We start from the raw sequence: 72,089 nt of genomic DNA on the forward strand, positions 1-72,089 counted from the left end.
GGCATTAAAAATTGGTTAGTGTCATTTTGTCATGCGAGACCAAACTGTGTCTCGTACGACAAACTATCTTCTATTGTTTCGTCATTTCACACCATTAGATTTTTTGTCTGGGACCTCCCCGTGTATCACACGAAAGTTCGCTTGAAAGACCATTTTATCGTGCGAATGCATGTAGTTTATTGTATGGGAGTCTTTTGTCATTCTGTATGAATTCCTAACTCGTAGGAGTTTCTACTTATACTATGAAATGTTGCATGAAAAACAGTGAGCATTTTTAAGGGTTCAAATATGAAATTTGATTTTGCAATTGATGTATTTGGATTTGCGTGATGTTTAAGTTGTTGTATGGTGAAATTTGAATGACTTTCTGATGCTACATTGTTTAATCCTTGCAGGTTTGATTGCCACATGTTCTTTTTTGGTGTGTCTATCCTCCTACAATGAGCTAAGTTCGTGAGTTATCCGATATTGATAGAGCATATATTGACTTGTATGGGTTTACCCACCTTTTACAGATGTCGGATATCTATGTGAATCACAAGATGCTTACTGCACTGGTTGAGAGATTTCATTCTGAGCATAACACATTCCATTTACCAATTGGGGAGATGACCATCACTCCAGAGGATGTTTACAATATATTGAGGATTCCATTTGTTGGGGATAAGGTTGATTACAATTCTGCTCAGCGTCCTGGTATATTAGCCTTGAGATGTATTTTTCATGATGAGGACATCCTTATGCGTGCTATCAGTTGGGATGATATGATGGCCAGGTACAATGAGTAGTTTCCCTTGGAATGTATCTTGGCAAGATTCATTGGTTGCTTTGTTATGCAGCTGGGTTAGGATGCTGGAGAGACTTTTGGATCATCTTGAGAGATTAGGGTGGGGTTCTTGTCTATTAGCCCACATGTATCATGAGATGCATGAGGTTGTTTATAGGGAGGGGAAGAGTATGGAGAAGGTGTCTTGGTTTTATAGATATGGGTATGGGAGCATATCCCAGTTTGCAGACCTATTATGGATGATGTCAGAGATCCACAACAACCAATAGTTTATAGATTATCTAGATATGTTACTCAGCCCCATCTGGAAAAGATAGAGTATTAGCGATGACAACTTGATGATCTGATCATTATTGTATGGAGACCATACAGGGGTCTTGAGCTTGGGATGACTGGAGGGCTGTGCAGAGAGATATGTTAATGACTCATCCTCTTATCAGTAGATCTGTGATGGTTATTGAGCGATTTGTTGTATCTCAGGTTATGAGGCAGTATGGTAGGCCTTAGGGGATTTCACAAGAGTTTACTACCTACATTCATTATGCAGATGAGGAGAGATGAGGATGGGCCCCTAGGTTGTCATACTTATTGAGCATGTAGGAGCTGACAGGGTTACAACAACTTTGGTGGGACTACCTGGATGACATTGTAGATGCAAGGGTATTGCCCCACTATAGGGATTGGTTGCAGAGTCATCCTTTTCCTAGATTTACAGATCCAGCTGAGCAGACACCTCTCATAGAGGAGGAGGCTGAGGATGATGCCCTTGAACAGGTGCACGGATAGGCACAGGGAGAGGGAGAGGGATGGGGATGGAGGGAAGAGGTTCCTAGGTGGGCAGGTGGTGATTCTGATGCTAGCAACAACAAAGTACCAGCTGGGGGGAGACAACAATAGAGAGGAAAGGACGGATCCCTTGGAGCTATTGGTACTAGGACGACAGAGGGTAGAGGAGAGGAGGAGCGAGCAACTCCTAGATAGGTGTGACAACGAAGGGATGAATAGGGTGGAGATGGAGGTCGAGATAGAGGCGAAGAGCCTGTGAGGGAGCAAGGGATAGTTGATGCAGCACGGTCTATGAGATTTAGATTAGTACGTCTGCAGTCACAATTGATAGTGGCTCAGAAACAACTTGCAAAGCAAGACCGACAGCTGTCGAAGGTCAGGGAAGAGCGAGACGCTCTTCAGTGGGAGGTTTTGCATCAAACCAGTTGGGCGGATTATTATGTTGCGGCATATAGCATAGCAATTCCTATAGTGCAGCAGGTTGTCCCATATTCCTAGTATATGGCTTGATCTGAGGGAGCTCGGGCACCTAGGTAGGATGTTGGTCAGTAGGCTCCACCTCCTCCACCACCTGGCGATGAGGGAGAGGCAGAGAGATAGATTTTTTTATCTCTTATATTTTGTTATAAACACCATTTTTTGTAGCCCATATGATTCTTACTCCGATGGGAAATTGTAGATGACAGTTGATATCATTTGTACCCTGAGACTTCTATTTGTGCTCTGAGATATTTATGATGATATATACGAGATCTTGATTGGACTTCATCGTACTTGTGTTGATTGATTATGAGAAATTTTTCTATATGCTTTATTCTATATGTATGCATATTTGTTCAGTATGGATGTATGTAATGCAGATGAATATGGATGTTTGTTTTTGTTTCTTTTCATATGTGAATAAATGATGAAAATGAGTAGCTAGTAATGCAAATTTTATTTTTTTCTATGCAATAATATGATTGCAAATGAGTATGTAATGAATCTATATGAGATGCTTATGTATGCAGCTAACATCTCAATACATAAGTACTCGATCGGAGAAATGATGAAAAAGAGACCACTTAGTTGAGAAATAATGATACTTCAAACTCTCATTCAGAAGATAAAGAGATCATTGTTATCATGCAAAAATCACTCTAAATGCAAAAAATGCAGAATGAATGCAACCTAAACCTAGTCACTTTATTTGAAATGCTTAAGTTTCATCACTGAGCATTTACAAACATAGCAGGAAGATTAGAGTTCCTTTCTTTTCATGTGCAATATTAATTATCTTGTCCGCAATGACCCTTTTTTCGTTCATATGCTTGGACAGATTACACATGCAACTAGATTGCACATTTAAAGAAATTCCCTCAAAATAGACAAAGAAATGATGTCAACCTCCCTGTAGCATAGAAATAAGTGGAGTCGAGGTATGTGTGGTGATTTCACCTTAATGTGAAAGAACTTATCATAGACACCTAGCTGATTAGATGTTTCTAGATCATCAGAATCATTCCTTCAAGCAGAAAACAAATAAAATATTATGCCCCCAATCCTTTCTCCTCTCCTAGAGTTACTTAGAGGGAATAATAATCGAAAACCAATATAAAAGACAATACACAAAGAAAATTTCATGCATATCTCAAACTGTTTAGTGATTGTTTTCAGTAATCTTGTTTTGCTTGTTTACTCAATGATAAAACTCTTCAGTAGCTAGGAGATAGGTGACTGACTCAGAGTGGACGACCGGGTATCACTGATAGAAAGATGACTTGTTTGATACTACTTAGGACATGTAAATTACTCAGTTGATTTCCCTAAGACTAGGACATTGATCAGTTTCAAGCCATGAGGGTTCCAATGAACCAAGATGTCACAAAAGCGACTAAAATGTATATACAAACGAAAGCAAAAATGCAAGAAAGTGGGAAATGCCAACATTACGTTGATAGATGGAGCACTTGAGTACAAGAGGTGCCTGTTTGCTAGGTTTTCACCTGCTTGGCAAAGATTCTTTTTTTTTTTTTTTTAGGACTTTTATGATTTTTATGATTTTTTTCAGGAATTTTTATCTATGCAGGTTGCTAGAGAAGACAATACTAAGTGAAGAATTTCTTCAAGTGGATGGTGTTGATTGGTTCACAGAGCTGTTCTCCTTCCGATGTTGAGAGATGATAGGCACCAGAGCCAAAGACTGCAATAATGATGTAGGGACCCAGCCAGTTGGGTTGAAACTTCCCTTTGTTGTCTTGAAACTGTTGATTTTTAGGATTTTCTCTCAAAACAAGGTTACCAACCTGAAATTGTCATTGTCAAACCTTCTTGTTATATCCTTTATACATTCTCTTTTGATACAATTTTAGATGATCAAATGCCACTTGTCAACATTCATCCAACAACTTGAGCTCTTGCAATCTAGATATTTTGTGTCCTCATCAGTGACGAGACCTTGCAAAGAAACTCTTAGAGACAAAATTTCCACCTCAATAGGTAAGACTGCTTCAGATCCATACACCAAAAAAAAAAGGTGTAGCCCCAGTAGGTGTTCTGATACTTGTTCTATAAGCCCATGGTGTAGGACTGAGCTGCAAATGCCAATCCCTTCCAGATTTATTTACTATTCTGTGTAAGATAGTCAACAAATTTTTGTCAGATGCTTCAGCTTGTCCATTACCTTGAGGGTAATATATGGATGACCAGTGTTGTTTGATTTTGAATTTTTCACAGAGCTCATCTAGATCTTTATTCTTGAATTTTCCTCCATTGTCATCCACAATGGATGAAGGTATCCCATACCTGGAAATAATATAGTTAAGGATGAATAGAGCTACTTGTTTACCGGTTGCTTTGATGAGCAGAACCACTTCTACCCACTTAGTGAAGTACTTAGTGGTAGTTATGATAAACTTGTGTCTGTTAGATGATGCAGGATATATTTGGCCAATGAGATCAAACACCCATTATTGAAAAGGCCAATGTGTAATGAAAGGTATGAGATCCCTTGCTAGAGAATGTATGAGATTCCCATGTAACTGACACATCTCACAAGTCTTAGCAAACTTTATAGCATCTTTCTCCATGTTTGGCCAGTAGTAGCCAACCCTTAGTAGTTTCCGAGCTAAAGTTAGACCATTCGAATGAGATCCACAAATACCTTCATGGAATTCAGATAATGCATGTTGGGACTCTTCAGTTTCTAGACACCTAAGCAAAGTACCATCCAAACCTTGCCTAAATAGATCATTAGCAGTGATGACGTACCATGAAGCATTTCGAATTAGGTTCCTTTTCTCATTATGGGTAATATTTTTCAGGAATAATTTGGTCTCGTAGGTAAGAGTAAATGTGGCTGTAGCGAGATGAGTCATGTTAAATAATAGAACAGATCATCTGGGACTCAGGAGATTCATAGGCAGGGTAATGTAACTCTTCCACCAGGAATTCAAAGAAAAAATTAGATTCTTGTAACTCTGGTATAGATGCCAAGGTGGCCATAGAATCTGATGCTTTGTTTGTTGATATGGGGATCTGCTGAAATGATACAAAACTAAAATATTTCTTGAGGTCATCAACCATTCTCATATAAGGCATCAATTTCTAATCTCGAGTCTGATATGTACCATTGATTTGATTGATGATTAGTTGAAAATCTCCATAGATGTGTAGTTCCAGAACTTTCCATTCAATAGCCAACTTGATCTCATTTACCAAAGCTTCATACTCTACAATGTTGTTTGTGCAAGGGATTAGAATCTTGTAAGCCTTCGGGATTGAATATTTTTGAGGAGTAATAAAAAGTATTCTGGCACCAGAACCATGTTGAGTGAAAGACCCATCAAAGAACATCTTCCATGATTGTTGAGTAAGGTACATGATAGATTCATCCAGGAATTCTATGTGCAAAGGTTGACTATCTTCAAGTGGAGCATCAGCAAGTTGGTCTGTAATTACCTATCCTTTGATGGATTTGCATTCTATATATTCAATACCAAATTCCATAAGAACCATGACCCATTTAGCCAATCTTCCGGTAAGTGTTGCTTTGCTGAGAAGATATTTGAGCGGATCAATCTTAGCCACTAGCTTGATGGAATGTGCTAACATGTAGTGTCTCAATTTTTGTTATGCAAAGACTAATGCCAAACATGCTTTTTCCATTATAGTATAGTTCATTTCACAGGACACCAAAGTTCTGCTGATATAATATATAGCTATTTCCTTTTTATTCTCATCTTGTTGTGCTAGAAGTGTCCCTAGTGATGTATTGGTAGCTGATATGAATAGAATCAATGGTTTACCTTGAATTGGTGGCATCAATATTGGTGGATTAGACATGTATTTTTTTATTTGCTGAAGGTGATGTTCACATTCCTGATCCTAGTTGTAGGTTTTCACCAAACTCTAGCAAATTAACCTTAATTATAGATCCGATCATGAACATCAATAGAAAATATAAGCACCACATCAACAACATACATAACACATGGATTTTTTACATGGAAAAAATGGTTAAGGAAAAAACCATGGTGTGAACTGTGTGTGTGAAAAGTGGAATAAGTATCTGCAAGCTATAAGACACAACACTTCAATTAAGTCATTACATGTATGGTTAGACAGATATAAGCATGAATAATAAAACCATAACAAATCGACCCATTGCCTTCTACAAGATGCGATTATAGACTTGCTCTTAGATTTGTATAAGCAATACCAGTGACTAGACTACACCAAGACGAATGATTTAATCTATATAAGCATGATATTAAGCTAAATGGATGCAAGATGGATGAATAGTAAGCTATATGAATTCAAACAATCATAATTGAACTAAATATGCAAAAGGAAGGCTAAACTAAGATGCAATAATCTCAAAAAAGCAAGCACAATATCTTCAATGACTCCAGAGCAAAAACTGTATAATAACAATAAATCTCCAGGGTGTTTTGAATGAGAGATGAAGGCTGAATTTATAGAAATTCAAAAGAGAGACCAACGGTCAAGATCAATTAGCAACGAGCGGTTGAGATAATTCAAGAAAAAGCACAATTTAAGATAATTTAAATAATTGAGAAATCATATTCAGTTAACCTTGAGATAGATTCCAATTATAGTTTGATTGAAATGCATTCAGATTATAAGTTCGAGTTTGCATTTGAGATAAAATTCAATTAATTCCATGCATATTCTTTGATTTGTTCAAGAAAAGAGTCTTTTCAATGCAACTGAACTTCTTTTACCAAAAGCTTTGAGTTCTAATTTTAGAGAATGATTAGTAATCAATTTAATTGCTTTTCTGATTTCAAGTTATCTCAATTTAGAAAAAGAAATAATATCTCAAGTTTGATTTCTCTCTCAATTCAATTCTTTTATTTTATTTTCAATTTAACTCTTGCTTTTCATATTGATTTCTCTTTTGTAATAAATTAATTCCTTTTTTATTATTAAATGGCAATTTTATTAATTAATTAAATATGCCAAGATATTTAATAAATTAAACAAGATAATTGATCAAAATGATTTTCTTGGAATGATTTAATTAATTAAATAAATATTTAATTAATATAGAATAATTCACTTGCCATGTGACATTTAATGATTGAAGAATTAATTAATTAAGTGCTCAAAGTTGATTTAATTGCCTTTGGTTAGGACCTTGGTGATGATGTCGAGATTAGGGGCCCATGGTTTAGATGACCAATTTTAGGGTATTATAGGAACCTACCCAAATTTGATGGTACTTTGCAATAGTATGTGTAAATATTACAATGGGGAATGCAAATGCATTCAGGAACACTGCCTAGAGCTCACTCCTCAAAAACAAGAAGCGCTACAACCCTAGGAAGGCTCACTGCCTTACAAAGATCGGACAACAATCCAGATTACATGAAGTGAAAGAATAACATCTCCAAATGCCTGATTATAGTTCTGGTTAAGCACACTGTCTACACAATGATTCTTCTTTGCTCTTCCACACTTATAAATGATAGATTCAGTTGTTCGCACATATAATGACCTCTCAAATCATAAACACAACTGTGGACACACAACTAACTGTATTACATCACCTATTTATACAATTCATCGACCTTAACGTTAAGGTTGGCTCAACACATAAGAATTAATTACAAAATTACATCACATGATACATAAATCCATAACCAAACCAATACAATGTCGACGAGGACATAGAATGGACCCAAATTAAATCCTTGAACACGCAACACCATCAAATAATTCACCAAGATCATCCACAACATGCTACACCACCGGATATGTTGCATAACATGAAGCATGACACCAAACCAATAAGATCTTCATTAACGCACACCATGATCAATGCGGACCACCAAAATGCATAGAACACGATCACAAAATATGAACAAGCAATGTGAATTCCACCACAATCACCACAACAACTCAGATAATAAGATTTATCATTAACACCATCATTGGAGCACAAGAACACCAACTGAAAAATTGAAAGATGCACTTGTGAAGTTCTAAATCATGAACCATCTAATTAGAGGACACACATGAACATCCCAAACACTCTCCAAAATCCACAAGTCAAGATATAATAATTTCAGAGCAATATGAATCAAATACCACCATTCTGCAACATAGAACAACGAAAAACCACTCCAAATACCGGACTGCATAACTCAATCAAATCACCACATAACTTCATGAAAATCATATTGAATCAACTAGAGACAAGCATCTCAAAACACAATAAACTGCATCAACCCATCTACACTAGATCACCGAAATCAACTCTCTGCAATACACCAATTCTCTGCAACACAGTTTTATGTTGACATCAATGACAACGACATATCCCAACAACTCTAATATTCAACAGCTACCATTTTCATGCCAATAATTCAAACTAGAGAATCTTCTAGAGGTAATTTTTAATATTTTGAACTTTTAATTTCTAATTCCTGAAGAAGAAGAGGTAGGCATTCCTTTGTTACTTATGAGGGGAACTCAAGGAGAATTATCGACACCCCCAAGATCTCATTCTACCTCTCCTATTATCAGACCTTCTCAATCTAGAGGCCCTTCTATTCACATCAATAGGACATTATTTCATATGGAATTCCCTAGAGAACACATCTTTGTCACATTTAATGGTGGAAGCCCTTTGATTTTAACCCAAAGGAATGACATCCCAGTAGAATCCCTAAAGGCTTTACCATTTTTTTACTAGAGAGACATCTACCTCCCTAGAGGAACACATCCAAGATGTGTCAAGAATTTGCACTATGTTTGTTGTCACTAAAGATAATATTGCAGTGAGGCTTCTTGCTGCCACATTAAAGGGAAAATCCCTTCAATGGTATAGAGGGCTAGCCCCTAACTCCATCCATAATTGAGATGAGTTAGGGGAAATATTGTGCAAACATTTTGAGATAAAAAGTGATCATCTGTCACTTGTGGAGCAACTAACTTCAATTAAAAGAGCATCCCATGAGCTCATAGGTTATTTTAACTATAGATTTCAAAAGACATGGGATAGAATCCCATCACTGGTAAAGCCTTCATCAAATCATGTTTTTTAGTATTTTCTTAGGGTTTTAAATAGTGATATTTCTGCTATGATATAGTCTATGGGAGGATATAACCTTCCAAGAGCTTATGATATTGCCATTAGGGCGGAGAATTATTTAATTCAAACAGGAAAATTAGCTCCTAGGTCTCCAATGCCTTTGTTCCCAAAAGCTCCTACACAACAACCCTCTTTTGCACCAATACCAATGACATCTACAAGCCATCTACTTACACCTGCACCTATTCTACCTTCTGAGATTCAAGAGATCAAGGCTTTGATGCAGGGATTTGGTAATGAGCTACTTTCAATCAAGAGACAGTTATCGTAGGCCAATAGCAGACCTTATCAACCACAAAATAAGAATTATTAGTAGCAGAGGCCTAGTTATCAAGGGAAGAACCAATGGAGTAATCCTAGGCTCTTAAACAGTGTGAATCCCTCAGCTACAAGCACCTCAAAAGAACTAGTGCAAACTAAGAAAAATATTGCTTAGGAGCAAGATTGGTGCATCCCATACAATCGGTCACATAAGAAATCCTCATGCTATAATGGTGATTTCTCTCAAGACTTAGTGGCAGAAAATGAGCCAACAACATCAGGACAACAACAATTTGTTGAGTTCTCTAGTCATCTACAAGGAATACAACTTTTATGAATTGGCAGGTGGCTGATTTCTATGGAATAAATCAGACAAGTGGGGACCGTGTGGTCAGCAATACAAGATCAAAAAAGAGGGCCATAGACCCTAGTGCCACTTCTACCACAACAAATTAGACTTCATCTATGGAAGCCATACAATCTCCAATGCCAAAGGCATCTGATAGGGTGACTACTCCAAACAAAGAGAAAGACTTGACACAAAGTATCAAAAAGGGGGAGCCACCTAAGGTTCCTACAACACTGAGGTTGGATCTAGTTGCTACCAAGACCTCTACTAAGGCTTCCATTCCATTCAGAATAGTGGAAAAAATAAAGAGGGTCATTCTTAATGTTTCTATGTGGGATGCACTCTCTATTCCATCTCAGAGAGATCTACTTCAAGAGGCCCTAAAAGATATGAATGTTGCAGAAGCTCCAAACAAAGGTGGCACCATCTCCACTCCTACAATCGTGATGCAGCCTTTGGAGGTAGAAAATCCAAATAAAATTAGTAAGCCTCCCCCTTTTTATCTATCATTAATCATAGGAGATAATCATGTTCATAATTGCATGATAGATAGTGGGGCTAGTAGTTCAGTTATGCCTAAGGGGGTAGTTGACCGCTTAGGTATCAAGTATGAACCTATGACAAGAAAAGTTGTGCAACTAGATGGCACATCAGTTTAGACTGTTGGGGTCATTAAGAATTTAAATTTAACCTTGCATGCTTTCCAAGGTTGTAGTGTGTTGCAAGACATCTCAGTGATTGAGCTCCCTGCCCATTTTGCCATTTGTCTATCTAGGGAATTCACTACTAAGATAGGTGGCTACCTATCTTATGATTGGTCTCACATGTTGTTTATGTTGGAATTTGGCATAACTGATACAGATGCAGGTGATACAGTTGAAGAATGATGACTACATCGGTAAAGGATAGAAGTCTATTTGTGATGAAGAGATTGAGACTCTATGATTAGATGACATGATCAGTTATTTGTGTTGTCATTGATGGAAACTCATGTCAAATGATGTTCCCGATGTTTCTGATGTTTTTTTTTCATCTAAGTGATTTGGTTAACCAAAAGATAGGGTTTACCAACAGAAAACTAAAGTCTGTGAAATAGGACTTTAACCGGTAAAGCAAAGTTGTTTTGATTGAATCAGACGATCGATGATGTTTGGTGATTTGCAATTTGGATGGTGAACTTGTATCATGGAAAGGTGTATCTAACTGGAATCAGAACTTGTGAAGATTATTGAAAGGCTTGTTTCAAATTTCTGATGAAGTTTTCCTAAGGTTTTAGTAGGGTTTAAGACCGGTGAAGAAATCATCAAACCGGTAATGATTTATGTTATGACGGTGATTGACGATGAGTCTACATGAAGTTGGTAACATGATACAACCCACGTGAATGATATCATTACTATTTTGGCATGATTCAAGGAAGAATTTCTAGGGAATCAACGAAATTCTTAGTAGAGTGTTTTAAGGTTTTGACTTTGGTAGAGATCAAATTTTTGTGATAGGTTACGATCAACCAACATTTGATATTGCATTGTAATTTGTTGTAATTATTTGTGTATTGATATGTGATGATCTCTTATGATTTGAATTGCAAATTCATGATATAATTAGGGTTTAGTGGTCGACCTAGTTGAGATGGCTATTTAGGATGACACAGTTGATGTTTATGATGTCAATGGTCTTAGAGAATGTGTTGAGCTGTCCAAGTGAAGTGTGAGATCTGCCTGAGAGTTGCACAGTGTTGAGCATAACCAGATTTGATCAAGCAAGTAGATTAGTGCAAGTAACATATCATTTTCTTACTGTTGTTCCCTAATAGTTGCAACAGGTTAAATCCCTTAACCGGGTAGGTCCTAAAAAGCTTTAAACATTTAAGTCCCCTAACAAGGAAGCTCTTAAAAGAGTGTTAAATCCTCTCATGAGGTTTATCCTAATAGATCATCAAGCTCCTAACCAGGCTTCTAGGAAAATCCCTTAACCGGGTGACTCCTAACAGGGTCTGCTCCTAATAGGGCATATTGTAAGCTCCTAACAGGGCATATTGTAAGCTCCTAACAAAGCATACTTCAAAAGAGTACAAATATTTGTGGGTGTCAACTCCCACCATGGTTTTTCCCTATTTGGGTTTCCACATCAAAAAATTATGGTGTTCATGTGTGGAATGTTTTTCATGTGATGTTCTTGTTTATGTTTCATTTCATGCATTATTTCTGAGACACCGGTTATGATGTTTTATCAGAAGTTTATTAGAGGTTACCGGTACTAATATGTATTGGTAGAGAATGTGTTTTGATCTAGTTGATGATCATATAGAGTTGGTAAATGATCAAATCTATATGATTTCTTTGGTGGTGAAAGTATTGGTAAATGTGGTAAATGTGTTAAGCAAATATGATAAAGATGTTATTAGATTTGATTAAAGAAGTTGAGATATTTGTTAAATGATTTTAGATCTGATATGTTTGATTTTGAGTTTAAAGTTTCAATTGGTCTTAATACCGATTCACCCCCCTCTCAATATTAACCGAATCCTCATAGGATTAACAATTGGTATATCTTACCATGGCAGGAGCGGGAGCGGGAGCTCAAATTTCAAATTCTCAGCAAGGCGGGAACCCTAGTTCTAATGGTGAGATTGGCCAGATCAATGGCGCTGGTCCTATTGGCGATAAGGACAAGCCCCCAGACTTCCCAGTTGCTGTTGCTAACTCACAATCTGATGGTACTCTATTTACGGTGACAGTGGATTCATCTGGGCATCTGGGGGAAGGGTCCAATGGGGGGCCCATTCCATGAGATGACCTCATGGATAGCAGGAGGGAGGAAAAAAAATGGTCTTCCCTTTTTGGAACTAGACCATCTGGTAAATCATCCCTTCCTCCTGTTAGGAACATTTCTAACCCTTTTGGTGGTAAGTTTGCTATCTCCATCCCTGACCAGGTTCTGGACCATAATATCAATAGTATGTTGAACTCCTTGGTAGGGAAATTTATGGGTTCGCACCCCAACATTGAAGTCGTTAGGGCCTTTGTCAAACAAAAATGGGCTCTTAAAGGAAATGTTGAGGTCTCGACACTACCCAAAGGTCTTTTGTCTTTCTCCTTTTCGTGTGAAGAAGATAAGGTTAAGATCTTGTGCGGGAGTCCCTGGATGGTAGGAAAGACAACTCTGGTTCTAAGAAAATGGCATCTGAAACTAAACATGAATGATTAAGTTCCAGTTTGGATAAAGCTTCCAGGATTGCCTCTTGAATATTGGGCAGAAAGTATCTTCTCTGGAATAGCAAGTTCTTTTGGCGAGCTTCTCTCTATAGACTCGGTCACTACTTCAAAAAGAAGATTAACCCATGCAAGGTTCTATGTTGGAGTAGCCCCTGAGGCAGATATGCCGGAACATATAGACCTAGTTTCAAAACTTGGAACCTGGAAGCAACATATAGAATATGAAACTATTCCTTTCGCATGCTTCCACTGTAAAAAAGTAGGTCATTGGGCAAAATCTTGCCCCAAAAAGCAAAAGGCGTAGCCCAAGTAGCTCAAACCTCAGTTTGAAAGTCAAAATATGCCAGAGAAACGGGTGTGGCAAGTTAAAAACACAGAAAATAAGGAAGAAAATTCCAATCACTTTTCTCCTTTGGGGGAATAGAAGGAAGCCTCAAACTCTATCTTCAGTCCCACTATATAGGAAGCAGAGAGAAATGAAACAACCAAAGCCAGTCCCATAAGAACAACTCAAAAAAAGGAATTGAACAATCAGAATGATCCTCCAAATGCGATAGCTGAAGTGGTTGATGACACATATGAAAACAAGGCAGTGGAAGCAAGAGATTATCAACCTGAGGAAGGAGATATCCTTGATCCACAAGTTGAAAGGACTGACTCTTTCGTAGCCATACCTAGTTTTGAAATTCAAGAAGCCCAAAATTGTGCAATTTTGGGTATGAATCTTTTGGATTCGGAATAGAATTCAAGAACAACAAACAACATTTCAACTGATTCCAGAGCTCCTAAATGGGGTAATGAAGAAGAAATTTCCAAAATCCTCATCAATTCGGAAGCGGCTCCCATGACAGAAATGGAATGGAAGCAACCTAAACACAGGAACAAGAAAGCAGCAACTCCCTCGACATCTCTGATAAGGAAATCTAGCATAATAGCTCAAGTTGATGTGGGATACATCTCCTCTTCCCTAGGATGGCCCTCTAACCACAAAGTTAGAGACATGGAGGCCAACAAGAACATAGCAGATGGAACTCAAAAAACTCTCAAGGAGCTGGGAATTGGTAAGTAGCTATGAAGATAATTTCTTGGAACATAAGGGGACTAAACAATCCCCATAAACATGATATTATTAGGAATATGATAAGAGATAGCAATCCTAACATTTTTTATATTCAAGAAACCAAAATGAGTAGAGAAAAAGTTGAATCTTTGAAGTTCTTCAAAAATGGTAATGTTAGTGGGGGTAGTTCTGAGGGTGCTTCTGGAGGCATTGCTACCATCTGGAATCTTAACACTGTTAAAGGCCAAGACATTATTTAGGAAAGTAATTTTTCTTGTATCAAATTTGAGCATCTTAAAGATGGTTCTTCATGGGTTCTCACAAACATTTATGCTCCTAATACCTTAAAGGCTAGAAAATCTTTTTGGAAAAAGATCAGACATGCTAGGGACAACTTCAAAAATCTTAATTGAATGGTTATGGGGGATTTTAATATGCCTTTGAAAGAGGAGGAAAAATTTGGAGGCAGTCCTCCTCAGCTGGAAAGTAGGATGGCCCTCATGGATTTTATTAATTCCCAAGCTCTTAATTATTTTGTAGATATAGGGTTGCAATTTCACTTGGACAAATAGGAGAAATGGTAATGACCTTATTCAAGTGCGTCTTGATCGAACTCTCATCTCTGATGACTGGTTTAGTCATTACTTCTGTTCTTTGTCTACACATATTCGGGTTGTCATCACTTCCCAATCACCTTCAATGCTGATCTGATTAATAGAAGGAGAAACTATCCCTTTAGATTTGAAAAAATGTGGACCCTTCACCCCGACATTAAAAAAAAAAATCAAAAATGGTGGAGTATCCAAGTTGAGCGAACGGCTATGTTCAAAGTTGTTAAGAAGCTCAAAAGTGTGAAGGACAACATTTGACTCTAGAATAAGAACAACTTTGGGAATATATTTGAGGCTAAGAGTAAAATTCAGGAAAACCTTAAAGAAATACAGGACTACATCCAGAAGGATGGTTTCAGTACTGTGTCTATTGCTGATGAAAATGAGATCCTTAAGAAATACCATGACATTATTGCTAAAGAGGAAATGTTTTGGAAGTAGAGATCGAGATGCATTTGGCTCAAGGAAGGGGATAGGAATACAAGATTCTTCCATATGTCAACTATCAAGCATAAAGCAGCCAACATGATGAACAAGTTAGTTGTGGAAATTGGGGAGCTGGTCAAGGAGGATGAAATAAGGAATGAAGCTAAGAGGTATTTCTCGGACCTCCTAAAGAGGTACCACAGTTTGGATGTTGAAGCTCAATCCTCTTTTCTTCAGAACATCCCTTGTCTCATTGATGCCCAAAATAATGCCTTCCTCTCTTCCATTCCATCTATCTTAGAAATTAAAAATGTTGTTTTCTCCTTTGATGGAAACAAAGCACCTAGACCTGATGGTTTCCCAATGCTCTTTTTTCAAGAGTTTTGGGACATTGTTGGGATTGATGTAGCCAATGGGGTTAAGGAATTCTTTGGGGCTAGAAAACTCTTGAAAGAAATCAATGGTACTTTTATTGCTCTCATCCCCAAGATTCAAGGTACTGACTCTTTGGACAAGTTTAGACCTATTAGCCTCTGCAACTCCTTTTACAAGATCATATCTAAGGTCCTGACTTCTAGACTTTTGTCTATCCTCCCTGCCTTAATAAAACACTAACAGAATGGGTTTGTTCCTGGAAGACAAATTCTCGATTCCATTATTACAGTTCATGAGAATATTCACTCTCTTGTTAGAGCTAATAAGCAGGGTCTCATCCTTAATCTTGACCTCTCCAAAGCCTATGATAGGGTTGACTGGTCTCTTCTTTAGAAAGTTCTCACTTCTTTTGGGTTTGCCCCTAGACTTGTGGATCTTTTCTCCCAACTTACCACATCTGTGTCCTTTGTTGTTCTTGTCAATGGTTCTCCTTCAACTTTTTTCCAAGCATCGAGAGGTCTTAGGCAAGGAGATCCTATCTCCCCCATCCTTTTCATTATTATGGCAAAATGCTTTGGTTAGATCATGGAAAATTTGGTGCAGCAAGGATCCTTTAAGGGCCTCCAACCTTCTTCTGCTGACCTTATTTGTTCACACCAGTAGTTTGTTGATGATACAATAATTATGGGGGAATCAAGCATCTCAGAAGCTAAAGTACTGAAGAGTACCTTGTGCAATTTTGCATCTGCAATGGGGCAGCTTATTAACTGGGCCAAAAGTGATGTCTTTTTCATTAATACTCCTGAGAGAAGACAACAAAGGATCAACAGAATTCTAGAGTGTAAGATTGTTGACCTTCCTGCTACCTACCTTGGAATCCCCATGGGGATCGCCCCTCCTGACTCCTTTTGGAGTTCTCTAGTTGATAAGTTTCACAAAAAACTTGCAGGTTGGAAAGGGGCCCTTTTAAGTCAAGCTGGTAAGCTCCTTCTCCTTAAGGCTACTCTTCAAAGTATCCCTATTTATGCTCTTAGCCTATTCAGAATTCCAGTCAAGTATGCTGAAGCTATTGAGAAAATTCAAAGAAGATTCCTATGGTCTGGGGTTGAGGAAAAGCAAAGAATGTCCTTGGTGGCATGGGATTAGGTATGTAGGCCAAAAAGAAAAGGTGGTCTCGGGCTCGGGAGGATTCACACTTTAAATGAAGCTCTCTTGTCCAAACAAGCCTGGAGATGGTTTCATTTTGATTCTGAATGGTGCAAAATTTGGAGAAGTAAGTATTCTCTTCTGTCTTCTTCTCTCTCTTCTTTTCTTAATTCGGATTTCAGCATAAATGGATCCCATATTTGGAACCATGTTTCTAAATGTAAAGATGTGATTGCTAAAGGAGTGATATGGAAACTTGGAAATGGTAGAAAAGTTAGATTCTGGGAGGATCCCTGGCCTTTTGATAAACCCCTTTTGGATTCCCATGAGTGGGCCTCCCATGCCCCTTCCTATATTGGCTCTTTTGGTTCCTTAGTGACAGATTACTGGGATGGGAACAATTGGCAGAATATTGATAGTATTCACCCTAGCCTCTCTAAGCTGAAAACCCAATTGTCTGCTATTTGGCTGAATAAGGAAGAGGACTCCCTAATTTGGAAACATGATCCCAAAGGCATTTTAACTATGTCTTTGATGTATTGTATCCTATCCCCCCCCCTCCTATAAATCCTTTCTGGTCTAAATCTTGGTTAAAAGGTCTCACTCCCAAAATCAATTTTTTCTTCTGGACTATCCTCCAAAATAAGATCCTTACTATTGAAAACCTAAAATGTAGAGGTTTTGCCCTTCCAAACAGGTGTGTTTTGTTCTTTCAAGAGGAAGAGTCAGTGGACCATCTTGCCCTCCATTGTTCCTTCTCAACCTCTATTTGGGAAAGTTTCCTCAAGAGCTTTAGTTTAGCTTGGGTGTTTCCCAGTAACATGAGAGATTTGTTCTCCTCCTGGCAAATTCAATGGACTAATTCTTTTTTGAGATGTATGTGGCAGCTCTCTCTTCCTCACATTTTGTGGGGTCTTTGGAAAGAAAGAAACAACTGAATATTCAGGGATGTGTCCCTAAAACAAGACACTATTTTTCAGAAAATTCAAAGGGCTACCCAGGAAAATATGGGAATCATGGAGGTTTCTTGTTACTCAAATAACTCTCTAGAGTCAAATATCTTAAGAGCATGGAATATGAAGATCACTGATGGTCCTAATCTCAGCTACAATAAAAGGCTTGAAGATAAATGGCAAACCCCTCCCCAAGGCTGGCTCAAAATCAATTTCAATGGTGTAGCCAAAGGAAATCCAGGTCCTTCAGGCTGTGGAGCTATTCTCAGAGATTACAGAGGCATTTGCAAAGGTATGATTGCTGTCCCTATTGGTACTCAAACCAATCATAAAGCGGAAGCTATGGCAGCCCTTCAAGGAATTATCCTAGCCAAAAAATGGAACTGCCCCTATCTTTGGATAGAAGGGGACTCCAATAATATAATTAAGTGCCTCAATGGGACTTCAAAGCCCTCATGGTCAATTCACAATATAATTATGTCTACTATTGACATCATTAGAACCTTTAAAAAATGCCATATATCCCATATCTATCGGGAGGCCAACTGTTCTACTGATTGGGCTGCAAATGTGGTGGTTAAGAATGAGACCATTACCACATGGATGGGTGAGAGCGGTCTCCCCGAAGATGTCAGACAAATCACAATTGATGAAAGATATCGAAGTACCCCAAAGACTCTTGATTGACAGGGTAATTATGAAAAGTACTGATGTAAGCACCTCGAGTTACTTCTATAATGAGAAAATCACTCATTATAACATCAAAGCCAGCAAAACTTGTTTTATAATCTATCAGATCTTTAAGGTCACACACGCTTTCTAGGTATTTGTTTTAGCTCCGAAAAGCACTTTGTTTTACCAGTTCTGTAAATTTCAAAATTTGGCTATGAGAAACTACACCATGGGCAAAAATAGGAGATGATATGAGCCAAGTAGTTGCAAGGAATGGAGACAGAAAGAAGAGGTGTGGGAAATTTTGTAGAAGGGTGGTCTTTGAGCTTCATAGAGAGACTCCATGGTCGTGATGGAATGGTAACTAGCCTCTTCTGCAAAAATTAGAAGAAGGGCATGCTAAAAAAGGGTGACCAAATGGTGGAAATTGATGAAGATTTAATAGGTAAAGCTACGGGTCTCAACAGGGAGGGCTGCAACTTCTACAGAGATAGGAAGGTCAGTAGGGAAGCCATTGAAAGGTACCCAGTTACAAAGAAAGAGAAAAAAAGACTGGTAAAGTTGAGCAAAACCTATTACCCGCCTAGGGCTTTTGCAAAACCCTGGCGAGAAATTCTCTTTGTTTTAATGCGGTATATAACTCTAGATGGTAGGTTTACGAAAGTCTATGGGTATCATTTTGTTCTGTTAAACCATTTTAGGCATAATGATAAGGTGAATTTTCCTTACTTCTTGCTCTGCTCAATGAATGCCTCCCTAAAAGCCTACAAAGAAAACCCTTGGGGCAATACTGCAATGCACCAAGGTCTTATGGTCCTCATTTATGACCATTTAAAGGCCAGTCAAATCAACCGGATCCAGCTCTTTGTGGACTCTGAGGAAGATATGTCTGATTCTAATTTTTTAGAGGAGGAGGAATCAGACTATGATTCCTCGACTGATAATGAGGATAGCTCTGATGATTCAGAGTATGAGAGTAGTAAGAAGAGGAAATCAAGACCCTCTTCTTCTAAGAGCCAAAAAATTCAAAGAAAACCCTTGATCAGTATCTCTTCGGAAGAAGAGTACTTTGATTTTTCTGAGAAGAAGAAGAACCCTAAGGGGTTGCTGAAGAAGAAAAGTAAAAACCAAGCCCAGACCTGGAAAAAGCATAAGAAAATAGAGGAGACTGGCAAGGAACTAGAGGAGACTAGTAAGGAACCAGAAGATGACAAGAAAACTAGGACCCTGGAAGCTGAGCATAGCTTGGACATGGAGACAATGGAGGAGACTCTCAGGGTCGTCGACACTATTTCCGCCCTCCATATTCCTAAAAATGAATAGGTAACCCCTGGAAAAGTGACTCCCTCTTCTGGCCCTCTTCCCGAGGCCTTGAATGGTTTTATGAAAACTATTGAATGGCTTATTGATGGGTATAAGAAAGCTGCGGATGAGTATAAAAAACTTTGCAATAGAGTCCTGATTCTGGAGACCATTAACATTGGAGAGGGGAATACAATGGCCGATTATATCGAGGATCTGAAAAAAACTATTGCTAAAGTGGAAGACATCAGAGATGCTTTTAATCCCAGGTTTGAGAAGATTGAAAAGGAGATGCTGGACAGAAAAACCCTAGCGGAAACTAGTGAAAAAACACTCTCGGACACAGTCATCAAAGTGGAAAAAATTGAGGAGTGCCTTAAGAATATTGTGGAGCAGAGCCTTAGCATTCTGAAAATCTCGGCCAATAATACCCATACCCTCATCATCAAGCTTGATGACGACAAGGAAATCTAGGAAATTGACCTAGATGCTGAAGGAACAGGGGAAGCTCAAGGTCCCAAAACCCGCACTAGAGGCAAGAGGAAGGAAAAGAAAGTGAATAAGGATCTGGAGGAGCTAAAAGCAGTCAAGGCGACCTATGATGAGCTAGTGATAAAGGCAGAGGATCTGCTAAAGAAAGTTTCTATGTAGTGTCTCCTTGGTCTCTTTGTTGTGTTTTGTTGGTTTGTTGTTCTTTCCGTTCGCTAGTCTTTTGGCCAGTCATTTTGTATGCGGACTTTAATTCCTTTTCCTGCTATCTTTCTTTCTATGATGTAATGGTTTTGGGTCCTTAAAACTTGTTTTTCAATCAATCAGAACAATTGGTATTAGAGATCTGGTCCTTTGTGTGCAGAAATCCTAACCGCTTGAGGGAAATATTCTGAGGAAAAAACAATGATGAAGAAAGAGGGTCCCAAGTTCAACAAGGATAACTACTAGATTTGGAAAGACAGAATGAAGATCTACATCAAAGGTCTTGGTGCACAATATTGGAAGCAAGTTGAAACAACATGCGTTGCTCCTACTACTACTCCCTTGACATTAGATGATCTCAAAGAGCAACAAGATAACATGCAAGCCCTAGAAGATATTGTAAGTACTTTATCTGATTCATAATATATTGATGTTCAAGGATTGAAACTATAGGCGAGGTTTGGGAAAAGTTAGAGACAATCTATGGAGGAGATGAGCATGTTCAAAGAGCCAAAGAGGGAATCTTGAGAGGAAAGTTTGATGACATGAGAATGCTTGAAGGAGAAAATATTGCACAGTATGGTCAAAGAATTAAAGAAGTTGTTGGCAGCATAAAGGGTGCTAGAGGTAAAATAGAAGATGATGCAATAGTAAGTAAAATGCTTAGAACTCTTCAACCTCAGTATGCTATTAGAGTATTGGCAATCGAAGAACTTAGATCTATTTCAAATTATAAGGTAACTATTGATTCATTGATTGGTAAGCTTACATATTTTGAGTTAAATAGTTTTGACAATAGTGTGACAAAATCTAGTGAATCTGCCTTTAAAGCTTCTGTTACTGGTTCATCTGCTAGAAAAGGAAAATATATATGTCAAAATCATGAGTGCGGGACAAGTCATGGAAGTAACCAGGGAAATGAAAACAATGAAGATCAAGTGATGGAACTTGAGGCACTGTTATCAAAGAGATTTCCAAGAGCCTCTGGTAAGTATAAAGCAAAGCTACCTTTGAAGTGTTTCTCTTGTAGTAAAATTGGTCATATTGCTTCTAATTGCCCTAACACTGATAAGAAATAGAAGTGTAAGAGATTAAAAGGAAAGGGAAAGAAACATTGTTATGTTACAGTAGATGAAGGTGTGACCGATGAGGAGTCTGAAGATGAAGATGGCAATAAAGAAATTGTGTTTGTAGTCGTGAAGGAGGAACTATCAAATGAAAAGGCACTAGTATCTCATATGGAGAATAGTGATGAATGGATTATAGATAGTGGCTACTCACACCACATGACCAGAGATAAAAGTAAGTTCATAACCCTTAATGAATTTGATGGAGGTGTTGTTAGATTTGAAAATAACTCTCCTTGCATGGTGAAAGGTAAAGGTTCAATCTCTTTAAATGGGAAGAGTAATGTTGATGATGTGTTTTGGGTTGATGGTCTAAAGAATAATATTTTAAGTGTTGGCTAGCTCAATGATAAAGGTTATTTGCTTGAATTTAAAAGTGGAATCTGCAGAATTCTTAGAGGTAATGGTGAACTGATTGATACCGGGAAGAAAACTAGAGGTAACGTATTCCATTTGAATAGTAATATTAATAATTGTCTGGTTGCAAGAATGGAAGACAGTTGGTTATGGCATAAAAGATGTTGTCATGTTAATTTTGATAATCTGGCTAAGATAAGCAAGTCAAGTGTTGTAAGAGGATTACCCCAACTTGTCAAACTGGATAGTGTGATATGCAAAGATTGTCAAATCGGTAAGATGATCTCTATTTCTTTCAAGAGAAAGAATTGTATTTTTGAGAATATTTTAGATTTGGTACATACTGATTTCTGTGGCCCTATGAGAACAAAAAGTTATTATCATGATTTTCACCGATGACTATTTTAAAATGATGTGGGTGACATTTTTGAGAGAAAAATCAGAAGCATTTAGTAAATTTAAATCATTTAAAGCTCTGGTTGAGAAGGAAACTGGTAAGAACTTGAAGTGTTTAAGTTCAGACCATGGAGGTGAATTCACATTTGATGAATTTGTTAAGTATTGTGATGAACAAGGCATAAAGAGACTGTGTATGGTGAAAATGGATAACAATAATAACAATATTGAAAGGCTAAATGAATTCAACCACAAAACCCTAGCCTAACAATCAACAAAGATCCACCATAACATATGAAGATTACCTAAGACAATGCAAATCAAATGAAATCACAAGGATTATACCATCACATGTCCAATAGGGTTTTGATCTCCATTCTTCCTATCTCCATTGATCTTGCTTGATATATTTGCTCTCAGATTTTATGTGCACAAGAGCTCAACAAAGAACGGAATGTGGTTGCGAGTAGGATCGTAGTGTAGTCAAGTCCTCCAAATTGTCGATTAGGTCATTAGAATGCTTGATTAGGGTTGATAATGAAGGAAGCATCTCCTTATATAGAAGACACTATATGAAATGGAGGGATAAGATTGAGAGGTGTAAAAAGAGGTCGGCTATGATTAGAGGGTAGGTAGAAGAAATAGTAAAATAATGAAAGGGGTAGGTAGTGTATGAATTAAGAGATGAATGACATGTGTCATGTGTAGAAAAGGCTAATGAATTAATTAAATAAATAAAGATTTATTTAATTAATAGAAGAAGTGGGATAATTAAATAAATAAGATATTTATTTAATTTAGGAAAAGGATAATTTAAATAAATAAATGTATTTATTTAAATGAGAAATAAGGCTAGAAGAGGATAAATGAATTAATTAAATAAATAAGGATTTATTTAATTAATAGAAGAATTAGGCTTAAATAATTAAATAAATAAAATATTTATTTAATTAGACATGACAATTTTGGGTGTCTACAGAGACAGATGTCTACTCTAAGGACACCACAACAGATTGGCATAGCAAAAAGGATGAACAGAACAATAGTTGAAGCTGTAAGAACCATGTTATTGCAGGGTAATGTATCCAAAATGTTTTGGAGAGAAGCGGTCAGTATTGTTGTATACACTTTAAACCGGGTACTGGTAAAGAGAAGTAACAGTAAGACACCCTATGAGCTATGGTATGGAAAAAATCCTCGTGTAAGTTATTTCAAAAAGTTTGGAAGTCAATGTTTTATTAAGAGAGATAACTACACTGAGAAATTTGATGCAAAATATGATGAGGGAATTTTTCTTGGTTACTCTTCTAAGAGTAAGGCATATAAATGTTGCAATAAGAGAACTAAGAAAATTGTTGAAAGTGATAATGTAAAAGTTGATGATCAATCTGATAAGTCTAAAGGTACAAGCAGGTCTAAAGTTGAAAAGGATGATAATGAGGAAAAGTTTGTAATCATTGAATCGGAGACAAAGAATAATGAAGAACTAACAAATGTAGAATTAAATGCTCAACTAGTAAGCGATGACAGTGAGGAAGAAGATGAAGAACCTGATTCAGAAGATGCAGAACCAACAAAGGCAATACCTAGATATGTCAGACTGAATCATTCACAAGAGCAAATAATTGGTGATAAGAATGCATGTGTGCAAACCAAGAGAAAGATCCGAGAGAACTCATGTTTGATATCTACAATTAAACCCAAGATAGTTAAGGAAGCACTAAAGGATGACGATTGGGTTAATGCAATGAATGAAGAATTAGATCAAATTGAGAAGAATCAGACATGGTCACTTGTTCCTAGACTGGAGGATAAGAATGTAATTGGAACAAAATGGGTCTTTAGGAATAAATTGTAAGAAACAAGGCAAGGTTAGTCTGCAAAGGGTATGCTCAAGAAGAAGGTGAGGATTATGGTGAAACATTTGCATCTATTGCTAGATTAGAAGGATTAAGGATATTGCTGGCATTTGCTGCATATAAGGGATTCAAATTTTATCAAATGGATGTCAAGTCATCCTTTCTAAATGGGATTATAGAAGAAGAAGTATACATTGAACAAACAGATGGATTTTCCTTGACCGATGATAAGGACATGGTGTGTAAATTGCATAAAGCACTGTATGGTCTAAAGCAGGCACTAAACACATGGTATGAGAGATTAAATGCACATTTGATCAAAATTGGATTCCAACGTACCAGTGAGGACAACGACATTTATTTGAAGATTGATGGAGACAAGATGTTGATAGCAGAAGTGTTTGTAGATGACATAATTTTTGGTGGAAATGATGATATGTGTATGGATTTTGCTGAGATAATGAAAAAGGAATGTGAAATGTCTCTAATCGGTGAAATAAAGTTCTTTATTGACTTACAGGTCCAGCAACTGGATGGTGGTATTTTTATTTGTCAGACCAAGTATATCAAAGAGGTGTTAAAAAATTTCAGCATGGAAGACTGCAAACGGGTAGGAACACTAATGGTGACAGATTGCAAGTTGTCAAAGGAAGATGATTCCCTCGCTGTTAGTGAAAAAGAGTATAGATCTATGATTGGCAAGCTACACTATGTTGTCCATAGCAGACCGAACATTGCGCTATTGGATTAGTGGCTAGATTTCAAAAAGAGCTTAAGGAGAGTCACATGGTGGCTATGAAGAGAATTCTTTGATATCTCAAAGGCACAATAGACTATGGTTTAGGGTATCCCTATAAAGGAGATTTTACTTTGGATGTCTTTACTGATGCTGATTGGGTAGGTAATGTGGATGATCAAAAAAGCACAACTGGTGGAGCTTTTCTACTTGGAGGAAGATTAGTGGCATGGACGAGAAACAAACAAACTTGTGTTTCTTAATCTCTAGCTGAAGCAGAGTATGCAGCTGCATCCATGAATCACATGTAGGCAATATGGACGAGACATGTGCTAGAAGGATTCAAGATAGATATGTTTGAACCGGTGACTATCTATTATCATAATACAAGTGCAATAAACATTTCTAAGAATCCTGTACTTCATTCTAGACCAAAGCACATTGAATTGAAGTATCATTTCCTAAGGAAAAGAGTTCAAGAAAAAGAGGTAAAAATGGAATATGTGAAGAGTAAAGATCAGTTAGCGGATATCTTTACTAAGCCCTTACCGAAGGCTACCTTTAATTTTCTTAGAGGTAAACTAGGGGTTAGACCCCTACATTGGAAGAACTAGAATGATGGAGATCCATCAGATCCATGGATTTCATGATTATCTTTCATTAAGGATTGATGAAGGTGTAGGCTACTCCTTTGGGGGAGCAAGTTTGATGTAAAGTTTTGATTTAATGCTCTGTTATAATTTTTTTGTTTTGAGTAGTAGAGATTATGGAAGAGGCAGCAACAAAATTGAAAACAAGTGATGCATCTACACCTTTGCAATTGCTGTCAAAGTGGGGGGGAAATAAAAATTAGATATGGCAGATATGGGAGAAGAAAAGAAATCAGATATGGAAGTTGCAGATCAAATTGAGAGAAGCATTGGTTAAGGGGGAGATCACAAAAGGAGGAGAAACAACAGATGTTGTGATACCGAAAAGCAAGTGGCAAGCAAGTTGCAGATGATGATGTTACTCTTATTGTATATCTTATTAGTGTTGCCATCAATGCCAAAGGGGGAGATTGTTGGCATTTGGCATAACTGATACAGATGTAGGTGATGCAGTTGAAGACTGATGACTGCATCGGTAAAGGATATAAGTCCATTTCTGATGAAGAGATTGAGATTCTATGATTAGATGACATGATTAGTTATTTGTGTTGTCATTGATGGCAACTGATATCAAATGATGTTCCTGATGTTTTATTTTGTCATGTAAGTGATTTGGTTTACTAGAAGACAGGGTTTACCGGCAAAGAACTAAAGTTTGTGAAATAGGACTTTAACTGGTAAAGAAGAGTTGTTTTGATTGAATCAAACAATAGACAATGTTTGGTGATTTGCAGTTTGGATGGTGAAATTGTATCATGGAAAGGTGTATCTAATCAAAACCGAAACTTGTGAAGATTACTTGAAGGCATCTTTCAAATTTTTGTTGAAGTTTTGCTAAGGTTTTAGTAGGGTTTAAAACCGGTGAAGAAATCATCAAACCGGTAATGATTTCTATTATGACGGTGATTGATAACGAGTCTACATGAAGTTGGTAACACAGCACAACCTGCATGAATGATGTAATTACTGTTTTGGCATGATTCAAGGAATAATTTCTTGGGAATTAGTGAAACACTTAGTATAGTGTTTTAAGGTTTTGACTTTGGTACAGATTGAATTTTCATTGAAATTTGGCATAACTGATACAGATGCAGGTGATACAGTTAAAGAATGATGACTACACCGGTAAAGGATAGAAGTCTATTTGTGATGAAGAGATTGAGACTCTATGATTAGATGACATGATCAGTTATTTGTGTTTTCATTGATGGAAACTCATGTCAAATGATGTTCCCGATGTTTCTAATGTTTTTTTTTTTTCATCTAAGTGATTTGGTTTAACAGAAGATAGGGTTTACCAACAGAAAACTAAAGTTTGTGAAATAGGACTTTAACCGGTAAAGCAAAGTTGTTTTGATTGAATAAGACGATCGATGATGTTTGGTGATTTGCGGTTTGGATGGTGAACTTGTATCATGGAAAGGTGTATCTGACTGGAATCAGAACTTGTGAAGATTACCGAAAGGCTTGTTTCAAATTTCTGATGAAGTTTTCCTAAGGTTTTAGTAGGGTTTAAGACCAGTGAAGAAATCATCAAACTGGTAATGATTTATGTTATGACGGTGATCGACGATGAGTCTACATGAAGTTGGTAACATGATACAACCCACGTGAATGATATCATTACTATTTTGGCATGATTCAAGGAAGAATTTCTAGGGAATCAACAAAATTCTTAGTAGAGTGTTTTAAGGTTTTGACTTTGGTAGAGATCAAATTTTTGTGATAGGTTACGATCAACCAACAATTGATATTGCATTGTAATTTGTTGTAATGATTTGTATATTGATATGTGATGATCTCTTATGATTTGAATTGCAAATTCATGATGTAATTAGGGTTTAGTGGCCGACCTAGTTTAGATGGCTATTTAGGATGACACAGTTGATGTTTATGATGTCGGTGGTCTTAGAGAATGTGTTGAGCCATCCAAGTGAAGTGTGAGATCTTCTTGAGAGTTGCAGAGTGTTGAGCATAACTAGATTTGATCAAGCAAGAAGAGAAGTGCAAGTAACATATCATTTTCTTACTGTTGTTCCCTAACAGTTGCAACAAGTTAAATCCCTTAACCGGGTAGGTCCTAACATGCCTTAAACATTTAAGTCCCCTAATAGGGTATCTCTCAAAAGAGTGTTAAATCCTCTCACGAGGTTGATCCTAACAGATCATCAAGCTCCTAACCAGGCTGCTAGGCAAATCCCTTAACCAGGTGACTCCTAGCAGGGTGTGCTCCTAACAGGGCGTATTATAAGTTCCTAACAGAGCGTACTTCAAAAGAGTACAAATATTTGTGGGTGCCAACTCCCACCGTGGTTTTTCCCTATTTGGGTTTCCATGTCAAAAACTTATGGTGTTCATGTGTGGAATGTTTTTCATGTGATGTTCTTGTTTATGTTTCATTTCATGCATTATTTCTGAGACATCGGTTATGATGTTTTATCAGAAGTATATTAGAGGTTACGAGTACTGATATGTGTTGGTAGAGAAAGTGTTTTGATCTTATTGATGAGGATATAGAGTTGGTAAATGATCAAATCTATATTATTGCTTTGGTGGTGAAAGTATTGGTAAATGTGGTAAATGATTTGATTAATGTGTTAAGCAAATATGATAAAGAGGTTGTTAGATCTAATTAAAGAAGTTGAGATATTTGTTAAATGGTTTTAGATTTGATATAAGTTTGATTTTGATTTTAAATTTTAAATTGGTCCTAATACAGATTCACCCCCCCTCTCAGTATTAACTAGATCCTTATAGGATTAACAATTTAGGACAAGATATATTTCCTCAACTATCCAAAAATAACATTCTGAAAAATCGAATGGAGGGAACAGCACAAGCAGAGGGGGGAAATTTGAATCCTCGAAATGGAGGGAACATCGAGGTTGGGTCCTTTGGTTTTGTTACCTCTGTAGCTCAAGGACAAGTAATGGATGAGGAGGATGGGAGACCGGATGGGGACCTACGGCAATGGGACCCTCCTCACGACCGCAAAAAGATGATAGATTCTCCAAAATCAGGTCCCAAGGCTATGAAAGTTGACTCGGAAAAGACCACAAAGGTGAAAGCCCTCAAACCCTGGAGTAGTCTTTTTGTAAATAAACCAACTAGAAAACTGATTGGAAAATTGTCATTTCCCTTTGTGGAAGACATCTCTGATAGAAAAATGGGTAAACATGCTATTGTGGTTCCAGATTTGGTTATCGATCATAGCATTTCTTTAATGGCTTTCTCTCTGGTGGGGAAGTTTGTTGGACCATAACCCAATATTGAAGATGTTAGGTCTTTTGTTAAGAGAAAATGGAGGATGAAAGGTCAGGTTGATGTTTCTGCCCTGTCCAAAGTTTTTTTCATTTTTTCCTTCTCTTGTGGGGAAGATATGGAAGCAGCATTAAGCGGTGGTCCTTGGATGTTTGGTAAATCTTCCCTATCTATGAGAAAGTGGTCTCCTAATATGGAGCTCAATGACTCTTTCTTTGAATCTACTCCGGTCTGGGTAAGGCTGTCTGGCTTGCCGCTGGAATTCTGGGTTGAGGATGTTTTCTCAGGAATTGCAAACTCCTTTGGGGAGCTTGTTGCGATAGATCCAATGACTACAACTTGAAAGAGGTTGGTTTATGCATGCATTTGTGTCAATATTTCATAGAAGATGGATCTTCCTAGTTCTATTGATATAAGTTCCAAACTTGGATTATGGGAATAGACAATAGAGTTTGAGTCCATCCCCTTTGTGTTCTTTTCTTGTAAAAAAGCTGGTCACTGGGCTAAGGCTTTCCCTAGTAACCCTAAAAACCTGTGACGGTTAACAATCCCCATAAATAGGTCTGGAAAGAAAAGAATAATAATAAGGAAGTTAGTAAAGTGGAAGGAAGAAGTGGAATTCCTGGTAACATACTAGACTTATCAGAAAGAGATAGAAATGACCCTCTTAAGACTCCCCCATTGAAGGAAGATAAAAAGAATGAAATCAGTGAGTTTGAGATTAAAACAATCAATACTTTTGAGGCCCTATAGGCTCAGGAGGAAGGGAATGCTATCAGTGAAGAGATTCTTGAAGAAGATGAGATTGAGAATGTCATTGGATCTCATCATGAGGCCCCTCAAGTTTTAGCAACAAAAAGAGATGAAAAGTGCCTAAATGAATTTGAAGGACATGAAATTATATTTGGAAGGAAGAACAAGTTTGGATCACCTAAGGTTAATCTAAATGCATTATTCTAGAATATTGGAGTTGATACGCCCATATCATCCCGGAAAAGAGGAGAACTGTGGAGTAACATGCAAGATGAGCCTAGAGATGAGCATGAGGGAGAAATAACAGGGAATAGAAAAAAGAAAAACAAGAAGGCAGGATGCCCTAATGGGGTGAAAACTAGGACTAGGTCCAAGGCTAATATTGGTGTTTCCAAATCTCCGCAGGGATGTAAAACCATGAAATGGCACAGGGATCAGGAGAGCAAGCAAAACATACATGATGGAAGGCAACAAACTATACAGGAATCCTGCCCCCAGGTTTCCAAATGAAGGTAATATCAAGGAACATTAGAGGCCTAAATGGTCTCAATAAACAAGATATATTATGGAATCTCATTTGAGACCATAAGGCAGATATTATCCTAGTTTAGGAAACCAAAATGAGTGAGGATAAAGTGGAGAATTTAAACTTCTTTAAAAGTGGAGGGGTCTGTGGTAGCAGCTCGAACGGGGCATCTGGTGGGGTGGCTATTTTCTGGAATAAGAAAACTATTTTTGGAGAAATGATTGATGAAGATGGTAACATTATATCCATGAAAGTTAAAAGCATCTATGAAGGAAAGGAATGGGTGGTCACAAATATCTATGCCCCTAATTCTAAATCTTCTAGGAGCAAATTTTGGGATAAAATCCAGCAGAAAAGAAGATCTTTCCCTAAGAAAAGCTGGTTGTTGATGGGAGATTTCAACACCCCTCTGCAAGGTACTGATAAATCTAGAGGAACTCAAGCCCAACTGGACAACAGATCTAATTTGATGGACTTCATCAATATCAATGCTCTTATTGATATGGACCTTACTAGAGCTTCTTACACCTAGTCTAATCATAGGGATGGTGAAGACCTCATTCAAGTAAGACTTGATAGATCCCTTGTTACTAATGATTGGATTCCTTCTCATAGATGCTCCCTATCAATTGTCAATAGAATTGGTTTGGATCATTATCCCATCGCCTTTGTTGCTGAGTCCATTAAGAGTAAATAGAGTTTCCCTTTCCGGTTTGAGAAAATATGGATTTCTCACCCCTCTCTTGAAAAATCCATTGCCAACTGGTGGAATATTGATGTGAATAGAACAACCATGTATAAAGTTGCTAAAAAACTTAGAAACATCAAAGATAACATTAAGATATGGAACACGAAGGTCTTTGGTGATATTTTTGACTCAAAGAAAAAGCTGAAGGAGGAATTAGAATAGATCTAAAAATTTATACAGAAAGATGGCTATAAAAAGTATCCCAAAGCTAAGGAAGATGATGTATAAGTCAAACTTCACAACATCATCTCTAGGGAGGAAATCTATTGGAGGCAGAGATCTAGGGCTATTTGGTTGGAGGTTGGGGACAGAAACACTAAATTTTTTCACATGACCTCTTTGAAACATAAAACTGTGAACAAAATTTCCAGATTAATTGCTGAGGACAAAATTCTTCTTAATGAGGATGATATTAGGGATGAAGTTGTTAGTTTCTTTTCTCAGCTCCTCACTGGTAGCAAGGATATTGATTATACCCAGCAACAAGATCTGGTTGATATCATCCCCAAGATTATTAATCCTAATTAGAATAAGGCCCTTTTTGCTATCCCCTCTACTGGGGAAATTTAAAAAGTTGTCTTGTCCTTTCAAGGGGATAAGGCTCCGGGACCTTATGGCTTCCCTATGTTTTTCTTCTAGGAATTTTGGCATATTGTGGGAAAAGACATGGTCAATTTGGTAAAAGAATTTTTTGGTTCAAGAAGAATCCTTAAGGAAATCAACTCCACTTTTATTGCCTTAATTCCTAAGGTGGCTGGGGCGGATTCAATGGGAAAATTTAGGCCAATAAGTCTATGTAACTCCTTCTATAAGATCATATCTAAATTTTTGACTTCTAGAATTTTGGTTGTCCTCCCCTTCATCATCTCTGAGGAACAAAAAGGTTTTGTTCCTGGCAGGCAGATTTTGGACTCTATCATTCTGGTGCATGAGAATATTCACTCCCTCAATGTTGTCAATAAAGAAGGATTTTTGATAAAGTTGGATCTGGCGAAAGCTTATGATAGAGTGGATTGGAAAGTTCTTTTTAGAATCATGGAGGCTTTTGGATTTGATGAGAAGATAATCAAAATTATCAGAGAGTTGATCTCCACTCCTATGTTTTCAATTCTCATTAATGGATCTCCTACTAAATTCTTTAAATCATTGAGGGGGCTTAGACAAAGAGATCCCATATCTCCTATTCTTTTCACCATCTTGGCGGAGAGTATGAGCAGACTGATCCAAAAAATGAAAGTGAATAAAATTATCAAAGGTCTTCAACCTTCCTCTGCTAATGTTTTTTGTTCTCACCAACAATTTGTTGATGATACTATCTTAATGGGATATTCTTTTGTTGGGGAGGTTGCTACCTTTAAAGGTTCTCTTAATTCTTATTCATTGGCTACTGGTTAGCAAGTCAATTGGGACAAATCAGCTATATACTTCATGAACACTCCTATCATAAGACAATAGACAATTGCTAAAATTATTGGTTGCAAGGTGGAAATGCTCCTCTCCACTTATCTGGGTCTCCCCTTGGGATTATCTCCCCCAAACTCCTTCTGGAATATGTTAATTGACAAACTCAACAAAAAACTTGTTGGCTAGAAAGGATCCATTTTATCTCAGGCTGGAAAGTTGCAGCTTCTTCAAGCTACTTTCCAGAATCTCCCTGTATATGCTCTCAGTCTATTTGGTATCCCGGCTAAATTTGCTGAAGAATTAGAAAGAATCCAGAAGAGATTTCTCTGGTTAGGGGTTGAAGAAAAAAAGAGACTATCCTTGGTTGCTTGGGACAAAGTGTGTAAACCAAAGAGAAAAGGAGGGCTTCGTATAAAAGCTCTAAAAAGTTTTAATAAAGTTCTCCTTGCTAAACAAATATGGAGAGCTTATGACATTAAGAAAGATTGGAATCGAATCTGGTTTGACAAATATATTCAGAATTAGCCTCTCTAGGATCTCCTCAACTCTGAAGACATCCCTGTTGGGTCCTTCATTTGGAATAGTATTATCAAATCCATAAAAGTGGCCAAAGTTGGAGTTGGATGGGTCCTTGGAAAAGATGACAAAATAAGGTTCTGGGAGGATCCTTGGATGAACAATGAACCTCTCTTTGATCAAGGTAGCAGTCAATTTATTGAGGAATGTAAAAGGAGGTTTGGGTCTATGGTGTGTGACTACTGGAAGGAGAAAAAATGGGTTAGGCTTGATGTTATATATGCTGGATTTTCCCTGCTCCAGTAGGAGCTACTGTCCTTTTCTATTAACAAAGATTATGATGATGTTTTCCTCTGGAAGAGTAATCCAAGAGGTGACTTTACGATTGCTTCTTCCTACAAAAACACTTTCACTTAGATTGGTAACCCTATATGGGGCAAAGTTTGGAACATAATTCTTATCCCTAAAGTCAATATGTTCCTTTGGCTTGCTACTCACAATAGGATCCTTACTATTGACAACTTGGTCTGAAGAGGTTTTATGTTCCCTAACAGGTGTGAGCTATGCTAGAAAGAGAAAGAATCAGTTGATCATCTGTTCTTCCATTGTTCCTTCACTTGGGAAATCTGGAGTAAGTTTTGGGTGAATTGGAAAGTTGATTGGGTCATGCACAAGAGTCTCAAGGAAATTATTTGGCAATGGACCTCCCCACCAAATTTCCTCATATCAAGAACCATTGGTCCCTGATCCTCCCCATGACTTGCTGGGGAATCTGGAAAGAGAGAAATAACAGAATATTTAGGGAAGCTAAGTGCACCTCTCAGGTGGTATTTGAAAAAATTTGCAGGGCTATAAAAGAAAGCATAAATATTCCTCACAGGAACAATAAACAATGGTTTTTTACTGATATGAATGAAATTGAAAAAGGCATCCTTACTGAATGGAACTTAATCCATAAATTTTGCAAATCTAACAATAAGACTAGGAGAGATAATATTGTTTGGTGATTTCCTGATCATGAATGGATAAAGGTGAATTTTGATGGGGTGGCTAAAGGCAACCCTGGGAAGTCTGGTGGTGGAGGAGTCATCAAAAATGCTCAAGGTGTCTGTATTGCTGCTATTGCTTTTCCTTTTGGGGTCCAAAATAATCATGTGGCTGAAGCTCAAGCTATGCTAAAAAGCCTCCAACTTGCTCAGGGATTCAAATTTTAAAAAAATTGGCTAGAAGGGGACTCCCTCAACATCATCCAAGCTCTTAAAGGTACTAGTTCTGTATCTTGGAATATTACTAATTTAGTTGAAAGTGCTAAAAAGTTATTAAATGACTATGTTAGTATTCTCATAACTCACACTCTAAGGGAAGGCAATAAGGTTGCGGACCTCTTAGCTAATGAAGGGGTCAATTTAGAGGAGGAGGTTAAATATATCGGAGAGACCCATTGTAAAAGGGATGTTAGAGAGAAATTATTACTTGATCACATCAATGGGTCAATTTAAAATCATGATTATCTTTTGGGGTCCGAAAATCAAAGATAGAGTTTGGAAGCAAATGAACTATCAGTTAATGATTGCTTTTAGGCATCATTTTTATGATCATATGTGTGATGGGGATTATAATAATAAGTGTCGGTTTTGTGCGGCCATTATTATTATCTTTAGAACCACAGATGGGACTCTGTTCTGTTATTCCAGAATTTTGCTCAAGAACTTGTGGTTAAATCTGCAGATTGTGAGATACACCTTTGGGTACTTTGACATGTTGTTCAATATGGGAGGTAACTTAAACAGGAATGAGCCCTCTGGCTGCGAAAACTGGAAGAGTAAGCAGAAAGTGTGGAGGAGGCTTCATAGATATGGATTCACCGACTATATGGAAAAACTACATGGAAGCAAAAATTCGGTGTCTCATGGCTTTTCTAGCGGCTGGAACATCAATAGAGTCACCTTGTTTGGGGAGACCTGGAATATTGATGAGGATCTAGTTGCGGAGGTCACAGGTCTTCAGAAGGAGGGCAATAAATTCTATAGAGACCGGAAGTATGTTGCTGAAGCGATTAAAAACTTCCCAAAATCTGAGGATGAGAAGGTTCGGCTTGCCAAGAAAGACAACATCTCCTACTACCTCCCCCAGCAGGTAAAGTATTTTTGGCAGAAAGTGTTAAGGGTTTTGATGGAATTCCTTACTGTTGATGGTAGATTTACTAAAATCTACAGCTATCATTTTGCAATTCTTAATCATTTCCACCATGGGGTTAAGATTTCCCTGCCCTTTTACTTAGCTTCTTCTCTGAATGAGAGTTTGGCTGACCATGCCAAAAAGCCCAATTCTTACCCCATAGCCCATTAGGGGCTTATTTTTCTCATTTACGAATATATAAAGGAAAAAGCTAGGGCTAGAAAGGATGATTACCTAGTAACTAATGCACATGTTTCTAAGAGCTGTAATGATTCTGAGTCTGATGATGACTAGTCTAACGCCCCTACCCATAAAAAATAGAGAGCTGATATTGATAATGTGGAAATGGAGGTGCATTATAATTTGGAGGAGGAAAAGGGGAAGGATATTGAGACAAAAATGGAGAGTGAGAAGGAAGAGAATGCTAGAGAAGAGGAGGAAGGGAAAAAAGATGTTAATTCTAAAAACCTTTATTCTAACTCTATGGGTTCGGATAGCAGGAATGTCGCCCCAAACTCTATGGAGGAAGACAACCCTAATTCTGTGAGAACAAAGCAGGGAAGGGATTTGGTGAATACTATTTTGAATACTGCCCAAAATTGCACATTGGAGTCTTTCAATCTCCAGAAGTGGGTTATTGACAACATAACAAACATTCAGAGAAAACAAAGGGACCTGGAAAATACGATACACAATTTGATTAAGGAAACAAATTCAAGGAAAAAGAGTGAGGAGATGGAAACCAATGAAGCTGAGGAAATTGAGATACAGGACTGGTCGGAAAAAGACCTGATAAAAGGGGATTTGAAACATCTGGAGGATGTTATTAGAATTGTAAAAGAAAAGGCTGAGGTGGATAAAGATAACATCATCACTCGGGTTGCTCAAACTGAGAAGGCTTTGGAAATCTTCATGAACCATAGTCTTGAGGTCTTAAGAGTTTCATCACATAATATGAATGCCTTGTGGATCACTTAGAGAGGAAAAATCAGGATAAGAACTTGGTAATCAGTGAAGATGTACCGACCTCCAGCTCCACCCATCAAATCTCCAGGTGAAGGACCAGGCAGACCACCACTGATATGGAGACCAAAATGAAAGACATCAAGCTGAAACAAGAGAGAAATGATCTGAGAGAAGCCGCTAAGGCCATGATGCTTTTGGTTCAGAACGCTGAGGAGTCTATAAAAGTTTTCATTTAAAATGTAATGCTAGGTTTTGGATGCTAATTTCTTGTTGGCTCCTTGTTGTCCTTTGTCCTAGATACTGGTTTTTGTGCTAGTCTTTTGCAGCTATTTTGTCTTGGTCTTATCTTCTCTTGTTTCTTTCTTGCTCATCTTTTGTATTGTAAGCGGGTTTCAGGTCCCTTAAAACCTGATTCTCCTTAATCAAAAACAATTTAGGACAAGACATGGTACCAAGGTAACTATTAGGGCTGAACCTATTGCCAATGATCACATTGAACCCTACACCCCAAGTCCTATCAACATGATTTATACTCTCCATGAGGAGAAAGAAGAAGTTTCAGTAAGAGAGCATGTAACTCAGTTGGAGGAGGTTTCTGATTTCCTACTTGATGAATGACCAAATGCCTTTTAGTTAATCCCATTGATGAGATGAAAGACAAAGGCCTAGGTACCTATTGCATCCATGAATTGGATGCCCCTATCCCCAATCTCTCAAAATAAGACAATAACATGCAGGGGCTGGTGTGCTTCTTATTTCTCCAAGAGGGGAGAAATATTACTTTTCTTTCAGACTTCATTTATGCTGCACTAATAATGTAGTTGTGTATGAAGCTCTCATTTTGGCTTTCCAAATAGCACAAAGGAGAGAGATCAAATTCCTGAAGGTGTTTGGAGATAGTGAAATGGTTGTAAATCATATTAGATCCCAAATCACAACTAAGAAAAAACTTCTCAATGCCTACAAGCATAGAGAATGGGATATAATTGAAGGATTTGAGGCCTTCAACATTTCTATCATCCCAAGAGATCAGAAAAAACATGTTGACCAATTAGTAGTAGTCGGTGCTCAACATGACATTCCATCTCATGTTGCAGCAGAGAAAGAACATCAAATCAGACTTGTAGTGAGACCAGCAGTGTCTGACAATCAAGTAAATTGGCAAGTCTTTGAGTCTAATTAGCAGATTGTGAGCTTCCTACAAGATGAAGCAGGGTTCTCACATAATAATCAAAACATGTTGCAGGACCAGTATGGAGATCAAATTATGTAGCTAATTTCAAACAAGCTACCCAAGGGATTGATCACCTTGGAGGGGATCTTCAATACTGATGATCAAAAGAAAGGAAAAGCAATGAGATCGACTATAAAGAAAGGAGACTAAAAATCAGTCCCTATATCTGATGGAAGAGCTCTCAACTTGGGAAAGATATGATCCCCAAGTAATCAAGGTACTTTTGTCACTCTTTGTCAATAGTATAATGATATTTTTTCTTTTACATATGAGGATCTAAAAGGGTTTGACCCTATTTTAGCTCAACATACCATAGAATTAGATCCTAATGCTAAGCTTTTTAGACAAAAGAAAAGACCTATGAACACCAAAATTGAGCCTTTGATGAGAAAAGAGCTGCCCAAGCTCATAGAATCTAGCATTATTTTTCTAATCAAGCATTCTTCTTAGGTAGCTAATCTTATTCCAGTTAGGAAGGAGAATGGGGAAATTAGATTGTGTGTAGACTTTAGGGACCTCAATAGAGCCTCCCTTAAAGATCATTATCCCCTCCCTTCTATTGAACAAATTTTAGCCAAAGTTAGTGGCTCAGAAAGGTTTTCATTCTTGGATAAATACTCAAGGTATAATCAAATCCTAGTCCAAGAATCATACCAATTTAAGACTGCATTACTACTAAGTGGGGCACTTATGCCTATTATAAAATTCCCTTTGGACTAACAAATACAGGTGTAACTTTTCAAAGAGCCATGGATATGGCCTTTAAGGGAGTATTAGAAAAATTTGTACTTGTATATCTTGATGATATCACTGTATACTCCAAGTATGCAGTAGACCACTTTGCTCACCTTGAGAAAGTATTCAAAAAGTGCAAGGAGTATGGTGTGTCTTTGAACCCCAACAAGTATTTATTTGCCACTAATCAGGACAAACTACTAGGACACATTGTATCCCAAGATGGTCTGGCCATAGACCCAGAGAGATTGGAATCCATTGTGTCTCTTCCACTTCCACATCACAAGAAAGGACTTCAAAGCTTCTTGGGAATAATCAAATTTGTTAGAAGGTTTATCCCAAACCTTGCAACCTTGGTTAAGCCTCTCACATCCATGCTAAAGAAGGATTTTTCCTTCAAATGGACCACGGAAGGGAAAGAGGGCTTTGATTAGATCAAACATGCCATTTCTCAAGCTCCTACCCTGGTAAATCCAAAATATGAGAAAGATTTCATCCTCTACACCTTGGGAGGAGAAGCAAGTATACCTATTGTCCTAACCCAGTTAAATCATGAAAGGTTGGAGTAGCCCATAGCTTTTTTCAGTGAAGGCATAAAGGACTATGAGCTCAAGTATAGCTATGTGGAAAAGTAGGTCATCACAGTGGTGAGAGCATTAAAAACAATTAGGCACATGCTCTCAAACAATCAGATTTAGCTTTTGGTTCCACATGCCAGTGTTAAGGATTTCCTAATCGACAAGGACATAGGTGAGAAAAGAGCTGGATGGATCACTAAGGTCATGGAGTATGACCTTGACATCAAAATTTATAGGTTAGTGAGAGAAAGAGGACTCTATGAGAAGTTAAATTCATCTTTTGAGAAAGGTTCAAAGGTCTCCCTCTTGGTATAGGAAGAAGAACAAATTGAAAAACAAGGAAAATGTGCAAGCTGACTGGTTCGAGAATATGATTGCCTTCCTAAGGGATGGTAACTATCCTCCCCACTTTGATATAACTAGGAGGAGACATCTTAGATTGAAATCCATTCCCTATTCTTTGGTGGATGGGGTTTTGTTTAAGAGGGACCTAAAGAGTGTTCTTCTAAGGTGCATCCAAGGAGATCAGACGAATAGGCTACTAAAAGAATTTCATAATGGACCCTCAGGTGGCCATTTCTCAGCCAGGACCACAACCATGAAAATCATGAGTGTAGGCTTTTATTTACCCTAAATATTTGGTGATGCCCACAAGTGGGTCAAGAAGTGCAAGGAGTGTGCAAGGAGTGTGCTCTACCCCTTCATCCTATCTCTTTTGATCATCCCTTGCACAATGGGGGCTTGATTTAATTGGCCCCATTAATCCAACATCAAGTGCAGGACATAAGTGGATTTTGGCTGCCACAAACTATTTCACAAGGTGGACAAATGTTGTTGCATTGAAGGATTCAACTGAGAATTCACTGGTTTAATTCCTTGAGAGGATTGCAACTAGATTTGGAGCCCCTTCCACAATTATATCACACAATGCTAAGGCCTTTGTGGGATATCAAATAAGTCTATGGGTAGTCCATCATGATGTGTTTATGAAAACATCATCAACTTATTATCCTCAAGACAATGACTTAGCTGAGTCCTCCAACAAAAAGCTCATTAGAATCATCAAGAGGACTCTTGAAGACAATCAGAGGTCATGGAACCTCAAGTTAGGAACCACCCTATGGGTTGATAGAATCACTCCTAAAAGAGATTTAGGCAACTCACCTTTCATGCTAGTATATGGAAGGGAAGCAAGGCTTCCCTTATCCCTTGAGTTGCCATCTCTAGACCTAGCACTTAAGTTTAAGCTCCTAGAAAATGATGCCATGTTAGTAAGGTATGCTAAACTTACAGAGCTTGAAGTGATTAGAGAAAGAGCTAAGCAGACCTTAAATATCCATTAGGGATAGGTAAAGAGATAATTTGATAAGAAGGCCATTTTGAGGAACTTCTAGGTTGGAGATTTTGTCCTAAACTGGGATGTTGATATAGAAAAACTAGGTAGGCACTCAAAATTTGATGCCATATGGAGTGGTTCCTATGTGATTACAAGTTGCAAGGAGGCTAATTCTTTCAATTTGGTCAGGCTAAATGGTGAAGACCTCCATATTGCAGTCAATTGTATGCACCTCAAAGCATGTGCTTAAGGTGATTTTCAATCCTTATAAATATTGTAAATACTTGTAGTAAGTTTTCATCTTTCCATGAAGTGCTTGAGCACCAGGTCATTCCTCTAGAGTGGTAAATTTTAAATTTTTTTGCAGGATGCAGTGAGGAGTTCCTTCATTGTTTTCTCTTTTTGACTCATGCCCAATGGATATACCCAAAGAAATATGGTCTTTCCTTAAGTAGGCTTACGGCCCCCTCCGAGTCACCAAAATATTGACCCTTTTGTGTCCACCCTCCCCTTGAAGATAATTGATTTGATAAATCTTTTTTTTTGCATAACCTACATAATATGCACACTATGTTGGCAGCATGCAAAAGGGGCCCTTTTTCCTTTGCATCTTTTTGGGCCCCTATGTTCTATTTTTGAGTTGATCAACCGAGGCGGTCACTTTCACTTAAGCTTCTCGACTCGAGGCTAGTGGGGTTGTTGGAAGGCAGTTCCCCCTTTGGTTTCCACTGGTTGACACAAAGTTTGGTTTATTCCCGCTTCCCTGCATTGGATTTCAGCTGCTGCCATTCTGTTTTGTAGGTGTACGGGAACTGTTCTCCTTTCTCCCACCTCCCTGAATGGTTTCTCAGCTTCTGGCTTTCGTGTTGCAGGCTAGCGGGGCAGTTTGTTTCCCTTCACCCGCTACTCCACATCATCTTCTGACTGCTAGAGTTTTATGTTGCGGGTGTGTAGGAGGTTTGTTAATTATCCTCCCTGCTTCCCCACATGGTCTTTCTAAAAAAAAAATTTGATTAGTTCTTTATGCTAACACTATATGTTTGTGTATATTAATTATGTTACTCTTTTAGGGTATGTCACATCTGGTTGAGATTTCTCCTTTGCAGAGGTCATTCTTGAGGATGCCTAATCTAAAAAAGGTAATTGAGAATAATTTTAATCAAGATATATAGTTTTAAGAACTTACACGAGTTATTGTAGCATGATTTAGATTTTATTTTTTCAAATTATTATGATTATACATGTTCATCTAGATTGATCGAGTCTAACATCTTTTGTCTTGTACATGTACAACAATGACTAGGATCATTTACATCAATGATGAATGCACCTAATCGTGCATTGGAAGAAGAGATGAAAGAGGTACATGTTTTTTAAATTTTCTCAATTTCATGATTATATGCACATGTACATTCATTGTATTACAATATTATCATTTTACATATAGGGAACATCGATGCATATTTCATTAGTGATGACCCCTCCTAAGACAACATGAGAACCATCAGAGCTTCTAGTACACATTTATTCTATATTATAAATATTCATTTAAATAGAAGTAGATATATTTATAGTCTATATTTCTTTGTCAATTATATATATATATACATATACATACAAATGTATATATATACATATACATATACATATACATATACATATACATATACATATATATATATATATGTGTATATGTATATGTATATGTATATGTATACATATACATATGTATGTATATACATATGTATATGTATACATATACATATATATGTATACATATATGCATATGTATATATATACATATGTACATATGTATATATATACATATGTACATATGTATATATGTATACAAATGTATACATATGCATATGTATATACATATGCATATATATATATATGCAAATGTATATATGTATATACATATGCATATGTATATATATGTATATGTATATGTATATATATACATTTGTATACATATACATATGTATATGTATACATATACATATATATGTATATATGTATACATATATGCATATGTATATATATACATATGTACATATGTATATATGTATACATATGTACATATGTATATATGTATACATATGTACATATGTATACATATGCATATATATATACAAATATACATATGTATATGTATATATATACATATATGTATGTATGTGTATAAATGTAGATGTATGTATATGTATGTACATATATACATACATATGTATATATACATATGTATATATATGTATATGTATATATGTATGTATATGTATATGAATATGTATGTATATACATATATATATGTATATGTATATACATATATATATACATATATATATATATATATATATGTTGACTTGTATCAATTATATTTTAACTGGTGTAGCCCCTTTCACGATATGAGTATAACATATATCCTCTACTGCACCGACTTGGTAGGACTCATGATCATGAAAGGGGACCATCATTTGTAGAACAAATTTCAATAAAAAAACCACAACATGAGGTAATCAACAATTCAATTGTAAAGAAATAATAATACAATATAGTTATTTTGATGTTAATTTGACAACTTTAAATAATTTTTGACATACGTAATCTAAATTGTTGTTTAAATTATTGTTTTGTAGGCATCTATGAAGCCACATGGTACTTCAAATAGGCTCAATTTTGATGATCCACCCCAACTATATGATTTGTTAGAGTTATATACTATTAGTTGTGGTCATTGTATATCAATCGTGATATGGCATATGTCATAGTTTTATAAAACTTGTATGGATTTGGCACATATGTCATTTTTGTACATTTTATTGAGTTGGCACATATGCCATTTTTGTTCATTTTGTTGAGTTGACACGCATGCCATATTTATGTAAAAAATTTATTCTACATTTGGATATATATAAAAGGTGATATTGGATCTAATTTGTTCATTGTGTCCATATCTTCATACTTAGAATAATTTATTAACATCTTAAGAATTGTTAAGTTATGAACAATGCATATTCATTTGAATAAGAATGGTTATGTTTTGAACAACTTATGGAGAATGTATATTCAATAGCGAATGGTTGAGTTATGAACAATTTAGCATGTTATGGTTTAATGATATTGAAATTCAATGGAACTTATGAATGAAAACTGGTATTATATAAATTTGAAGGTTGAATTGGGTTGCCTTGGGAAACTTCACCAAATTTTATGATCATTGAGATCAAAATTTGTCAATAGATGTCAAAATTTATCAAAAGTTGTCAATAGTTGTCAATAGTTGTCAATAGTTGTCAAAAATTGTCAAAAGTTGTCAAAAGTTGTACAAAGTTGTCAATAGTTTTCAATAGTTACAATGCAAAGTTGCAAGATAGGGTAAATCTCATTTTGTTTGTCGTATCCATGAACTATTAGTTCAAGCATGTTTAGGTGGGAATTTTAATGCTAGGCATGGTCTTGATTGAGTCCCTAGGTCGCTTGTGTTGGGTCTCAAATCAATAGTTTGGATAGGTTCTAAGGAAATGCCAACTCCTATGATCAAACCCTCCAGTTTGACTTGGCCAACTTATAGAGTGAACCTATTTGGTTACTAACTCCCTCACTTTAGGCTCTGCAAGACCTAGGCGGGTATACCTATTCACTAATGGCTTTCGATGACTAATGCTTTTTATAGTAGATTGAGTATCTTGATCTAAATTATTCCCTACTTCAGAATGACATAGGTTCCTAGGATAGGTGATTTTAAATGAGTTCAAGATTGTTGTTGTGGAAGCTATTCAATCTTTGTACTTGAAATTTATATGCATGTATACTATTGCTAATTGGTTCTATGAATCCAACTTATTTATCCTATAGTTTTAATGCAAAGGTAATTAATATGGTAAAGGTTGTGATTTGTGAATGACCAGTGTCTTTCCTATTATTTGGGCTACAGAGTCTTATATTTCTCTAGGACTTAATCTATGATTTGTGAGACAGTTTTTAAACCTACCCACTTTGGTAAATCTGTCAGTTAGTGTTTCTTATGAGATCTGCTAAATGTTTATATCATAAACCGCTTGAATGAATTTAACCCTAACCTTAAGGGACCATTCAAGGAAGAACTACAAGGAACAATTACAATCCACGAGTAGATCCTATTAATCCAAGTTTATAACATAGAAACATAAACTTCATTGTAATAATACGAATAAACTTATCTCCTTTAGATAATATCACAAACAACTACCTATAGAAAATGAAATAACTCACAACACATATGCGAAGGAAAACAACTGATTGTATTAAAAGGTTCAAAATAGTACAATATTATCCAGAGTCTCTCCTATATTTTTCTCTCACTCTCCACCTCATATCTACATTTTTTAACTACTTATATATGTGGTTGAATGGGCACCATACTCCTTTTGGGGTGAAAAGTCACCATTTTACATTAAAATTAACAAAACCCTTTGAAATTAATATGCAAACTAGTTAGTCAATAACCTTGCTTTAAGCTATTTTTGGGGTTTCTATTTGGTCATCAGCCTTAAACTTAAGATACAAATTTGAATTTTTTTGTGGTGGTAGGAAACCTCCACTTATAAAATGGACATTCATAAGATTTGATATTTGCATACATTCTCATTCCAAGTCGACATCTTCTTTCATGCAAGTCGAAATAACAGGCTTTTCAGCCTTCTTACGATCTTCTGCATGGTCTACAGCCAAAAACACATTGTACAGAACTAATATTTTTACTAGAGCTTGAAAACTTGATTTTATGAAATGGGTATTTCTTATATTTTCATGTTTCATTCATTTTAATTCTCTTTTCATATCATCTATTCTACAGATCAAAAGCACTAGTCTTTCATGGGGTCCATTGGAATTAATTTATTCATATCCTCCTTTACCCTAGTTGTTCAAATCATTAATCGTCCATTATGTGTCATTTCCATGAAGTGACAACCATTTTTAATAGTAGGGTGCTTGAAATTATTTGGAAATTTGAAGCCCCAACAACTCGAATGTTCAATGCCCTACTGTTGCAATGCCATCTCATGAATGCCTAAGTTAAAAAAATAGTCAAACTTTGGTAGGTTGTTTCTCAAAATCCAAGCTACATACAAATGATTCATCTGAACCCACAAGGTCAAGTGAGGCCCCTATACAATAAACCATCTCAGATTGTGAAGAAACAAAGCCATTTTCTTAGGGCAACAATTTTTCTGTTGATGCAAATATCGTTAGTCGTACACAATGCAAAGTTGCAAGATAGGGTAAATCTCATAATGTTTGTTGTATCTATGAACCATTGGTGCAAGCATGTTCGAGTAGGAATTTTTATGGTAGGAATGGTCCTGGTTGGGTCCCTAGGTCGCCTGAATGTTCAACGCCCTACCGTCGCAGTGCCATCTCTTGAGTACCCTAAGTTCAAAAATTATCGAACTTTGATAGGCTATTTCTTGGAATCTAGGGAACATACAAATGATCCATTTGAACCCACAAGGTCATGTTAGGCCCCTCTAGAATAAACTATCTCATATTTTGAAGAGACAAAGACATTTTCTTAGGGTAGCAATTTTTTTGTTGATGCAAATATTGTTAGTCACACGTAATGCAAAGTTGTAAGATAGGGTAAATCTTAGTCTGTTTGTCATATCCACAAACCGTCAGCATGAGAATGTCTGAGTGATAATTTTTATGCTAGGTATGGTCTTGGTTGGGTCCCCAGGTAGCTAAAATGTTCAGTGCCCTACCATCACGACACCATCTCTTGAGTGCCCTAGGTTCAAAAAAATGTCAAACTTTGATGGGTTGTTTCTCAAAATTTGGGGTACATACAAATGATCTATTTGAACCCATAAAGTCATAAGAGGCCCATATACAATAACCTATCTTATATTTTGAAGAGACAAAGCCATTTTCTTAGGGAAATGATTTTTCTATTGATGCAAATATCGTCACTCAAGTGCAATGCAGAGTTGCAAGATAGGGTAAATCTCATTCTGTTTGTCGTATCCACAAACTGTCAATGTAAAGCATGTTCAAGTGGGAATTTTTATGCTAGGAATGGTCTTGGTTGGGTCCCCAGATCGCCCAAACATTCAACACCCTACCATCGCAGTACCATCTCTTAAGTGCCCTAAGTTCAAAAAATAGTCAAACTTTGATGCATCATTTCTCAAAATCCGAGGCAAATATGAAAGATTTGTTTGAGCTCATAGGGTCACATGAGGCTCCTCTACAATAATCCATCTCGTATTTTGAAGAGACAAAGCCATTTTCTTAGGGAAATGATTTTTTGTTGATGCAAATATCATCTATCACGTGAAATGCAAAGTTGCAAGATAGGGTAAATCTCATTTTGTTTGTCATATCCATGAATTGTCGGTGTGAGAATGTCCACATGGACATGAGAAATCCATTGAGAAAGGAGAAAGATCAAAACCTAAAAGGAAGAGATCCGCCACCATGAAAATCATAGAAGCCACCCCAATTGCAGTAATTCTAGCTTCTCCCCAAATTTCTAATGATCTTGCCATTGAGAAAGTCCCACCTACTGAGGCAGAGAGTTCAAATCCTAATAACAAAAGAGCCTCTTCTACCAGAAAGGCCACTACTTCACCTCCTCTCCAAACCCCACCACCTACTCAATTTCCACCACTTTCACAGACCCTAATGGCTCTAGCTGTAAGTGTCGAAACCCTCACCTAACAAGTTGAAGAGAAATTGGTTGAAGTGGAGAAGAAGAAAAAGGAAGTAAGGGGTCTCCAACAAGATTTGGTGGACTTATTTCAAGGGTCAACCATGCTGGATGATTTAAAGATTGTATTTTCTTATAAGTATTCGAAGTGTAGGAATGCCATCACTATAGGGTGGGACATTTTCCACTACTTCTATGAAAATAGGGACAAGGATTCACCTTGTCAAATCCCTAGGTGCTAGACTTGGATAATCTAGAGGTCTTGAATGTTTTTATGGAGTCTACCCTCATCAGATTTCTATCAAAGCAATATCACCCTAAGAGCATGACTACACGAATAGTCAAGCAAAATATTTTAGTTGATGTAGCCAAGGAGGCAATAATTTCTTGCCTTGATCTAAATAAAAATGCTTTAAAAGAAATTGATTTAGAAGAAGCCCGAAGATGAATATAATTGGAAGAGGATGGCACTGAGGAAGGAGGAAGTGCCAAGATATAGAAAGAAGTTGTATCTAAGTGGAAGAAATTACTAGCTCTAATCAGAGCAAGAACCACTTGAATTAATTTCATTCAAGAATTTTTTTCTAAAGACATATTATGCTCTATGTCATATTTTAGGGATTGATGCTAGGATAACCAGAATGCTAGTAGGAATGATGATGATGATGATCATGAGAACCCAACACCTTCAATCAGATAAATTATATGACTTTCATTCATATACATAGGATAAGTTGCATGAGGGATTGATGAGGGTAAAAATTAACCAGGTTGCAGTAGAATTTAAGCACCATTCCCTCTTATCTCACTTGATTCTTTTCTAGAACAAGACAAAATGGGTCCCTAGCCTAAATATAAATATGTTTGGTCCTAAGGAAGGCGACACGTGGCCAGTGCAAAGGTGGACTCAAATCTGGATTAAGGGGTCTAGATGGTCAAACAATGTAGCCTTCTTTGACCATTTTGCCATGAAGGTTCTGAGATGGTGCAGGCTTCAATGTCCAAGGATTCCCTATAACATTATGAGAGTGTTGAGGTCCAAAGATTCAAGACCAAAAGATGTGAAATTGCTTGAGGTTGCTTTCACTCACAATTTTGGTGATTGTTTCCTATATTTAGACTATACAATGATAAGGGTTTATGGGTGCACTCAAGTACCTCACAAGTTGCCATTTTTTGTCTCCCTAAGGCGTGCATTTATTGAATTTATGTGGCAGCTCATGTGGATGGAGAGGAAATGGGTTAAGCCTGAAAAGAAGGGGAATCATCTTCCCAGGTACATATTATGTGGAGATTTTGCAGTAGGTTGTGACACAATTGGAAGGTGTAGGAGTTTTTGAGAGACAACTATTCCCTGTAGAGTGGGAAGGCCAGATAATATGATCTTGAGGGGTACGTCAACGACCTCAGAGTGGGAAAAATGAAAAGAAAAGAGGTGTTCCATGAACACTATGAAAATGAGGACCTGATAAGAAATTGTTCACCTCAGGATGTAGTGAATAACAAAAAGATATGGGATATCCTCAATAAAATTGAGAAAGAGAGGAAACAAATAGACCCTAAATTTAGGGGATTTTGCTCAAATATCTCAAACGAAGCCATGAGAATGTATCACAAACTGCAAATTTTTAAAGCAATTTTGATTGTCATAGGGGGAATCTTCTAGCCATGTATTAGAAGAAAGGCCCACTTACCAACCCCCAAAATATGCAGTTAATGATAGAAAGGGAAAGCAAATCATGAGAGAAGAGTCATGCAAGAAAGACCCTCCTCAACCAAGGCCCTAAGAAAGCCAAACTCTTCTAGGATAGGAGAAGCATTCTAAAATTGGTAGAGTCACTCCACTTGATTTTGTGGAGATTCGGGATGAAGAATAAGACATTTGATTCTAGAGTGCCTCCCCCTTCCCCTCCTTGAGATACATTTCAAGATATTGATTTTGCTGATGAGCCTCTAGATGTGGATAAAACTATTATCTTGAGCACAATCCTTGAGGATGAAGTAAATGATAAAAGGATAATAGAATCCACTCAATTTTTATTTTATGATGAATTTATCAAAACCCCAGAGTTTAAGAGTTTTTGGTTGTAGACTATTGAAGAATTTGTCAGAAGATGAGATGGCAGATTTTGACAAGGAAAATATAAATATCACTCCAAATGAGGCTAGAAAAATGATCACGGAGAGTGGTATGCTCTTGGTTTTGGGATGGGATATGGAATTTTTTTTTCTAGATCAAGTAATGAAACAAGAGAAAACCATCTTGTTGGATATTGTTGCTTCTAGGATATGTTTTTTTCATTGATGTCAACATATTCCTACTCTGATGATTGCATATTGGTTCATTGTGATTATGGTTTGGTGTATGGAGTATCTTTAGTATCAGTATATTCTTCTGTACATGTGTTGGTGATCCAAGAAGCTTAATTAATCATATCATATGATCCGGTTTTGCAATTTGTTTATCTGATTAGTGCTTTGCAGAGTTTAGTATTTCCTTCGGGATATTGTTTGGGATAGTCTTGTGTATCTTTATTTTAGATGGTTCATGATTTGGTGCTCCGCAAGTTATCTTTCTTCATGATAGTTGTTGTTGTTTGAGTGTTCTTGAGTTCCTAACATTCACAAATGAAGATTTGATAAGTGGTGTTGGTGTAGCTGTTACTGATGATTCTAACGTGCTTCCTGGTGTTTCCTAATTGTTTCCTATTTGCCCTGATGATCTACATTGATCATTGTGTGATTTTTTGGTGATTTTGTTGAACTGGTGATGTTCTTCGTGTTATGCAGTTTTCCTGGTGGTGTAGCGTGTTGCGGTTGATATTGGCGTGATTTCTGGTGGGGTTGTGTGTTTAGAGACTTGAATTAGGTCCATGTTATGTCATATAAATCATTATATTGGTCCGGTGGTCGATCTTTGTATCGTGTGATGTAATTTTGTAATAGTGAGTTGAGGGTTTAGCCGACCTTGTTGTCAAAGTTGATATAAATAGGTGATATTGTAATGTAATCTAGGTATCAAGGTTGTGTTTGCATTATCAGAGAGTGGTGTATATGCGAACAAGGATTCATCTTTTGGTCTAGTGCATTGAGGAGAGATTGGTGTTGCAGAGCAGACAATTGTGCTTAACTGGAACTATCATCAGGCATTTGGAGATGCTATTATTGCAGTTCATTTCTACCAGATTGTGGTCCAAATCTTGTTGTAAGTTAGTGAGACTTCCCTGAGGGTTGTAGCCTTCTGGTTCATTATCTTTTGAGAAGTGAGCTCTAGCTAGTGTGCCTGAATGCATGTGCATTCCCCATTGTAATATTTTCACATACTACTATAGAGTATCATATTATTGTGGGTAGGTTCCCACCGTGGTTTTTCCCTGAACCGGGTTTTCCACATCAAAATCTTGGTGTTGTGTGTTGTGTTATCAAGTTTCTTATCTTTGTTATTGCTGCAGTTTATCAGATTTGTTTTTGTGATTAAGTGAATAGATCCAGTGAAAACTGATTCACCCCCCCCCTTCTCATTTTTCTCTCATTGTTGTTGCCAACACATCAATGCCAGAGAATTTGATACTCATGGGACTGGGTTCAATCCTAATATAAAAGGCATTGGCACAATGAGTTAAGGTTCCAAGCACTAATAAGCCAAGACATGTGTAGGGGTGGAGGAGAAAGTGGGAGACACAATTGTGAGGATATTAAAAGATACATTATCTATTGAACCAACAACAATTTTGGTTCAAACTTCATTCTTTGCACAAACAACAGTAGAGGAAGAGGAGAAGAGACATGAAATTTTGAAAAGGTAGCATACAACTGTTAATGCCTCTTTCAACTAGTTATGTATGGAAAACATCAGATTGAGAAAGGATATAGAAAAAATGGAATATTTCTCTACCTTATTAATTGAGCAACAACCCCCTTCCTCAGGGACAACATAGGCATATTGGACTTGGAGAGCCTGAAGACAGTCTTCCTATATAAAATTTTGATCTTGAAATGTTAAGTCACCAAAATAAGGCCTTAACCAATGTAATTAAAAGTAAAGATAGGAAGTTGGAATTGGCAAAGGTCAAGAGAAGAGAAAAGTTTTTGAAGGTCATGAAGAATACAATTTTGCATTTTTTGGGTTAGATTCTAAATAAGTTGGATGAGGTTCATGCCTCCTACCAACACAATTTTAGGTCCATAAGCAACTACAAGACCTTGTTTTATTCTTTAAGCCTTTGAGAGGCATGTTGCAACCCAGGGCTATGATTTTGAAAGAGTTATTCTTGGCAATTAAGAATCTACCCTCTAGTCCTCCAATTATTGGGGCCACATGGAAAAACTGCAATGTGATGATTAAAGAAATTTAACATATTGAGAGTCGAGAAGTGGCATTAAAAGAAAAAATGGATTCTTTCAAAGATTTACAGCATTAGGAGATTCCAATTTTTTTGGGAAAAGAGAACTAGATAAAGGCTTTGGACGAATCGAAAGGGACTTTAAAGGGGTAGTATAGTTAATAATAAATCAAATTGTATGGCAAAATCAACCCCAAAAGGATATGTATTATTTAATTATTGATAAAATTTTGGAAGTTGATTCATTGTACCAAAAATTTGTTGTTGAAGTAAAAAATGCAATGGATAGAAAACTAGGGAGGTGATAAGCGAATTGCAAGAACCAAAAGTCTTCAGTTGGCCTACCATTGAACAAATTGAGAGCTGGCACAAGAAGTACTATGCGTTCGAAGAACATCCAGAGGAGGAATAGCTCTCCTTGTTAGTTTTTACTTGCCATATTCTTTTTTGCGAGTCTCCTTTTGCAGGTGGACATTTTTTGCCTCACAATCAATGCGTACCACCTAAGGACAACATCATTTGTTAGTGAAAATTTTTGAATCCCAGATAAAGACAGGTGACAGAGTATGGAGACACCTCGACACTATCATGCTTCAACCTACAGATCCCATCCAAGGAAGTTGTTATCTCAGCCACCTTATCTTCTCTTTCAAGGATGATTTTTGTCTTGTACTTGTAATGATTCCTTTAGGCATATTCCATTGTAATGTAATTTTTTTTAGACATGTGTACTACTGGCCTGAAACTTGTTTTGCTCCCTTGTGTTATAAAAGGGAAATCAAGGCTAGTAGTAAAGGGTTTTGCAATTCGAAAGGAAAGTAGAATGTATAGGTTGTAGATTCCTAGTAATATAGAGGAGTTTTGTAGATTTATACTATTTTATTGTGATTTATTGTACACATTATCTTGAATTAATGAGAAGAAATAGTTTAGATGGTCTCCAATTTTGTGTTTGCATTATATGAATTAGTGTGTTAATGATGTGTTGGTTTATCTTCTCTAATGGAGAATCTGTAAATTGAGTTGTGGGTCTCTTTTAATAAAAGGGTTAAATACTGCATCTTAGTTACAACAACACATTTATACTTGCTTGTGATTTTCAAGAAGAGTCTGAATGTTAGCTTTATCAGCATTTCATGTAAGGCATAAAATGTTGAATTAGGGAGTCATATGAAAGTGTATACTATCATATGCTATAGGTATTATACAATTCAACTCTATTACCCATGGATAGGCACTTATTTTGCTTTCTCAACTATTTCCAAGATCACTAAAATCAAAATTATCATCTCCTTTCTGTTGTAGGAGTAGTTTTAGTGTAGAAATCAATCCCAATGGCTAAGTGAATGTTGGAAAGCCAAGATTATAGCTAGATCCAAAGTTCGTAAAATTTCTTGGTATATTTTTGTTGCAAGTATCTGTTGTAGTTTATGATGTCAAAGCATGAAATGAAGTAGGTTATTTAGGCATTATCAAGGAAGACCCACCTTGGTTTTGCAGAGCCAAAAGTGGAGGAGATTTTAGTCTTATGACTAAATCTCATTCGTTGGCCAAATCCAACCTTGAGATTGAAAATAAGAAAGTGGCTAATCTTTAGGGTTTACGCAATTTGTTTATTTGGGAACCAACATTACACATTAACAAAAGTACATTGCATGAATTTCAAGTGGAGTCATAGATATAAAATTTATCCCAAAATTTCATTTATTTATTTATAATGATTTGGTCATTTATATATACAAAATTTGACCCCTAAATAGGTACAAATCAACTCATGGCCATTTATATTAAAAATTTGGCCTCTAAATACATACAAATCAGCTCATGGCCATCTATACATAGAATTTGGCCTCTAAATACATTCAAATTGGCTCATGGTCATTGTCAATATACAAAATTTGGTCTCTCAATACATACAAATCAACTCATGGTCATCTATATATAAAATTTGGCCTCTAGATACATACAAATCAGCTCATGGACATCATCTAGATACAAAATTTGGCATCTCAATACATACAAATCAACTCATGGCCATCTATACACAAAATTTGGTCTCTAAATACATACAAATCAACTCATAGCCATCTATATACAAAATTTGGCCTCTAAATAGGTACAAATCAGCTCATGGCCATCTATATACAAAATTTTGCCAAGGATATATTCAATATATCCAAAATCACTCTACCCTTTTGTAGAATCTGATGGAACCCTAAATTTTGAAAAATTTAGAGTTCCAAATCTCATGCAGGATAGTGAGTTCACTGGAGAAATCATGTGAGACACCTATGTTCATGTATATTTTTCCATTTCAATCTCCTAAAAACCTATTCCGATGTATATGTCAAGTGGTTGATTTTCAAGTATGTATGTGGTTGCAAATGTGGAATCATTCTAGGTACGCCTTTTCGAATCATAATTTCTTTCCATCTAAACATTATTATGTCAAATTAATTATTCTTTTGCATTGTGTGTATATCAAGTACCTTCGTTTCAAATTTCGGATTCAAACGGTGTCATTTGATATGTTTTATAAAGCTAACTCAAATGCTCTTTTCTTGAATTTAAAGTATACATTTTTAGAATTTTTATCAAAATGAGTGCATTTGGATATTAATAATTTTCTCTTGGAGGAACATTACATTGATTGGATCATGCCTATGAATTGTCTATATCATTATATGATGACATGCAAAATCTTGAAGCCTCATGATTTCATTTGATATTTTTACGAAATCCATTTTATTTACAATTTATTTTAATTTTCCTAAAAAGTATAATATTAATTTGAAGTGTTTAGCTTTGGATATTATATTTTTGCTTCAATTAATATTATAATATTATTTATCTAAATTATTTATGTTGCAAGGTAACAAAGGTTTATATGATATTTTTAACTAGCATGAATTATAGTTTTGTTACTTGTAGGGAAAAGAAATAATGAGTTTATTTCAAAAAGAATTAATGGGGGGAGAATATATATTCTTGAATTATTTTAATAAATGATTTTTTTTTATATAAAAAATACTATGAAAACATCTTTGGTGGAACTTATATTTAAATATTTTAAATAAAAGATTTAAATACATTGCAAAAGAAAATCAAAATTTCTTTTTTTTGGACAAAGAAAGCCCTTTTGCGGAATGTATTTTTAATAAATGATTTATAACTTTATAAGAAGGAAGGTTGGAGGATTATTGGGTGTGAAGATTTGAAATACCCCACAATGGTTTTGTCCCTGTGCATGATAAATTGAGACATTTAAGCATTGAGATTATATCTTGACAAACTTGGGATCGAGTAAAGAAAGAGCTAGGTTGAGCTATGAAATAAATCTTGTGGGAATTAAAATTAGCTCATAAAGATTAGTTGAAGATAATAAACAACAGCAGCAAAAAAATCGTTCACGTTTTTGCAGTTCGGGCCATCTTTTGGAGCTGGGTATGAGTGATTAATGATGTTTTTAGTCTTAAAATGATTGCCCCGATCATATATCTCACCTTGGAGAGCCTTTTTAAGATATTTTTATTGTTTTCAAAGTGTCGATGAGCCCATAAATAACCCAGATTTGAAAGTGATGGCCTGAACAGGTGGAAATTCAAGCAATATAATAAACAATTCTGAAAATAATCAACCTCTTATGTTTTTTTTCATTCTTGCTGCTATGCTTCCAAAATGGGCATTAGTGGAAGTCAAATCATTAAATTAAATTACTTTTTCATCACCCTATCAAGAGATCAACAAAACTTAAAATGTACTTCCCCGGCAATGCATAGCTACCCCGATGAGCTTAAGGTAATATGATTTAATTTTGCCATTAGGTAAGTATTTTAAATTAAATACTTTGCATTTTGATTTTTTCAAATGGTAAAATAATTATGATTTTGTGCAAGAATATTATTAAGACATTATTTTCACTTTTTGAAAGTTTTAGTTAAATATTTTCAAAACATATTATTAAAGTGACATTTTATGATTTTATTTTCAAAAGGTAAAATGATTTATACTTCCCAAGCAATTATTTTAGTAACATTTTTTACCTTTAAGATTTTTCTTTTGATTTGAAACCAAAATGATTTCAAATGTTATTAACTTTATATATTTATATTTTGTATTTTCAAAAGGACTATCAAAAGTGATTATTATTACTTTTAGATTTATTTTTAAAATCATTGGATTATTTGATATGATATTAACATGAACAAAGTGTTACATTATTATTTGGGAAAAAATATTTTTCACAGGGGATATGTTGTCAATGTTTTTATTTCTAAAATCTATCCTTAGAAATTTATAATTTATCAAAGTATTTGATTTTTTTTTTGTGCAGGATACTATAACAGAGAATTATATTTCTTAAGTTTGCATATACAAGAAGTATCTTTTACCTAAGACATTTAATAGAATATTATATTTTCAAAATGATTTTTATCATTCATGTAAATACCATAGAAAAGGGAAAAGTTATTATTTTTCACATTTAAAGTTATTATAATCTTTAGATTATCTTTTGAAAAGGAAATATTTTGTCATAAGGAGGAATTACATTTATAAATGCCTTTTGACAATAATGAATAACATTTGATTATCAAATGGTTGATATTTTCTTTCATCAAATATACTTACCCTAAGTAAATAAATTGAACATATGAATTAGGGTAAATCATTTATATCATATGGATAATGGTTTGATTGGTTTTTTGCAAGTATATATTTCATATGATAAAATATTTCTAAAAGAATTGAAGTTGCCCTTAAAGGTGAAAATGTATTCTTATCGCATTATTGGAATATTTGTCCACAGATATCATTTCCAAAAGGGAAGTATATTCTATTATGAATCATATTAGATATGATATCTTTTACCTTATGTTATTATTTGAAAATCTATACTAGGGTAAATTAATATTTTCCAAAATGTTTGAAATACTTTGATTACTCTAACCAAGTATTTACATGCAAGAAAAGGTTATTAATTTTTCGAAGGCAAACCCTAATCAAGGGTAGAATATGATTAATTCTTAAATCAAGGAATTTGATTGGCTTATCTTATGTGCAGGAGATCTTTGGGTGATAATGAACATTTAAAGATTTTCACGATCAAGCCGAGGAACTTTATCAAGGCAGAAAATAAAAGAACATTATTAAAGAATTTATTTAGTATGTATTTTAGGATTTTCGTTTGTAATTATTTCTTAAACCAAAGGGTGTGTCCTTTGGGAATGAAATTGTTTGCAACTATCCCTTATGTTTATAAAAGGGAAGTCACATAGAAAAAAGGGGGGGATAATTTTTCATCTTTCAGAGACCATGCTTGTTGGGACTGGTAGTGTTATGTTAAGACATGTCTGTAGGAATGAGAAGTTATTTTTGTGCAAGAAAGAACATCATGAAGTACATGTGAGTCTACAGCTTCTGTATATTTTTTTATTCCAAAATTAATATATAAGATTCACTATCTTTATCTTCAGATCATTTTATGTTACATGGTGTTGATGAATAAAGTTCTTTGGATAAATCTAATTAAGATTTGTTGCAGTGTGCCACCACATGTTGTTGTGTAAGAAACAAAATTGTTTTTGTTATTCTTGCAACACATAATGAAACCATTACAGTGATAGTCTTGCATATTTTTGAGTTTTTCAAACTATCTCCAAAGTTGATTACAAATATTTGTCCACTAAGTAACATATAAATTGTCACATAAGGCATTGGTCTATTGTTAGTTTTATGTGAGTAAATTTGGTGTGCATAAGGTCCTCATCAAGGAAACATACTTCTTATTCCTATCAGTATTGTTCTTTCATAATTACTTAAGGTTCCAACAACATTCTTTTATAATAATTCATTCACTATTCATTACATTCAAGTTTTTAGATTAAAGCAAGTTAAAAGCACATAATAAAGCATAGTTGTAGGAAACATTTTGCCATTCTTGCAAACAACTAATTTGACAAGTTTAAATTCACTGTAAAGAAGTCTCTTTGTGCTTTGGAGATTAAGGTATATCCGCCTAGGTCTAGTGGAGCCTAAAGTGCAGAGGAATTTGGTCTTTGACCATTCATGTTTGTTGGCCAAGGCTGATTGAGAAATCAGTAGGAGATTTGACAAAGCTCTAGGATTTCCAATCTATGGTTTTGGGAACCAACATAATCAACCTAATGAAACTTGTGGATTAGTGCTAACCTTTATCATGTCAAGTATTGCCTCATGGTCAGATTCACAAACTTTCCATAAATTATTATTGAGCATTTTACCATGATATTTAATTAACTAAATATTCACTGCAACAAAAAGGTTAGAGTAATGAAGAATATTCTTGTGCGTGTTGAAGTCCTCGAATAACCAAACATCATATTTATTCATAGGGTACCGTCTAAGGCATGTTCCTATTACAACAACAGACCCTATTGGGTACTCAATACCCTCGCTATCGATGATTTTGGTTGTCAATTTTTTTTTTGCCTCAATACAATGACACAGAAAGTAATCTGTACCTTCATTGTTTTCATCAGCAATAACTGCAGACGCATGACCTGCATTTTATTGAATGATAAATTAGTACCCAAAATAATGTAAAAAGAAATAAAATGATTAAAAAAATTTCAATAACTAAGTAACGAGTTGCAATACCTAGTTGCACTATATCAAATACATGGTTTATTAAATGATAAATTAGTACCCAAAACAATGTAAAAAGAAATAAAATGATTTAATTTTTTTTAATAACTAAGTAACAAGTCACAATACCTAGTTGCACTACATTAGATACATGGTCAAAGTCCACGGAAACTTCCATTTGGTTCAATTGTAGTGGTTTAGGAAGTTGATATGTATCAATGGGAACTAAAGGTCTACAAGACCATCCATCAACCCACTCATGTGATTCACACTCATCCCACAAAAAATCCATACACGATGAGAAAAACATAAAATCTCTCTAGTATAAATAATTAGTGGGCTTGCATCTGAGCTTCTCAATGATTGCAAGTCACTTGAACCTATAAAATGTACAACAATCTAGATAGCCTGTAATATCAGATTCATGTATCAACCAAAAATATCTAGAAATGGCATAATTAACTAGATTACCTCATCCCATTGTTGAGTTACACTATTGCACAATGGTTGTTGCATCTGTTAACTTAGCACCACCTTCATACTTTAATTCTTCTCTAGTAAGGGCTCTTTTTACACATGCACCTGCACCATCATGCTCTTCCTTTCCATGTCCAGCCTCATTAAAATTCCAAAAATGTTGTACATTAGTCCTCATATGCATCCTACTCAACCAATAGAACATCCTTGGATTCTTGAATTATTATGTGTAGTTATTCGATCATATGATGTGTTGGTTGTGATATTTCGTTCCCTTAAATTCTCATAATAGAGTTGAAATCATCCTTGCACAAACTTTGTCGAATGACTACGATTGTCGCTTATGTAGAAGTGATATTCTCTTACTATCTTTCTATCCTTCTTTGTGCTATCATGTGCATGCATGAATGCTATGTGTACAAGAATAGTTACTTGTTGAGAGTAATAATATTGGGATTACACTTTATTTTGAGGTTGTATCATATAATTTTCTATAAAATATACAATAGATATGATGGTACCAAGAGGAAATGTATCCTTACATATCTTAAATTGCTCAGCCAACCACCATGCTCTATGTGTATGCATTATGTAGTCATAAACTAGTTTCTCCTCAAAAATACCCATAAACTGTGCTACAGGTATATCTTGAATCACCAACTCATATCTCTTGAACTCTTTTCCATCTTTAACCCCATATGTTATTGACTTGTATTTTTCATAATAGACTAGTGTCTTTCAAATTTCATGTGTACTCTCTAAATGTATACATCTTTGCAACTTCTGCAAACCACCACATGAAGCACATGAACCTTTCAAACACATAATCTTATAAAAGGTGCAACCATCATCTCTTTGACATAATACACTTGAAATAAAGCCTCTTGATGTCTTTGGAGGTTCTTGTATACCACATTCTTGCAAAACATCGTTAGTGTGCAAAGTACAACATATATGACAATATATATCATAATGCATGGAGAATTCAATATGCATTCTACAACAACATGTAGTGCATGCATGATTTATCCTAACATAAAAGGGTTTTGTCATTTCAAAAAACCTTTGACTAATCTTATTTGAGGATATGTTTTAATGAATTTCTCATAAAATTATGTTTGAGTCATATCCAAAAAGTGTTTTGGATGTGGCTCACGATTTCTTGATCCAATTCACCTTCTAACAAAATCTCTTTGATTGGGTGAAACTTTTGTGTTGTCATGCCAAATTTTTTTAATTAATTGTATTAGTGCATCAACAAAAACCTTGTCTTTTTGTGGAAGTCTACCCAAAAATGCCCAAAGAGAATTATTGTTAGGATCCTAAATTTTGGCACGCCTCCCTAAGGCATGGTGTAGTGTTGTTCTACTTATCATTAATGACTTGTTTCTCTTATTTAACGATACTTTTTAGTTTTCTTTCTCATTATGGTTGATGTAAGAACACGTTGAGTAACATTTTCATCTTAAGAGCGTGATGTTGAACCAATTGCTTGATATGCATCAAATAGATTTCTTACTATAGTTTTTCCACTATTATTTTCAGATGATCTTAAGCCAATAATTATCATTGTCTCTCTAAAATTCATATTTCTTATCATTTCAACAATTAATTTACATCTTGCGGTTTGATTTAGTTCTCAAAATTATTTTTCCATACTTTATTAGCCATTCTTTGACAAGTGCATTGAGAAATTTAATTGGGCATTAGCTTCAAAATATTTTCATCAGTGTCAATTATATACTTTGGTTTTCTATGAATAATTCTAGCTGTTAATATCGATGAATGTTCTTGTCTTGCATCAAGTACATTTGTTTGATCGTTGATTAGCACTTTTTCTTGGTTTTCATTTGATTCATTTGATCCATGTAATTGAGTTGGTGTAGATGTCGTAACTTCTCCTCCCAATTTTCTCATTTCACGTAGTCTTTTCATGTGCTCCCTTTGCCTTTTATTTGCTACCTCTTGTGATTCAATGGTTCCTCACTTGTTTCTTCCCATTGTGAATATGAATTGTTCTAAATAATTTCATATATGTTAGTAAATATTATACAAATTAAACAAACAAAACATTTCATAAAAGTATGAAAATTATTGAATTTGACAATCAAAAGAATAAAAGAAACAAAAAAACATTGAAAAATAAAACTAATTATGCATTTCAGTCATTTGAAATCATATAAAAAAAAAGTCATCATCCACTATTTGAGAATGTCTCGAGTGAAGACATAGTTACAGTGGGTCCTTCACCAGAAATTATTATTTTTTGGCCGTTATGAAACCACCTATAGTGACAAAAACCCATTCACATTTTTATTATTAAAAACCCATACGGGATATTGACAATATGGATAAAAAGAGGGGGAGTGTTGCAACGTCTATAGTAGCAGTAACCCAATCACAATTTTGGCACTATAGATGAGTATATAGTGACAAAGACTCGTATGGGGTATTGACACTATAAACAAAGGGAGAGTGTTGCAACATCTATAGTCACAAAAAACTCTATGAGGTATAGACACTATAGAGGAAGAGAGAAAAGGAGAGCCTATAGTGACCAAAACCCAATTAGGGTTTTCGCACTATAGAGAGAGATAGAGAGGGAGAAGGGAGAGGACAGAGACAAAGGGGGGATGGAGGTTGAGAGAGAGAGAGAGAGAGAGAGAGAGAGAGAGAGAGAGAGAGAGTTATATGAATATATGTATGTCTACATATATGAATATGTACATCTACATATGTGAATACATGTACATCTACATATATGAATATATGTATGTATACTTATATGAAACTATATACGAATATATCTATGCTAACACATATTAATATTAAAGAACATAACCCAAATGCGCTATTTAAAAAAAAAAACCATATGCATTATATAGAAAATGAAACCCCATATGTGTTATTTAAAAAATAAAACCCTGTACGCGTTGTTTAAAAAATAAAATCCTGTATGCATTTAGCCTTGTACTAAGGTTTGGATAACAAGGCCGAGGCTTGGGAGTCTTATTTCCCTCCTTTTTACTTGTTTTCTTCTTCCAATATAGTTTCTCAACTTCATCGTCATTAGGTTTACACATTATCAAGTGGGTATTTGTAAAATTGACACCATAATTTCACCCATCTTCTGAGCTTTCTAACCATATATATATTTTTTAATTTGAACAACATTAACATATTAATCTTGAATTTCTTCTACCAATGTCTCTAGAGTTGTCAGAGACAGACATATACCATATTTTTAATAAATTTTAAACTACTTGTCCAAAATTGAAACAAATTATATATTATTATTCTACACTTCATTCTTTACACTTAAAAAAAATAAAATGAATTTTTTATTATTTTGGTGCATATTATGTGCCACACATGAATAGGTGCCTGATTTTAAGGATGTGTCCACTTTGAAAAATCGTAAAAAACAAAATACTCAACAAAAAATTACAAAAAAATACACTAGTGCCCACTCTTAACTATCTTTCTACCAAAGGGTTTTTCAAAATAATAAATGCAACTATAACTTTTTTGATGCACCCGTTAGACACTATGTTATGTTTTGCTGAAAAAAACATGAACACTTTTGTGTGCATGAAATATTTCATCCCCTTAATCTTATCCAATTTTGAAAAACTTTAGTAGTTTGGAAACTAGATTCAAAGTACTACAATCTTTGTTCTTTGGGTATCTTCAAATTTTGAGTGGATAAGTCTCAAATTTCTCCTCCAAGTTTAGGTTTAGTTAATTTCAAAAACAAAGTGTGCACTCATACCCCCTTTTTTTTTCACCATCTTGGTGTACTTACTCGATATGCATATAAAATGGTTTCCCTTAATGCCTTATGATTTTTGGGATTTAATTGTTTTTGCATCTAGGCCAATATGAAGGGGTCATTTTTTATTTTAATAGAATGACACATGAGGCTTTTTAAATCATTGAACCTGAGACTAAAATTGAACTAGATTGCCCCTTAAAAACTCTTACATAGGCCAGACATTAGTTTTAGTGCCAAACTGAAAATTTTGGATCTTTAAAAATTGGGGGTAACAATTGGTTTTGACTAGGAACTAGGATTGCAAAGGATGCAAAATGATCTTAAAATCTCTTTGGTGATCAATATGTTATTCCTAGGCAATAGAGTCAAAAGGGACATGAGTGAACAACTCCACAAAGGGAAAATACAAAACAAGAGACATAGAAAACAAGAACAACCAACAAATAAAACAACTGAACTTGAAACAAACCCAAAAAATCTTATTCAAATAGTGTACAAATATGGAGAACCATCCATCTCATTGATTATAAAGCTTGAAATGTTGCCCACTATAAGGAAGGGGAAGGTATGTACCATCCATGTAGGCAAGGTGAAATGAGATTTCTTTGCAAGATTTCTTGACTTGAAACAACCCTCACCATAATGTGTCAAACTTTCCATGCATTCCTTTTGGTTCTTTTCACTTATCCCAAAACAAGATGAGATCACCAACTTTGAATGGTATATATCTATCCTTCTTATCAAACAATTGCTTCACTTGAGCCTAGTTTTCTTTGATTCTATCCACCATTGTCTCCCTTTATTCTTCTATCTTATTAAAATACAGGATCTGTTATTCCTTGCATACTCACCCCTCCATTTTAGTTGGTCAAATGTGGGTCTCCTTTTTTGTGTTCTGCTTCTTTTATTTTTTTCCCCTTTGTTTTTCTTGTTTTTGTTTTGTTTGTTCTAGTTTTTGGGATTTCAAAGACCCAAGTTCAGGAGTTTTCATTTTTCCTGACCTTGGAACCTCAGGTTCTCGAGTGTTTTCTTTGTTTCATTTTTCTTCTTCCATTTTTTGGACTTTTGGACCTTTGAGTTTTTGGGTTTTGATAGATTTTAAGTTTTCAAGGCTTGGAACCCCAAGATTTTGAAATCCTGAAGTCTTTGTTTCCATATTGCTTTGGCCTTCGGGAACCCGAGATTTCGAGTTCCCAAGTTTGTTGTTTTATTTGTTCTTTTCAGAGCCTCGAAATTTTAGAACCCCAAGATCTTGAGTTTTTCTTGTCTTCTTGTTCTTTTGGAGGCCTGGAGTTCCAAAATTCTAGGACCTTGAGTTCATTTTTTTTTTTGGAGTTTCAGAATCTCAAGTTTCAAAATTCATCATAATTCTTGGTTATGTGAGCTCAGGACCTCAAAACCCCAAAACCCTGAAGTTCGGTCGTGTCATGCCTCGGTTTTCATGATCATGATGGGGTGTAAATACCTTTTGAAAGTTGATTTTTCTAACTTATGCATTCAATCCTTTGTGTCTTGTGATCTTTTGTTGAGTTCAAGGTTGCGGCTTCTAAGATGTTCATCTCTTGTCTTTCTTCTTGCTCATTGTTGAGGTAGGATCATTGCCTCCCTCATGTTTTGTTTTCCTATTTTTCTTTTCTTTTTCTCTCATTCTAGGTTCTTCTTAGGCTAGGGTTTTGTTTTTGTTTGCTTAGTGAATAAGTTGAACTTTTGACATTTTATTCTTTTAATCAATTTTTGACCCCTTGCATAATTTTTGACCTTCAGATTTAGGGTTTGCAATCCAATTTTGAGATTAGCAGTCTATACCCCTAAGGCTAGTCTTTGTGTCTATGCAATTTCAGTCTTGTAATCCCAAATCCCCAAGGACTTAGAGTGTTTATCCTTCAGGATTTTGGAAATATAGATCCCTAAAGTCCTAAAGTGTAGTCTTTCTTAGGCTTTAGAACCCTGGAACCTTGGGATCCTGAAGTTTGCTCGGTTCTTGAACTTAGAGACCTGGAACCCAAAAGCCTCAGAGTTTTGGAAAGCATTCATTGAATAAATTCAAAATCCTGAGATCCCTTGATCCCAAGGTATGATTTATAGTTTTTAAGTTTTCTACCCCTATAACCATGGAGTCTCAGAGTTTCGACTCCCTATTTTTGTTTCCCTTGAGAGATCTTAGGATTTCGAGATCCCGAGATCATGAGTAAGTTAATTCTTCTCAATCTAAAACCCTAGGACCCTGAGATTCTAGATTGAGATTTGTGTTACCTACATAGGCCCTTTATAGACCTCAAAACCCTGGGTCTCTGAAGTCTAGTGCTTTGCTGAAAATTTAATAAAGGGTAAATTTTATTGTGTTGAAAAGTGTTGATCAGTGGGTTTTTGTAGAGCACAAGACGCCACTGGGAGGGGGGGTGAATTAGTGGTTTTCAAAAACCTTAACCTTTTAATCCTAAAAGTGTGTACCGGTTAGCAGTTCAAACACAGAGTAAATATACAGAAGAGATAGGGGGAGACATCAAAATGCAAACACACACAAATATACATCATATAACACCAAATGTACGAGGAAAACCCAATGTGGGAAAAGCCTCGGTGAGAAATGTTGTTGGAGTCTACTGCTCCAATCTAGCCTCACAATAAATAACTGTATTACAAATTTTAGGGTACCAACCCAAGGAGCACCAACCCTTGACTTAGGGCACCAACCCAAGGAGAACCAACCCCTGATTTAGGGCACCAACCCAAGGAGAACCAACCCCTAACTGTTTATGGGCACCAACCCAAAGGAGCAGCAACCCCTGCACCGAGCAGAAACTCAGTGATCACAATAATTACAAATAATAAAATAGTTATAACCTGGTTACAAATTAATTATGTAACCTCTGCAAATAAACTCTCTGTCGGTTTCACTCTTCTCCTCCAGTTCAACCCTGCTCTGTTCTTTACCGGTTCTCTAACTTTCCTTACTTCTATTCTCTGTCGATTTTCTAATCACTTTGACTCTCTGCAACTTGTCATAGTGGTACTCTTCTCACCCTCTCTTTTTGATTCTCCTTCTGCTATGCTTTTACCCTCTGCTGCAACCTTACCGGTTCAGACTCTACCTCTTCTTTGTCGATTTACTATTCTCTGACCCACTGTCTCTTGTCACTACTGGTATTCTGCTTAATGGTCAAACCCCACTCTATTTTTGCCTTGGCAGATCACCACCGGTACTCACTCCTTTCTTCTTTAGTCTATGTTGTTGTCTTGTTAGATCTGACATTGCCAGTTCACTCAATTGTTATATGCAATAATAGTTTACCAGTTTCCTTAACCTTACCGGTTAAACCTCTATTAAATCCCTCTTACCAATTGCCTTTCTTATGCTCAGTTGCTTCACTCTTTTCAGCCTGATCAATTCTCTATTCGTACAAGCTCACTCAGATCTGGCAACTGACTCCCAATCTCTTATGCAACATCATCTTTTTGATCTTCAGTCAGCATATTTATCCTTGAGTTTTCCTGCCAAGACATACTTTAAATTTGGTGCGCTAGAGTTTTCTTCATCAACCACGAGGCATACCAAATCCAATCAGATCTTGTTCTAGAGATTGACCACCTGCAACAGATCACTCAACTTTGCCAATCTTGTTGCTTCCAATACATGTTTGTTGTATTTAGCAAACATGGCCTATTTGTCGGCCTGCACTTGCCGGTCACAATGAATGATCTTGCAGCTTCTTAATCCAAATCAAATTTGTATATGCACAACCTACATTGATCATAACAACACAACAATCAACCTTTCAATCTGCCTCAAGCTCCACACCTCTGCAAGTGATCCTTGTATTTTGCAGTTGACATTAATGTTTAACCAATCACCAACTACCTCACTGACAACTTCGATGATGCACTATTCATTTTCTACTTGGAGACCACATGGCATCTCAATCAGCATCCAACTCATCTGATCATGTCTGTTCAAGCTTAGTCATCGATTGAACACACAACCGATGTTCCCTCTAAACTACCAGTCTGTCTTACCTTACCGGTATACACAAACCAGTTAACCTTCATGACATGCAATCTCTTGTTCTATCAGTGGGATCACATCAGCTCGGTCATCAAACATGTTGATCCACAACATATATTCAAAGTGAGTCACCATGCATATCTTCATCTGATGAGAGCTTTTCACTTTGTCTCTTTTGCTCGCTTACCGATTGACATACTTACTGGTCGATAATGCATCTGCCTATATACTAGTAATAACCTTGATGACTTACTTCCCTACAATCTCCAACTATTATGCATCAGCCTACAATCTACATTCTGGTAAAACACTCTTACCTTTCAGTGTAACTCCATATCTACAAGGATAACACTCTCCTTCTCCTTCATCATCTCGGACCTCATCTCAACCAGTTTGCCAAAGTGGCAAACCCATCACTCTTTACTCTTCCTTCTCTGTCCCGGTAGCTCATGATGCCTTCACATTCTGATCTAGTGTTCATCTCTGATTTTATACATTGGAGGCTCCCACACATTCCACTCCGATCATCTGGTATATGGCTTCTATCACCTGTTAGTTAACAACGGTTGACAATACATTGCACCAATTTGACTTTTCTGACATTGAGCCGATACATCTTTAATCAGGCACATAACCTGGTAGACTTTCTCATATGTCTTCCTTGCAATCTAAGGCAACACACTTTTATGTCAACCTTCTCTTCATTTGGTGACAACATCTTCATCCGGTGGGAGCCCTACTGATTGTCATCAAATTGCATACTAGTTTCCTACACTTTATCCATTTGCTTAACCTTTCTTCCTTACTAGTCACATGCTTACTAATTGGCAACAACACACTACCAATTCATCACTCACCAGTTGGCATTGCCATAATGCCAACTATCTCCAATACCTATTCACTAATCAACATCAACTTATGTCTCCAACACTAACTTGTATACCAGTGACTCCAATGATAACACAATGCCAACAATTTTATCTTGTAGACTAAAAGGATTATATGGATGTAGCAGATGCCCTAGGGAGATCAAGGAAAAGGAAAAAAATTGAGATAAGGCTAGAAAAAATTCCAATCACAATGATGTATTAGTTTCAAGACCAGACAAATTTTTCCAATTTTGAGAACAAAGTGCAGTAGATCATAGACATAGAGATTGGTCATATTGAATATGAGGAAATCATATGAGAAGTATATGCTAAGAATCCTAACAGTTCCTAGAGGGGGATTGGTAGATTAGGATTGGTCGAGAGCACTGTTTTCCCTTAGGAAATTCAAACACCTAAGTTAGTTTTAGCCATTGCACAACATTATAATTGAGACACAAGAAAGTGTACATATACCAAAGGAAATGTTGTTGTTGATCTGTTACCAGACATGCTGGCTATGACCTCTTAGGATCTCACAGTTTAAAGAAGTATTGTAGACTATATAAGAGGAAGTTATGAAGGAGTTCAGCATTGATGTGGGAAAAAATAGAGATTATGTGAATAACACTTGGCTCAAGGAGCCTACAAAAAGAGTTCTGAAGGAAATAGATAACCTCCATAGGATATAATTCAAGGATGCTCCTTGTGATCTAATCATCCTATTGAACATAGGTTTTGGGAAAGAGGAGTCTAGGCACTACCACTTATGGATGTATCATTATATGTTTACCATCCTCAAAGGGAAGCATTACTTTGATTGGGCTCAAATCATTTTTGACAATATTTATGGACAAATTTGTAAAGTAATTGAGACTAATAGGTTCTTCATGACCTCATGTGTGGTGTGGATGGTTGCTATAAGTGTGTATATCCAAGACTGAACACTTAGGGAAAATTAGGAGAAGGTCTTAATGATAAGAGGGTGTGGGAATATTATATTCAATTACCCTTCGACATGGCCAAGGATCACTTTAAAATGATAAATGATGCTTTCATGTTTGCAGTTATATGTAGACTAATTGGTGATGTTAGATATTGACTATCTCCAATAGCTATGAAAATGATAAAGACCTGGGGAACTTGGTTCATCTAGAATCCAAGATCAACTTATATTAGGCTGAGTGGATATATAGATAATCCTTTTCTCCTCCCTTGGTATTGCAACAATAAGATTATAATTCTTGAATTATCCAAGCAAATTGTATAGGTGCAGGCCCTAATGAGACAAAAGCACAAGACTAGGGTGAGTTTCCAGTTCACTCTTGAACATTACAAGTGTCATAATTTATAAACTGCTAAAACAACAGTCTATGAACCTAAATACTTGAATATCAAGGGGTTTGACTATGCTCAAGAGTACTTTGATCCATTTGGAAAGTTGAAAGGCATGATGCCAAATTCATATGAAGGACATAGGCTTGCACTAGAAGAGTTTTGGGTAGGAATGCAGGATAGTTTTGAAGTTAGAAAGAAAAGGTTTTGTAGACTTACTGCTTTCCAAATGAAATCTTTTGAGTTAGAAGATTACATCCCTAAAGATTTTAGGGATGATGGAGTAGTTTTGGAACCACTATATGAAGAGAAAAAGGTAGATCAAAGACCTCTTTCTCCTATCAAATGGTAAAAACAAAAAAATGTAGAATTAGATGTTATTTCTGAAGAGGTGGTCCAAAGAAGTAGATAGTGGCTAGGACTGAGACTTTGTGGTAGGCTTCTAAGAAGAAAAATAAGGAAAAGGCCATAGGAAATCCTCAATCTAAAGAAACACAAGAGTATGTGAGGAAAAGAAGGACTGGCTCAAGAAAGACAACCCCAACCGAGGAGGAGGATCCTATGTCTAAAAATAAGAGGGAAGAATTGCAAAAATAGTTGGATAAGAAAATTAGGGAATCATAATTTTTGAAAGTAGGATCTAAATAAGGAGTAACTATTCGGTTGATTGCCACTCCTCAAGCTTCAATTTCTTCAGTGACATCTACCATCAACATTTCCCCAAGCAAAGGGACATCTTAGGATCTAGAGCTAGGACATGAAATTGCTCCCTCCCAAGCCCCTGTTGTCACAACACAACCACCACCGACACAAGAATAGGTTATAATTCATAGTATTGACATAAATTTTAATTATAACAATGAGCCTATATTAGTAATAACTCGTAAGAAGAAATAGATCTCAAGTAAAAAACACGTTACTTTTGGTCAAGAATTGGGAGAATCTATGGTTGCTCAAGTGCCAGTCATTCCTCCAGATGAGCAACCCACTCAACCATCCATAGCTATACAAAAGGACCAAATTGCTGAAGTTTCCCAACAACATGGGGTTGAGCAACTAGAGGAGCTTATGGAGGTTGATGACCAAGATAGCCACCTAGTTCTCACACCATAAGATCAGGAGTAACTTCTAAAGCAAGTTGAAGAAAGTGAAAGAGATCAAGGGGAGAAAAGAAAGAAGGAAAATCTCAAGAATGAAGTAGGAGAAAATCTTGAGGAGTTTTCAAAGGAATAACAACAATAAGAGCAACCCTCACAACTAATTACAACACAACATGAAGGGCCAAAGGAGCAACCCCAAGTGAAACACTATGAGGGAGAGAAAGAACAAGAAGAGAAAGAAGAAGAGAAGGACCAAGAAAAAGTAATGAAAAGTTATGCAACGACTGGTCAAGTCACTCCTCAGGGTGGACAGAAAGACTCAAATATGTCACATTGCTGAGCTTTAACTTTGAAAAGAAGAGGAAAACTGCACTACCAAAAGTAACCCTTCAGGATGTTTTGGTAGACACTCAAAGGAAGAGTAAGAAGGCAAAAACCATACATCACTTGACAAGGAGTGAATCAGGGGAACTCATGGAAAGTATAGCCACCCTAGTGCCTAGAAAAGAAGGAGAAGAGTAGACTCCAACACTACCAAGTTTCTCAAGTGAACCTAGGTAGACAAACTAAATGGGGAGAAATAACCAGCTTGGATGCTACAACTGCTACAATAAAAACTAGAATAAAAAAGGAACATAAGTCTAAATAGGAAGTCAAGGCCCAACTGGAGTAGTATAGGCAGTTGTTTATGAAATTATCACTCCACTTGATTCCTAACCTGCAGATACATGGACCTCTTCCTCAACACTCCCTCAACAAGAAGTTAAGTCTTTATATTCTATGAAAGATAAGGAAACAACTATGAATATTGGGTTGAGAACAGATTGAGGAAGGTGAAGCTCTTCTTACAAGAAACTATGGAAATATATGAGGATGCTTGTCTTCTTGAAAAGGGTTTGATTTTCCTCTCAACTGGAAGGGAGACCTAGTCCAACAAGTTTGAAAAAAAATTAAGGTATTGAAGAAAATTAAGAACTTGGGGGAGGATGTTATCAAACGATAAAATCTACTAGGAGGAGAGGATTTCACTACCCTTCAAGGTTGCATTGACAAGTTAGAGTTTAAAAGGGACGTCATTGATCAATACAAAGTTGAAACATTAAAAGAACATCCCACCTTTTTGGAATTTTTGAAGAAGTATGAAGAGTGTATTGTCAAGGTGTTGGGGAAGTATGTGCTCACCATAACTCCAAATGGCTAAATTATGCAAGACTTAGTACTTAGGGAGTGCAACTAGTATGTAGTCAAAAAAATTTCCTCATAAGTCAAATTTGATACCACATTGATGGAGAGATGTGTATTTCATTTGGCAATATTACCAGGCAACTCAAGTGGTAGACAACCTGGTAGACAAGATGGATGAGTTAAGAGAAAGCATCAGAGTCTTTAAGCTTCAAATTGTATATCCCCTAAATCCATCTCAGGCCTCAATTGAATGCTATATGGTGAACTACCAAAGCTTCAAGAAAAAGAATGAGTAAATTCATCCATTTGGAAAGCTCCAAGTCATGATGCAAAATTCATATGAAGGACACAAGTGTGCACTAGAATATTTTTGGGTAGGAATGCAGGATAGTTTTGAAGTTAGAAAGAAATGGTTTGGCAGGTTTACTACTTTCTAATTGAAAGCTTTTGAGATGGAAGATGACATCCCTAAGGATTTTAGGGATGATGGAGTAGGATTTGGACCCACTCTATGAGGATAAAAGGGTAGATCAAAGATCTCTTTCTCCTATCAGTTGGTCAGATTAAGAAAATATAGCAATAGATGTTGTGTCTGAAGAGGTAGTCCAAAGGAGTAGATAGTGGCTAGGACTAAGACTTCGTGGCAGTGTTTCTAAGAAGAAAAATAAGGAAAAGGCCACAATAAATCCTCAATCTAAAGCAACACAAGAATATGTGAGGAAAAGGAGGATTGTCAAAAGAAAGCCAACCCCAACCAAGGAGGAGGCTCCTATGTCCACAATTGAGAGGGAAGAATTGCAAAAATAGCTGGATAAGAAAAATAGGGATTTAAAACTTTTGAAGTCAGGATCTAAACAAGGAGTAACTATTGGGTTACTTGCCACTCCTCAAGCTTTAATTTCTCTAGTGGTGTCTACTGTAGCTAGGAAATTGGAAATCATCAAAGCAAATAGATATTAAACTAGTTCAATCACAAAAACTGAAATGCAATGATCAATCCTAATTACATCCAATAGAGACATGAAAGCAAAATATTCAAGATTAAGAACTAAGCAAACCAAATGCAGATCTGAATATCTCCTTCATGCAGCTCCATTGTCCTTCTTTCTCCTTCAAATAGCTTTGTTGTGGATCTCACCTACAAGTGCATGATCATGATGTGAAAGCAAGTAGACAAGATGATTGCTCAAGAATACTCGAAGCGTGATTGATTCGACAAAGTGATTAGTTCGATAATGTGATTATTAGATCGATAATGTGATTATTAGATTGGGATTGAAGAAATTCATCCAATTTATAGACAAATTGGAGAGATGATCAAATTAGCATGAAGAGATTCAAATGGAAATTGCAAATCAAAAATGTCAATTATGACAAATTATGACAAATTTGCACTTTCTATGCAAAATTGATTGATTGATGATTATGACACAATTATGACAAATTTCTATGTCAAAATTGATTGATTGTCAATTATGACAAATTATGACAAATTGAAATGTCATTCCCATGAAATTAGGAGAAAAATAGGAGGAAATTGAATTAGAAATTAGGAAAATTAGAAAATTGGAAAATTAGGAATTAGGAAATTAGAAAATGAGGAAATAGGAAATTAGTGAATGAATTAATAATTTTTCATTTATTAATTAATTCACAAAGAGGGAATTTAGAAATTGAGGAATTTAGGAAATTAGGAATGATATGAAATTAGGTAAATTAATTAATAATTTGTCATTTATTAATTAATTCACAAAAAAGAGGAATAATTAGTTAGCCAATTAAATTAAACATTTAATTGTGACTCGAAGACTTAGGATAAATAAATAATTTATTTAACCTAGAGAGAGAAATGGCAACAAGGTTAAATGAATAAAATCATGAAACCCTAAAAGATGAATTAGAAATGCAAGGATGACAATTAGGTCTTGACAAAGGATAATTGACGTCAATTCGATTTATTCATGATTTTGACTTGATGAATGACCAATGCTGACAAACGATTTGATTGATAAATGTGCCAATTGACGAGGAACAATGACTAATTGATCCAAATTGACAAAGACGACGATCGATGACAAATCGATCACAAAG

Source organism: Cryptomeria japonica, chromosome 8 (assembly GCF_030272615.1).
Source record: "Cryptomeria japonica chromosome 8, Sugi_1.0, whole genome shotgun sequence".
Lineage (NCBI taxonomy): Eukaryota > Viridiplantae > Streptophyta > Pinopsida > Cupressales > Cupressaceae > Cryptomeria > Cryptomeria japonica.